The sequence below is a fragment of the Amblyomma americanum genome, chromosome 2 (genome assembly GCF_052857255.1).
Source record: "Amblyomma americanum isolate KBUSLIRL-KWMA chromosome 2, ASM5285725v1, whole genome shotgun sequence".
Taxonomy (NCBI): domain Eukaryota; kingdom Metazoa; phylum Arthropoda; class Arachnida; order Ixodida; family Ixodidae; genus Amblyomma; species Amblyomma americanum.
The window spans coordinates 97,916,927-97,989,015 of NC_135498.1; the positions used below are offsets into that span (position 1 = coordinate 97,916,927).

At 44.9% G+C, this 72,089-nt stretch overlaps 1 long non-coding RNA gene across 1 annotated transcript; it reads right to left on the reverse strand.

The window, feature by feature from the left end:
- Window positions 1–23,736: 23,736 nt before the first annotated feature.
- On the reverse strand, window positions 23,737–48,221 carry LOC144118849 (uncharacterized). The gene is made up of 3 exons (XR_013312167.1): window positions 48,135–48,221; window positions 39,365–39,401; window positions 23,737–23,969 (listed from the first exon to the last, which is right to left on the reverse strand). It is a non-coding gene; the product is annotated as an uncharacterized LOC144118849 (long non-coding RNA).
- Between the last annotated feature and the right edge of the window lie 23,868 nt (window positions 48,222–72,089).

The window sequence follows — 72,089 nt, forward strand, 5'->3', positions numbered from 1 at the left end:
AATTCAGATGAAAATATAGTGCTTTTAATAAAAATTAAGAAAGCGAATACTACTTTCAAGGGCCTTAAAGACTTGTTATCTCATTGCGATTAGCAACGGGGTGCATTTTGTAAAATGTTTTAGCAAGCATTTCCGTTTGAATTTTTTTAGTTAGATCAGACGCGCCTGTTCAATGCACTGGTATTGCTTTAATCTGCTTGCCTGCAAAAAGCTGCGGAATAATTTTAATGTGGTTCTAGGGAGATGCGTTTTCATATTTTCCGCGCACTACTTGCTCTGAACACATGGCGGTGCTAGTTGTGAAAAAACAAACTCATCGCTATACTCTTCCTTGTATCTTAAGACGAGCATGAAGAAAAACAGGATGGGACAGATGCTGTCCCATCCGGAACGGGACTGCTCGTTCATCTGAAATTACTTGTTCCAGAAAAAATAAAAGCTCGCAGGCCGTTACTAGTATTTTTTCTTCAGTTTGTCATTCTTACGATTTGCTGTTAACCTTTGGCGATGTTTTGTTCATGATGTATGGACACCCTCGGCAAATCACAGATTAGTTTTTGCGTTACATTTAAAAACTGGCGATCGAGTGTAATATGCACGGAAATAAAAAAAACTAGCACAAGCACTCTACAACAAGCCCATGAACGCAGCCCCTGAATGCACAAGCGGCGACTTTCCAGCACAGCTAGGAACATGATGGCGCATCATCGCGCAATTCTGCTTCCTGCGGGAGCATATAAGAACACTAGCATCGCTGTCGCGTTTTTCGTCTTCTTCTCTGCCTGTCTCATACAGCTGACGTGCCACATTTCACTGGTTGCTATGGGCATGCGCTCCCTACCTAGACGTGTTTCGCGTCTGTTCTCTAAGTCTTTTCTCTTGCGTTCCAGGAACAGCCTTGTAGTCAGTGTTAGTACTGCATTAAAGAAGGAGTAAGGTGTGTCAGATGTGACGTCCGGCATCAGCAGATGAGCGAAGAGAGAGAGTTTAGTGAAGGTCTCTGGATTGATTTCGGCCACCTGGGGTCCATTAATGTGTTCTGACATTGCCCAACACTTATACTCGTATACTGAACGCATTCTAGAAATTTCCGCAACTCAGCTTGGCAGATGCAGCATATCAGTGGCAGAAAGGAGCTCCACTGCTGAGCAAACAACTTTCCTTTTTCCTATCCTGGCTTCCAGTTAACAACAAAAATAGCTGTGGTTTAGCTCGGGTTAAACTTGGAGTTAAACGATAGCTACAGCCGGCAGAATGGAACTCGCTCAGTCGAATTGTAAACTCAATCTTTCGCCGCTGCGTTTTGCTGGGCGTTCCTTCTTCATCTTCGTCCCTGAACGTGGAATCGCTCTCTCCCACTCTCCCCCTCCGACTCTCCTCCCCGACTCGGGTTTCGCCGGAGCGCCGCGCCGACACGCTGAAGGCTCGAAATGCTAGCGTAATGCAGGCGCGCTGCGCGCACACCAGCTGCAGGCTATGCCGTCACTCCGGGCAGCGTGGGCCGCGTATTTCCCTTTGCTAGCCGCTGCAGACAATCCCAATGTTGCCCAAGCCAACGCACGCGCGGAGCAGCTGTTCCCATGGCAAAATGTGGAAAATAGACGAGACGCCGGTAATTGCAAATGGCGGCGCCCAGCCGCCTCTGGGTGTTCGTGCTTTTCGATGGCAGTAACGATGACTTAGCCGCTTGCGGCGGCTATCAGACCATGAGAGTGCCGTTTCGACAAGTTTAATTCAAAGTGGGTATTTTGTTCGCTTTCATTCTTTGCATCGACGCCGGTGAGGCGGTGAAGCAACGATGTCTGCCGTAGGGGTGGTATGGGATAAGTTTAATGAAGGTGAGTAATTTATCTGGGACAACTGTGCTGTCCCAGTTTTTTTTGTGTGTGCGTAAGAGACTACATGAATACATGGCGTAAAAGAGTGCCGTTTGTCCAATTTATCTGGGACATTGGGCTGTCCCAGTTTTTTTTTTTTAGTGCGTAAGAGACAGCATGAATACATGACGTAAAAGAGTGCCGTTTGGGCAAGCTTAATTCAATGTATGTGCAAATGGCTGCGTTCCACGACCACAGAACAGTTTACCCTGTGGACCTTCTTCTTAGAGCGGAACAGAAAGAAGTTGTGAGGAACAAGGTACCGTGCATGGTACAGGAAAATATTCTAGGTAATGGTTTTTTTTGTTAGAAATTTGCCACAACTTGGGCTATTTTCATCTTGTTCAATCATGCAAATGTTTTAGAACCTCCTGATATTTTCTGGCTTTTTTTGGATATGCCCAACATTTTGTGCCTACGCACGAACGCAGTTTACATGCAAAATCAGCTGGTGATGACAACACCTGTAGTTCACCTTTTGGTGTTTTCCGTCTTATTAAAGCTCAGTTTTCGGTGACAGCAGTTCCTTTGACATTAGAATATCATATTCTGTCGAGTAGCAGGTCAACTTTAATTTATCCTCAATGTTCTTTTAAGTTTTGTTTGATTTGTTCCCAGTGATAACTGAAGATTATATTGTGTTTAGTTATGCAGCATTTATTTGGGGGCTGAAATTTTTCAGAGCACTTTAAAATTACTCTCAAAAGTGCACTTCGTCCTTAAATAATTTAGTTAACATGAGCTTCACGATTGCTATGCACTGAGAGAGCAATAAAACCTGCTCATAATTGTACGTTGTACAAAGATTGCTTTTAGATAAAGGGTCTAAAACTGTGTAAGTGAGGTTGTATAATGACTAATAATAAGCTGGTCCATCTAAAAACGGATCTTTCATATGCGCAATTTTATATTCCAGAGAGCTGTGGCGCACAAAGTTTCTGAACGGCAAACTCTGAAATATACACCTCATTAGTGTTGCACCCAGCTTCAGTGTATGTTGACTCGAGATAGATTGCTCGAAATGTAGGTGCATGAAACTATATCTGAAGGGAATTTAGTGAGGAAATCACTTCCAGTTCTTAACATTTGAAAGGGTCATACACGTAGTGTAACGCTGAACAAACTTGCAAAGGCTTAGTCCCGTGTTGAGCTGTGCTAATTTTAATTTCCCTTGCAATTCTACATGTATGAAATTATATGCATTTAAAAAAAAAGAGGCCAGGCATGGTGTCAGTGAGGTCATTAATTTTTTAATTCTTGCTGAGATGGCCGCTCGTGCTGCTAGGCTAAGCTTTCTCCGAGCGTTACGAGTTGCAAACATGCTCATGACAGAAGAAGAAAGTTGGCACATTTTGTAGGTGCCAGTCAGAGTTCTTTCATACATTGCACAAGTAGTGTACTTTATTACATGGATAAGCTGCTTGCAATTACTATAATCTGAACTGCATAAAAAGGTTGATGTATTGTGAACATGGTTAAACAAGAATAAAGGGAGGCCACAGTAAATGTCATACTGTCACTCACTTTCGAAAATGACAACTAATTTTAGTTACATCTTGTCTTCTCTATAGTGAAGCATAAGATATTAGAATACATGGATCACCACAGGGTATTTAGCTAGGCCTGCTATGTGATTTAAAATTCAATTTATTTTCTCATGCTGTTTCGGTTTAGACAGCCGGACAATGGCTATGACATCAAAGGTCAGTATAGGTCACTGCTTCTTCATTTGTAGTCATTCTCACTCTTGAGACAGGCTGGTTTTAGCATTGCAGTTAATGAAAACAAAGAAGGAGCAGTTATATTGCAGTTTATTTTATGCCGCATGTGGCGCACACCGACCTTTGATATCACAACTATCTCCTAGCTGCTCGAATCAAAAGAGCATAAAGAGGAAATTCGATTGCAAATTATTTAGCGACTTATGTGTATGGGGTGATCCATATATACTAATGTCTAACGCATCATTTTAAACAAGAAAACACGCAAGCAAAGATTTGTGAGTATAGTCCTGTAAAAAAAACTGAATAAGCAAGAAAGGAAGGCGGAGAAATGAGAACTACACACACACACACAGAATTTGAAGAGCAATGAAGAGAGGAAGCGAGTGTGTTCCATGCCTTACCTGCATTATGTTTCTCACGTCAAGAAAGCTGCAGGCAGGTAACGAGTATGCCTATGTTTTTGGTGCCATTTATGCGAGGAGCTCCAAATTTTTGTGGACTTTGGCAATACATTTTGCTGCATGAATGTTCGGTCTTGTCAAGCTTAGAGTGGCGTTCCTATGTCGTTTTAGAGGCATAACTGCTTCATGGTGCTTTTCCAAATACACATAGTGACTATAAATATGAGAAAAATGTGGAGATGGTGCAAAGACAACGGCGACATTCTTGAAAGAACAAAAATGAACAAGGATACTGCACCATTTTCACTATCAGCTCAGGCCCACCTATTGATTTGTTGAATTCCAACAGCATTTTGCGAATGAAGATTTATCTAGGACCACTGCTTATTTCCAGAAATGAGACCACTGCCACTCGGAACAGTGAATTGCAAAAGCTACAAAGGAATAATTTCAAAGCATATTAGGAAACATAAATCTGTCACAACAAGAAACACACTGATATCAATGGCAAATATGTTGAGAGATGTTTGAATGAATAGACTCTTTTGGTACAAATTTTGTCTTTCGTTCCATCAATTAACGGCCACAAATTTTAGACCTCCTCTCGTAAGCTTGCCAAGGTGTACCCAAGGTTGAGCAAAAGATCAAGAGCTAAAAGAGTTAACAAAAAAAGACATAAGCAAACACAATGCGCCACAAGGCTATCAACACGGCCCTTTATTCCAACTTGCGGCTCATTCAAAAACATCCCATTCGGTAATAATCTCTCGGAGGCTAAGTTGGTGCATGGTTTTGAAAACAGACACGCAAAGCAGACAACGCCGGGGGAAGACAGACGAAACAAGTGCAACTGTTTATTTGCCTATTGAAGCAAGTGAATATATAGACAAAAAGGCAAGAACAGAGAGGGACCTACACATGCGCACAAGCAGAAACAATAAGGTAACAAATGGCTATAGAAAAAAATGTGTCTCAGCACATATCTAAAAAGACACTTTCTTTTCTGTCAATTGTAAGCGAGGGTGTGCTTACATAATCTCTTCTGCCTTTTTTGATGTGAAACCCCTCTATAAGATCACGGGCTGTAGTATCTTTGCCCCTGCTTAGGATTTTTGTTTCCTTCAGCTTCGCCTGGCATTTTTTCTTCTTTTTCCCTGCAGGCTTTACAGTAATGTGGTAAGAAAGAACCCGTGCCGTACTTTAATGCGTGATTATGGTCAGCAAGGCTATCATTAATACATCAGCCCGTTTGGTCAGTGTAAGATTTCCCACACGTCAGCGGGATCTGATAAACTACGCCCACTGCACATTTCACAAACAGCGTCACATGCTTTTTCTGGCATTCTGCTTTTTTCGGTTTGTTTGAATCCATTTTGCCACACAAGGAGAACAGCTTCTTGGGGGTGGAAAAACTACACGAACTTTAAACTTTGCCTTAACATGTTTCAGATTGTGTGCCATCTTATGAATATAAGGAATTATAACAGGTTTATTTTTCTGTTTGGCAACATCGTTTTTTGCTCTGTTATTACACTTTTCTTTTTTTAACCTTTTTCAGTAACACTTTGGCAACTGAGCAGAGTAGGATAGCCAGCTTGTTGAAGCCTGGTCTAGCCTTTTTGCTAATCTATTCACTCGCTTTACAAGTGAATACACAGTTGCAGATAACAGCTTGTTTAAGCCTGGTCTAGCCTTTTTGCTGATCTATTCACTCGCTTTCCAAGTGAATACACAGTTGCAGAGTTGCACTCGTTTCGTCTGTCTTTATCCTGTGTTGTTTGTTTTGCGCAGTCTTTTTTCAAAATTCCATTCGGTGACACCTGACTGCCCCAAATGGCGGAAGTAGATGCACATCTGCTTCTGGCATTTTTGCCAATTAGGTGTCACTGAAAGGGATGTTTTCAACAGAGACACAAATTGGAATACAGGCCGAGATTCGCCTAGCGTGTGGGAGTATGCCCATTTGGCAATGCACTGTAGTAAATGCAAGAAACATGGCTGCTGCACTGCCCTTGAAAACACAGTGTTCTTTGCAAAGGCAAGAAGTAAAGCTGAAAGGAAGGTAACTGAGGCTTTCATATAGCTAAGAATGCCGACAAAAGTATATGAGCACGCCATCTATCTTCATAATTATCATCATCAGCATGACTGCGCCCACTGCAGGGCAAAAGCCTCTCCCATGTCCCTACCATTAACCCTGTCCTTTGCCAGCTGCAGCCACGGTATCCCCGTAAACTTCCTAATCTCATCCGCCCACTAAACTTTCTGCCGTCCCCTGCTACTGTTGCCTTCACTTGGAATTCACTCCGTTACCCCTAAGGACCAATGGTTGTTTTGCCTTCGCATTACATGCCCTGCCCAAGCCCATTTCTTCCTCTTAATTTCGACTAGGATGCCATTAACCCGTGTTTGTTCCCTCACCCACTCTGCCCACTTCCGGTCTCATAACGTTAAACCTAACATTTTTCTTTCCATGGCTCGCTGTGTCGTCCTTAACTTAAGCTGAACCCTTTTCGTTAGCCTCTACGTTTCTGCCCCATAGGCGAGTACCGGCAAGATGCAGCTGTTGTACACTTTTCTGTTGAGGGATATTGGTGAAGTGCTATTCATGATCTGAGAGAACCTGCCATATGCGCTAGACCCTTCTTATCCTTCTAGTTATATCCCTCTCATGATCGGATCAACAGTCTCTGCGTGCCCTAAGTAGACATATTCCCTTACCACTTCTAGCATCTCGCTTCCAATTGTGAACTGCTTTTCCCTTGCTAGGCTATTGAACATTACTTTGGCTTTCTGCATGTTAATTTTTAGACCCACCGTTCTGCTCTGCCTGTCTAAATCATTGATCATGCTTTGCAATTCATCTCGTGAGGGACTCAGCAACGCAATGTCATCACCAAATCACAGACTATTTAGGTATTCTCCATTAAATTTTATCCCCAGCTGTTCCCAATTCAGGCCACATGATGTTATAACCCTTTTTTTTGCTGTAGTATGCAGTCTCCCTTCATATGTTTTTGCGTATACAAGGTGTCCGATTTAATTCAATACAAATGGTTTATTAAACATTGCATTTGCTGTACACCACAGCTTTGGAAGTTGAATAATCGGTGAGGCTGATGCCTCAGTCAAATGCAATGTAAATAATAAATGCTTATACATCTAACACTTTCAGATTAGCTTTTTAAATCCTGCGTTTAGGTCATATCTATAGGGAATAACATGGCACATCCTGTATACCATAAGTATTCCGCCCAAACATATTCTTTAGGAATAAATGAAAACACTGAAATGGTTCCGTTGCGCCATCTTCTCACAATATGTCCTATGCTAATGGCAATGCTAGAGTTTAGCAATGCCGGAAATAAAAGCAGCGTTTTACCGGACGAACTATAGCAGGTGCTGGCACCACATCGCTGGAACTCCTTTATAAAGATTTATTTCTCGCCAAGAAAAAATATTTTTCTAGTTTTTTTAATATGCGAAACTAAATGGGGTGACCATTTGGCTGATTTTTTTGTCTAGCACCGTTGCCCACATAGTGTTTTCTGGTCCTCAATGTGGCCGGTTCCGCAGAATTCTATGTAGTTTTTTTTAAATTACAGAACAACGCAAGGTTCAAGTTTAATTCAAACAGTGCTAGATCAAGGTTTCAGGCAAAACTCCAAAAAAGTTTGCTTAAATTTAGACTCCACGTTTAGCCTAAAAAATGCGGAAGTCTTCAAAATTTTCTCCTGTTAAGTTAAGCACTTCCATTTTAAACCAAAATGGCATCATCCACAGTTTATTTTTTGAGGCATGACAGGGCATCTCAATACCTGACTACATGTGGAGATAAACTTTGTTTACAAGGACCGGTTCCTGAACAATAATTCTTGCAAAATGCCCAGATGGAGGTGATGTCTTACACTTTGGAGCATGATATACGGAAAAAAATTTTTTTTCTTTGAAAGAAGGTCTCTGCACTTTTGTTGGGACTGGTATTCCATGAATTTTCTCAGCAAAATCTAAAATACCAAGAATTTGGTCCATCTCCTTTCGCGTGGAATGACTCTGCTGTCCCCAAATTTAATTCTTGAAATCGACTGGGTAGTGCTGTAAAAATATTGTTTCATGAACCTCAGCGGCTGTGAATAGTTACGAAACATTCAAGAAACGGGCAATTTTCTCTGTTTAGGTTTTCTGCCTTGATACATGCCTTACGGAGCATACTTGTCCCCAACAGTTTTATGTTTTCTGGACCACTTGTTTCGTTGCACTCCTAGGACCGCAGCCCAGGTCTAGACAACTGCTTTTTTTCAAATTCATGAATTTTAAATTTCTTGTATGAAATTGTCTTCTCACTTTAATATGTCAAAAAACACTGAATCTCAAAAATTCAAAACAAAAATTTGAGCTTTGCAAAACAAAAAGAATTACAAGAATGACTTCACCCTGCAAGAACAATGAATGTTGAACTAGCCTTCTGCCATATTTTCTTAGCTTTGTATGTTTCAAGAAAAATGTATATCGGAAAATAATGCTCTGCACATAAAACAGTGGCATATGGTGAGAGCAGTCATAAAATTATTTTTAAATTGCTCAAAAAATTTCATGTAAATACAGCTTGAAATAAACTAAATTTTGTTGAAAGTTGCGTCCCTTCTGAAATGGAGGTGTGGGACAGACTGCCGGACATATCATGCTGACTTGAAATCCTATTGTTTACATCGAGTGCCGTATTGCTTGCTGCATTGCCTTTCTGACTGGTTCTCGCATCTCCTTGTCAAGTGCGAGTGAACTTTGAAATTGGGCAAGGTGCCACCTCTTTTTGACACAGAGTGGCACATGACCACAAATGTTGTTTGAAGTAATGGCCATTTGGCAATCACTAAGTTCCAGCAGACTGGTTGGAAATATGCAGAAATCACTCTTGCTTGACACTTCAGCAGCCGACCATGATGCAGGAATACTTTACTGTGAGACTGTTTATTGCCATGGGTGCACTCCAGAAACTCCACATTGTAGCACTTTGTATGTAGCCACTGTCTGCAAGTTAGCACATCTGTTCTTCCATGGCCGAGATAAGGGTGACCCCCTGCCATCATTTGTATCCAAAGAGTCTCCCTATGCATCACTCCCACTATAGTGGCAGTGTTTATCATGCTGTTCTTCCTTTGATACAGCCACATTAGAAGATGCATGCAAAGTTAGTGGGCTTCCTCATAACAGGAACATTGAAATGACTCTCAACATAAACAGTGAAGCTTGTTTGGCTGGCTGCTGTTTACTTCAGAAAGTTTTGCATAATACCTTTGCTGTGTGCTGAACTTACTGCCCTACCATTTATGTATTTTTTTTTGTCATAGCAGGGATGAGGGGCGTTCTTTAGGAAGGCCATGCATATTATGCGAAACCAGGTGGGGTTTTTTTCGAATACTGCATGGTTATAGAGGCATGCCTCGTTAATATGGTACTTTCGTCCCCCGTCAAAACTGTCCATAACAAATTTGGAAGCAAAATAAAAAGAAGACATTTATTCAGATATATACACTGGTATTACAGCATGCTTTTCTGCATAACAACAAGCAGTGAATTGCAAATTATAATCTTAGAAACTTGAACATCTGGCCGGTCGCAAAAATTGTACTGCGGTTCGAAGTGCCTCACAGGCCATGAGAGACATGATGGCAAGATTCGCACTAGGTGTCCGGTTCTGTGTTTGCCGTTGTATCCCCAGTAGCCCTGTAGACGACTTGCTTGTTCACCAGTTGTTCATCACATCCTGGTCTACTGCATCAGCTGCAGGCATTCCTGAAGACTCACGAGGAAGATGTCATTGATGCGCACATTCATTTGCCTGTGACCTCCCTGATAGGAATGCGGCTTCTTGGCTGCTCTGTAGCAATGATGGTGAGCCAATGTATATGTGGGCTTTGTTGGCTATGCAGAATCCTTACAGGTTTCTGTGTGCGTTTGCACCTTTTGTACTGGAGTTATAGGCTCCCTGGTTCACCTATCTGTTTGCATATGTTTCTGTGTTCATGTTAGCATCATTTGCATGTTCCCTAACGAAATTCCAATTCTTGTGCAGGATGTCTGCACAATGACAGACACTGCACTGCTGAGTTGAGCCGTTCCCGAATCTGGCAGTATCGATGCTAGAGTCTGCGTCAAAGCTGAGGTCAAGTGTTGGACCTGTCTAACTCCGTAAGTTTAATTTCGGTTTCATTGCTCACTGTTTGGACGAAATAAAATTGTTCTTGCTGCTTATACTTGTAAATTTAGAGCTTTGAACTGCTGTTAAGCTCAGTTCCTCTGCACTTAACCGCAGTCATATCTCAAGACCAAATACCGTTTAATTTTCCCTGCAACTGTTTTTCTTGTGTGCTTTTTTTTCCTGAGTGGTCATCACAGTGCAAATGAACAGCTTTGTTTTCATTATTTTTTGAGTGGCTTTGTTCTCTTTGCAGGCGCAGGTTGGTGCAACAAAGGTTGACGAAGCTTCTATTATTTTCATTACAATGTTGAAATGCTTATGGAGGTGGTCATTTGAAAATTTGTTTTCACATCCTGCCGCCTCAGGTGAAACTGGCGTGAGGAGCGGAAAAAATATGTACCCCAGTGTGCCCTTCTGAACACCTGCCCGATGACAGCAGGGTCTAATACACTGAATATTGTGCAGTGGAATTTTTTTCTTACATATTTCTTTGTACACTTTTTTCCCAGAAGTGGTTGCCCTCATACTACAAAGTAATGCAGCTAGTGCTGTGCAGAAAAAAAAATACTGCCATTAGTTTGCTGCTTGATTTTCAAGCTATGCAACAGCTGAAATGCGCTGGAGACTGTACCCCAACACCCGCCACGGTGTCTCAGTGGTTATGGCGCTCGGCTGCTGGCCCGAAAGACGCGGGTTCAATCCCGGCCGTGGCGGCCGAATTTCTAGTGCACAGGATTCATTGTACATTGGATTCCGCTGTCTTAGGTACGGTTTCTTTAACGGCAGACTGCGGTACATTTAAATGATTGTTTTCACGAGCATTGCAAAAATGTAAAAGTCAGAGAAAGGTGGTTTCCTCAGCTTTCATTGCCGAGTATGCAGATGCCAACATATCTTTGACATATTGTAAGTGAAGAAGCATATCTGATAACCTGAGAAATTGTCTGAACAGAAATAATTCATAGTCTGAAAAGAGAAAACTGCACATCTACTCCGGCCGACATTTTAGTGCAGAAACCTGCCGTCATGATGATGATACTTATTCATTCACAGTGCCAGCACTCTTTACTGCATAGGTCTGTGCAAGAGTGCGAACAGTAAATGGCAAGCAGCAGCAGCAGTGCATCATCCTTTCCCCTGTATTCATTGTCTGTATACTTAACCAAAAATAAAAATTACGATTACTCACGCTGCAAGACCAGGCCCCTTCTCATCAAACAAGCCATTTCCTACAATGTACTTTGCACCAAGGCACTGCGAGTTTTCTGTTCGAAACATAAGTTAAGGAGCTGCACACCAGAGTTCACACAACTTTCTGCACAGTGCGGATGTCAGACGAGTGATGTATTCCTTCCAGTCATCATAAATTGGCAGTCAAACGACACCTTCGGTCACATGCAGCATCACACTGATGTCAATGTTAGTTTTCTGTACAGTATGGTACACTGGTAAAGTGAACATACGGTCACGTGAAGTTGACTTTCCGCGAGGCGCTGCTGAGGAAAGCCGGAAAGAATGCCAAGCTCATTATGGTCCGGAGTCTTCTTCGGCATTCTGTCCCCATGCATAGATCTCATTTTTCACACCCGCAACATATCGATTACCTCTTCTCGCTGCTGAATTGGCTTGTTCCATTCTATGGTCGCGCTTCTTGCGAAATAAGCAACATTTTCTGCGGACTAGATTATCCATGTGTGAGTGACTTGGTTCATATGCCACTTAACGCGTACAGTACACGTTTCTAAACAGTAATAAACATGCTCTTCTTATTGACAGATTCATGCACTAACACTGCGCCTGGGTTTAATCGGCACCTACATCACTGAAACAATAACAAAAAAACGCCTTTACAGACAGGCTGACTGCTGGAAACGCTACAAAGGCTTGAAATGCTACAAAGCATGCGATAAGGCTTATCAGTTGATGTCTAAAAATGGTGTCATTGCATGGCATCAATTTTTTGGAAAGGAAGCATTCAAGTATTTTTTATTTATTTACACATACTGCTGTCTCTTCTCTTAGAGGCATAACAGGGGTGGGCTACACAGCATTTGTTTACAACAATGTCAATAACATAGTTAGGCAGTTCTTTTTGAAATTGATTACTTAGCAATGCACGCAGATCACCGTCTAAGTTATTCCGTAATTTAACATTCTGTGGACCTTGATATGCCGGCCTGTTGACATTGCAGATCTGCAAGCTTGAGCCATTTTCGCAAGCCACCAAAGACCAACACATTAGGTAAAAAATTGTGAAGCGTAGTAGTGATGTGATTGTTAAAGAGTGCAGGAAGACGGGACACATGAAAGGAAGACAATCAACACAACCACTGAAGCAAATGGATCATTACCAACTCGCCCAAACAGAAGCTTTAATTTAGTGGTGATATGTTCACTTTTTCAAGAACTGGTGAGCGGTTTCAGCAGCTTTACATTGTACCAGTCTTTGTAGTTTTCATTTAATCACTGCAGTATGTTTTTTCACATTCACACTGCTCTGATATAATAACTACCAGCCCTTCTGACATGTATGATCCTGACAAAACTCAACGAAATTTGGGTGCGCAGAAAAACCCATATACATGCGCCATAACCCATAGCAACATTTCCAAGGCAATCATGAGGGAACATGCACACTCCATTCACTGGCATAATGCCAGGCAACTGGTACACAAGGCACCAGCACCCCAAAGAAGTTTTTCCTACACAGCCACATTCTGCAAACCTTTGAGGCTGACAAAACAGAAGATAGCAGTGCAGCACAAGGTCATGACTGTGACTCAATATTTCTGGATGATAGGATTTAACAAAAGTGGCCATGGAAAACTCTGTCAAACATGAACATAGCTAACATACAACAGAGGAGAACCGTACATTGGTGAGTTGTTGGTATACCATGGCAACAGCAGCACCACAAGACAATGGCACAGGATCAGCACAGCCCCCTAGTTCTTCTGTCAGTATCTTTTGGTGCTTCTTCTACCACATATTGAATATTCTATATTCAGTACTTCTCATGATAACTTTGTATCTTGGAAATACTTTTAAAAAATCTATATTTAGAATGAACTTAAGCACTTGTACCCATTCTTGAATTACTCTTAACATGCTTCAAGTTTTTTTTTTTCTGGGAGGGGGGGGGGGGGGCGAGATGCTGGCAGAAAAGTTCAAACATGTTTGCTATGTCCTTTTGCACACATTCCTCCCAGATATTTTTGGGGACACTGTGTTATCTAAGTAAACACAGGATTTTTTGTAATGCTCCTTTCCTTATTCTCAATTTGCTGTTAACTATTTTTACAACCCTGCTAGGGACACGTTGTTTGACCCCTCGTTGACCTTACGAAAAAGAAAAAAATATGTCTCGGGAAAACTACCCGTGGAATCTCCCATGTACGTTCCCCTTGTGTCGGACCGTGAGACGCGACCGACGATGGACAAGATGACGAAAGGAAGCGGGCAGAAGCACATTCTCGAGGACGAAGTAGCAGCGGACCTCCGTATCCTCCTCGCCCATTCCCACAGGGCTCAGCGTGCTATGTGCGGCGACTTTTCCGATCTGTGAATGGTGTGGTGAAAGCGGTGGAGCCTCAGTGTATTTAACAAGTGTCCTGAGTACGAACGATCGCTCTGGGCCCTGACGACAAGGCTCATCCAGTTGCTCGACGCTATGAACTTTTAATTCTTGACTGTTTGCTCTTTCTGTTTCCTTTTAAATTATGTAATCAAGTTTCATGAAAAGTGCCAGTAAACCCGTTTGTTTTTCGTTTTCCCGAGCTTGAAGTTCCATATTTCTTCAACCCGAAGGCGCGGACACGTTACCCAACGGAGCCCGGGTTCGAGTGAACCCCTGAGCCACAACACTATGAATTATTTACTTTTCACTGTTCAGACATTTTTTACAGTTGAACATAGTCTCAGCAGATACTTTCTTCTTACACAGTACTCAGTACCATAAGTAACTGTCTTCATGAAAAGCACTTTCAACAAATCTGTTTTGGGCACATGTGCCCAAACTTTGACCTACAGCAGACAGATCTGAGAAAAACTCAAGAAGATTCGCCACTCAATGTTATTTTACAATATCAGCATACGGTGATGCCAAGTTCAGCAATTCTTAGTACCACCACTTGTTTGGCAGACTTCGCTACAAATGTATCAGGCTGTCTTGCCATGCTGTTGCCAAATACAAGACATGTTAACCAGTTGTAGCATTTGTCATCATGAGCAGGCAGTGGTGATGAAAAACACTTACAGTAAATAAAGAGAGAGAAGAGGCTATCAAATGCAGATGCTTTGCTGAAGCATGTTGACGACCTCTGTTAACACTAGTTATGTCAAACTGAACTGGTAGGCGCGTTCACGCTCGTTTGAGGTGCTGAATCGAGCTGGACTGGTCAGAAATGTGCTTATGGAGTGTTTTTATACGGTTATGAAGGCATCAACTGTACAGCAATCGTAAACGTTGTCACTGTCATTTTGGCTCAGCAGGGCTAATATTTTAGTGTGAAAGTACTACTTCACAATCTCTAACTGGCTCACAGAGTTGGTGTGAAGCTTGACCTTGAGGATGACCTTGGCAAACATAGTAAAATAAATATTGCCGCAACTGGGATTCGAACCCGCGGCGGCGCGAGCAGATCAATTTTGCTGGCCTGTGCACGAGAGCACTACGCTGCTGCCGCAGACGACCCCGACTCGCGTTAAACTGCAACACACGCTCGCGCTGTGCATTGCATGTCGTCGTCTTCCATCAACTAAAACTACTCTAGAACTAATCACGTCGCCAGAAGTTCCGACCACCTAGCAAAGCAAAACAATGAGACAACCAGGCTAAACAGGCGCTTTCACACATACACTCGGTTTAACTACGTTAAAACCCTAACATCCCCCCTCCCCCCCCCCCCCTGTGCGGTACCCGTTTACTATACAGGGTCACAGTGGCTGAGCTCGCGCACTGCGCTCAGTATTTCTAAGAAAATTTACTGTGTGAACTCGCTTAATTGAACAGGTCAGGCCTGAAGTGATCAATTTCGAATCGCGTCACACGGAGGTACTATCGGCAGGCAAAATTTAAGAGGGAGTATACGGGGAAGAAGAAGAAGATTGGTTTTGGCGGAAAAGAAATGGCGCAGTATCTGTCTCGCATCTTTGCGGACAACTGAACCGTGCCGTAAGGAAAGGGGTAAAGGAGGGACTGAGAGAAGAAAGATGTGCCGTAGTGTATAGCTCCGGAATAATTTAGACCACCTAGGGATGTTTAACGTACACTCACATCGCACAGCACACGGGCGTCTTTGCGTTTGGCCTCCATTGATAACGCTGCCGCCGCAGTCGGGTTCTAACCCGGGAAATCCGGCACAGTAGCCAATCGCCACGTAAGTCAATCGTTCGAAGTGTCTGAACGAGGGGACTTGCATTCGCCACACGCTGGTAGCATTTTTAAAGCACTAGGTCACGAGGAAGCCCCACAATAACTTTTCTTCCCCGAGAACACGCACCCCAATAACTTTTGCTGCTGGTGGTACATACATTTACGCGGTATGAACTCGACTCTGTCCGATAGGATTACGCAGCAGTAAAAGCCTTCGAAGAGAAAAGTGACCATAAGGTACAACTGCTGTTTTCCCAAAAATTAGTACAGTACTAACGAAGGCCGTGTAGGTAGCCGCGCAGCACGGAAAGCTCACCTGAACTGGCTCCAACGTGTCATACTTGAACACTGCAGCATAACTTTTTTGCTTGCGCTTAAAGATGCACTAAGTGTTACAACAAACGCAAGAACAGCACCATTCCAGCCACAGATAAAAACGACCCGCGGCACGCAGGACGATGCTGATGCCGATGGCCAGGTCGTCCCAGGCAGATGGCGCTACAACGCTACCTACGAAATGAACTTTTTCTGCAACTGATACGAAATGTGCTGGAAACATGGCTCACCATTATTAAGAAATGACACCACAATAGCACCATAAAAACAATGAAAGCTGACAGGAAAAATAACGAAAGTACAGATTTTAGACAAAACTGCCAACCATAAAATCAAAACCGAAACTTAGCAAGGAATGCACTCGGAAGGCAAATTCACCATTTTTTTTTGTCATCGAAGCGCTTTGACCTACAGCTGCACCAACTTTACTCTCAATTTTGAAGAGTGAAAATGTTATTCCAAAAACCGGCGCCATTTTTTTTCCTGTCAGAGTCGCGACAGCGCCTGCGTCACGGCAGCGGCAGATCTGCCATGCATGAGAAGTATTTCAAGCAGAAATTTACAAGCTACATATGTACACCGTAGGTCTAGATACTCAATCTCGAATCAAATGCTCTCTCATAACCGAAACAAGATTGGTATCGGTTCCATAGCGTGCGCTGCCATCAGACAGTACACGGGCCTCTAGCATTAACGCCTCCATCAAAATGCGACAGCCGCCGCGGGATCGAACCCGCGTCTTTCGGGTCAGGAGCCGAGCACAATAACCACAGCAGCCGCTGAACGGAGGTGCTGGCATTCATGGAGGTACATGGAAGATATGGCGAAGCTATTATAATTATGCAGTCTCAACCCCTTTTCTCGAGGCGTCATCTCTCGTTTCACAATTGGGCGGGTAAAGATTGCAGGCTGAAATAAGCCGCGTTTACAAGAATACAGCAGTGCCGCACCGCATATTTCGCGGACGCGACACGCCACTATTCACATATGTACTATCGGGCACAAAAGTTTGCGGGACGAAAGTTCTTGGAAAAACGTTTATTGCAGCTCCACCTCACTATTCATTAGCCAGATAATGTATGAACTATACTAAAGAGTGCTTGGCTAAGGTGGCCTAGCTTGGCCATTGTCTGGGGCCTTGGCAAGTTTCGACTTTATCATAATGGCCGTCCTTTTGACGTGGTCACCAACCACCATGCCCTATGCTGGCTTTCTTCGGTAAAAGATCCCTCCGGTCGCCTGCCATGGCTCGATGGACTCTCCATCTACAAGAATATAACATACGTGTCGTATATCGGTCGGGCCGCAAGCACAATGATGCTGATGCCTTGTCCCGCTCCCCGCTACTGGCCAAGCTTGCCAGCCTCTCTGCCCTCGAATCCGCTGCGCCTTTGCTCAACACCTGCAACATGACTTCTGAGCAGCGTAATGATCACTGGATTGCCGCTCTTCTTGACTTTCTCTCTGCCCCATCTACGGCACCAGCGTACCGCACATGAAAAAATTGTAAATTGTAGGGTTTAACATCCAAAAACAACCCGGCAGCTACAAGAATCGCCTTAGTGGAGGGCTCCGGATTAATTTCAAGCACGTAAAGAAGACTGAAGAGACATACGCTTAATGTGACCATGCTGCCTCGAGAACTTTTGCATAGGCTGTCAGAAGCAAAGGGCCAAGGGCTATCCCGAACTATTTCCTGCGTAGTCTCTCATGGTGTCAGAAGCTTCAAACCATTTAGGTAAAGAGAGCTAATTGATCAACAGCTCACAGCGAAACTAACTGTCCTTGCTTCAGGTTGGTGATCAATTTGACCTCACCATGACATCTGCTAGGCATCTTGGTTAGCTTAAATGTAGAGTGACTGCCCAGGCAAGCAGTAGTCCCTGGTTTTATCCCCAGACTAAGACGAATTTTCCTTAAGCTGCAAAGCTTCTGAGAAAGCTGTCTAGCTTTGCTCTGCAACCGTATAACTGCGATCAAGTAGAAACTCATGAGTAATTACAGCCTAATTAAAATGCACTTCACCTCTAGTGTTTCCCTTAAAACACTTTGGACTACATTCTGAATGTGCATTCCAAGAGCATCTTCCATTCCCCAATATTATCCTTGCCCTAAAATAGTTAGCAATCTGAAACTCAAAACAAAACAAGAGGCTCCATGCTGACACTGTCAACAGGAATTTTCTATTCAGTATTTAAGAAAATATGCATCCTATTGTAACGATATTTTTGATACAGCATTGTGTACACAGACTTAGGACCCAAATCAATCGCACCCTCACTTTACAGTTCCATTCAGTGCCTCTCATGATGAACCTTCATGTCTACTCTTTGGTTATAAGAGGGTTTTTGCTGCAGTGCTGCCTCAATTACCTTTCCAATTTCCTATTCTTCTTTTGCCAAGGCTGTGGAGTCTGATTGCACCTGTTTCAGTTAATAGGTATATTTAGCAGGCTAGTTGCTGCAGTCCACAGAGTGTTTGAAGTTACTTTCCTTGCAATGGAATAAAATGTAGCAGGAAGCTTTTAGACAACTGGATTCTTATGCTGCAAACCTGTTGGACCTAACATGTGCTATCTGGCAGTTTCTCAGGGTCATCTTGCTGCATTTTTGGAGTACACTGATACCTAAAACGAGAGACAATGTTAGATAATGCTTTGTGCAACATGCATGGAAGCAACTTCACATTTTTTTTGCCGTGGCTGCAATCATAGCAGGATGACCTAGAGCATGAACTAACACATGCTGACGTTTCAGTTTAGGTTCCCTGTTGGGCTTTCTAGAAATTATATGCTTGCTGCATGAAGTCGAGGGTTGGACGGAAACCTGTCTGATCGGGGCTGTACGTGGAGAAGGCAGAACACCGAGCAAAATAAAATGAACTCCTAAATGAGGTTTCAGCTCCCACATGGGAGCCTTGTTCACAAACAGGTGCAGACGTGTAAGGCTGGCTATTTAAGCTTGAAAATGTGCCCTAGGCAGCGGGCGTATGCACTAGGAAGTGCTCCGTCAGTGCGATTAAGAGTGTGTTTGGTTGTCTGGATCATTAAGGATTCTAGATATAGACAGCTCTGGAGATTCTTTTCTGTTTTCAAAATGCACGCGTTGCTCAATCTATATGATGCTGCTTGCTTTCAGAATTTTCGAAGAGTACATTTGACGAACCTTTCTTGTTTGCAACATCATACTGGTGTTGTTTCATCCTTTCAACGAAGTTTCCACTTTCACCCACATGCACATGGTTTTACAGTCTCGGCACGGTATACTGTACACTACGCCCGGAAATTTTTTTTGGGGGGGCGGACAGCTCTATACCTGGCTTTAAAAGCGATGATATTCTAGAGTTTCGTTTTTATTCATTATTCTCAGCAATCACTGTCTGCAACTCTCTACTAACAATCATAGCATCATCTAGTACAGAAGCATCATTCCATGAAAGGTTGAAAAAGTGTGTACTTTTTAATTACCTTCATTTGCCATGCCAATGAACCCTGTATTTATTGGGTATGGCTTTTATTGCTTGAGTGCTTTTGTATAGTATTGTGTTCTCTTTTTGCCGTGTTCCTTAATGAGTTTGTAAAATTGAGCATGCTTAATCTAATTTTTGTTGTGATTGTTAATTCCTGCTGTACCTGTTTTCCGATATGTAGTTTCTATCTGCCATATGTTTTATGTGTGTCATATATACAATTAATAACAGGAGGTCCCCCTGACAGTTTCTACTCGGGGCCTCCTCCTCTACTAATTTATTTACATCATGCCTGCACTAGTTTTTGAATTAACAATAATGTATCTCAAACAAAACTTTGCAGTGGTTACTCGTCATCTGCATGCCGCCTTGCTCACATACTGTTAGATTCACACCGCCTGCTAAGCTAGACCACATGCTGAAGGTCAGATTTTGAGTTAATGGGATTGGTATATTATTCCAAGACGTTAAATAGGCCAAGGTATTTGGTCCTGATGATATTCCTCCAGTTTAATTCACAAATTGTGTATGATTCACCTACTTTGCCAAAAGCTTCCCGAACTGTTCACATCACCTTTACAAGAAAGTGTTGTAATCACTTCGATAGGTACAGAGTTAATCATATTATTTTAAGAACAAGCAAGAAATTTATGTTTAGCAGTGCTTTTTATCTCAGGCCTTGGATTAAGCATGTGAATTACATTTGGAACGAGGCAGCCATCAGCTCCTGGCTTATTACATTATAGATTCAGTCATTTGCAAAGTGATTTCAGAATACAGCTGATATTCAAGTCTGACCTATACTTGAGTATGGATGTGTTTGTTGGGGCTTGCATACAGGGCCACTTAAAAGTAAATTGAAAAAATTCACAACAGTGCTGCTTGATTTACACCAAGAAATTAAAGACAGCAACACAGAATGACAGAGCAAATGCCAACTGAAATAGAAACAGCAGCAGAACGACCACGGGAAAAATCGGATTAAAATCTTTCTACAATATTTACTTGCTAAAACTGCTGTAAACTGTGAGAAATATACTCAACCAACAACTTAATTACATATTCAAGCATTTCAAGGTAAATGCTTTCCTTAAAGGTTGATGTTTTTCATTCTTCTGTTTTTTACCTATCCTAGAGTAGAACAGCTTAGTGTGAAGTACTGTTCATATATTATCCAATGGTACTTTCTTCCATGATTTCAATGGGTAGACTGTTTTCTTGTTCAATATTTTTAACTCCTTGGATGCTACGGGGTGGTGCAAGTAACTATTAAAAAATATATTGATGTTCAGTGAAGTAGCCACCTTTTTGTTTATTCTGACGACACTAGATAAGCTCCAAGCCATCAAAGGGGGGCTCACTATCCAACATCAAAAGAGTCATTATGCATTGGATAAAAGGAGCAAGCACATAAACCACGCATGGAAAGCAGGTCTCTAAGTGAGAGAAGCTTGCACTTTCAGAAGCAATATCACTTATGTTTTGGACCTACCAGATCACAGATTGCAGAAGATACGTGGATGCCACATCGAGCTCAGATTAGACACAGAGCAGTGGATGCAATATTAATAATGACTACTGTTTGCACAGTTTATTTAGGGGAGGTTGTGCTTAGTGGGAGTTTTCCCTTCCTGTGCCCAATGTTGAGATAAGACAACAAGTATATGCCATCATGAAACTGTTTGCAACAGTGTCTAAATTAAGGGAATGATCTTACAGCCCAATACACCGTTCTAGGTTACCTGACACAATTGACACAAGCTCCTTTATTTCAGTTTCGCCTAATCAATCATGCGACAACGTCACCCGTAACCGCGCGCAGCTTTCATGAGAAGTGTGAGATAGATATGAACGTTTGACAATTCAGCAATTTGAAAAAAGAAGTGCCACAACCCAAGACGAAGCATGGGCAAAATGAGTATGGACTGTCGTGACAATTTTTGCAGTAAACCACGAAAATATACGCTGAAAACCTACATCATACAAAAACCACTCTGGCAGGGAAATTACGGCAGCCCCGCTAAGAGAAAAGACTCAACATAGCGACAGTTACGCAGAAAAATCACCGACAATGAAACAAAAGTGCCAGAAGGAATGCTGACTTTCTTATTGTGAAAGGCCAGGAATTTCACACACTGCCTGTGACACTCACCTATTCGCACAAATGCAGGCCAGCCTAGCGTTACTACAATACAACTTAGGCCTGGCAGACGTTTGCATGCGTCGGGAACGGACGTGGGCAGCACTGCACTTGGCTGCAGCGTCTGTTTTGGCAACATTGCACTTGTCGGGAACGGGCATGGGCAACACTGACCTTGGCTGCAGCGTCTGTTTTGGCAACATTGCACTTGTCGGGAACGGGCATGGGCAACATTGGGCTCGTCTGCAACGGCTAGCAAACGGAAATACGCCTCCGGGCATGCGCACAACTGACGAGGCGAGCGGCGCGCGCACCTGCTGCGGGCTGAGATGTCATTCCGCGCATGCGCACAGCTGGCGGAGCGGTGGTACCACGGCTGAGCGGCAGCCACGCGGACATCGCGAAGGGGCTGGCGTAGTGTAACTATCGCTACAAAACAGTTCATCGCCTACCCTGCACGTTCCAAGGAACAGAATCGTAATACTGCACAGTAGCGTTTCTCACGTATGCCATGCCGTCTGCGCACCGGCCACGTCATGGCTTCGCTTGTCGTCTGCGTTCCCCTAGCTGTCGTGTTATAGTGCCTGGAATATACTGGCTAGTGAGCCGACCGTTACTTTCCTGGTGGCGCCGCGAGCGATGAATTCCCACAGCTACCGCGTGGAGCGCTGCATGTCGGATGTGTGCCGGCCGAACCGCAACGCAGTCGCAACATCGGCACGAGGAATACAACATTGTTGCTTTCGTTCAGCTGTAATCGACCACAGTTGTCATGGAGGTAGCTTACTACAGGTTTCAGGTGGAAACCTTCTCCAGTACGGGCGGCGCTTGGACTTAGCGTCTCTCGACACATACCAAACTCTTATTACTTATTCATGTCAAACAGCCGAGGGCACGTTCGCCTTTTACCATATTATTCCTGACGTGAGGCCGCCACTACAAATTAGTGTCGTGTGTGACGCCCAGATATCTGACAGATTCCACCTGTGGAATTGGATCTCAGCTATGCGTTAACAAGATGTCTAACGCAGTGTTTGAAACATGACCGAGTTTGTGCACATTCAGAACTAAGTTCATCTTGTGCAGCGAGACCTCCAAAGCATTTAGGCAGCCTGCAACAGCTGATTGGATAGTGAATACATTTTGCCGAAGCAAGATAAACTATGAAGTCGACGTACACGATAACTGCAATGCCTTGGTAAAAAGGTATATCTTGAAACAGTGTCTTGAAAAGTAGTGGCGAGAGAAACGACCCTTGTGGCACGCCTCTGGTCTGAACGTAGCAGACTGAAGAGGAGGTGCCATCTGTAAAGAAGAAAGCCTTGCCTTAGAAAATCCTCGAATCCACGCGTAGAGGTAATACGGTGGGTGTACTTCTGTCAGCTTGTTCAGAAGAGTCGTATGCTCCAGCCTGTCACAATCATTTCCGATATCTAGCGCCGCCAAGGCTGATTCTTGCTTTTCTGCATCGATCGGGGAATTCTGCTTTCCAAGTCCACATGTCCTGATCATTTCGCGCAGCCGCGAAGGAAGCTAATCGTGGCCGGACTGAGTGCACGAACCTCTGAAACATGCTCCGAGAAGCGGCTGTGCATTATTCTTTCAATTAACTTCATGAAATCGGAGGTTAAAGCAATCGCCATCGTATACATCTTTGCCACTTGTCTTTCTCCTCGCGAATACTAATTCCCTATCGACATTAACATTGTAACTCTCAGAAGCGCTGCACAAATTGGGCGAACTCGAAGCTTGAAAAACGTTCGTACAGTTAATGCAGAGTTTGTGGAGCGTACTTGTGGTCTATGGTTGCAAGCAACCGCTTTCTACAGTTTCACAGTGCGAAAGACTAACATCTGCGGCCGGAGCGATTAGCTGTCTTAAGAAGCATATAGATACATGTGTGCCAAACCATATTAATGCCAATAGCCATATTTGAATTTTTCGCTGTTTTTTGCGAAGCTTTAACCAAATAAAACTAAGGCGTTTCGACTTTCCCATAGTTAAATATTTCTGTACCTGAAGAAGTTACGCGCTGAAATCAAATCACTCTTGGTAACAAACTACTTTAATAAAAGTCCACTGTCTCTATCTCCGAGATGGCCAAATACCTCGTTAAGGAGCCCTGCGCATGAAATGTGGCGCTGTGCTTGGTTTAAAACACGAAGGATAATCGATCACAATATTTTAAAAGCAGAGCTTTACTGATTGCGACCAGGCGCACAGAGCAGAAGCCGACTACAGAATTGACCTTTCTTCTTTGGGCGAAGTCAAAGCAGCGTCTTGACTTCGGGACATTTTTACTCCTGCATCGGTGTTATATTTTGTTGGAAAAACCACGGGGTTGTCTCGTTTGGACTCAGGCAGGCACCAACTCTTCGAAAGAAACGAAACGGGTGGCAAACGCACCCCTCCTTGCAGTAGAATCTGGTTGAAGTAACACCTGGCTTGCACTGAAAACAAAATGAACTGTAAGCAATGTTTCCAGCAAGTGACATGTTAAGTAATATCGGCGCCATGTGTAGTCTAAACTGCTTGATGCAGTAAAACATCGCCATCAGCTTGAATGCATTCATTCGAAAAAAAGGTCTTTCATATTCATTACCTTCTAAACCCGTTCTCGGCCAGCCGTGTCTACTCCATCAAACTAGCACTCAGATCACCACACAGCATGTATTTGCGCGGTATTATACTCATTATTATATCTTATTTTACCTTTACACACCATAAATCATCAATTCTGTCTATTATGAGCATTATAAGTCCTCCATACGCACGTCACGTCTTCACGAAGATAGCTAGTTTTAAACTCAGGAATATTGCCGCCGCTCAGTCTCACGGTTAACATTATGCCTGTTATTGCTATTTGCACTGCTCATAGCACTGTGTTCAACATTAGTTTAAGCCTTGAACAGCAAAAACAGCTAGAGGTTTGGTTTAGCCATACAGCTCTGAAATCTAACGTGGAATCTAGTGTCAGCATTATTATCTTTAAAACTCAACATTAAAGCAACATTCTCAGAAAACCCCTCAGAGCGCGCGTGAGAAACCTTCCCCTACTTGTTTTTTTTTCGTGCTACCTGGGGACACCTGGTGGAGTCATTGTGCCTCCAAAAAAAAAAAACTGGAAACCATTAGGGCGCCAAAATGATAACTGGAATGGTTAACGGGAAAACCACGAAAGAAAGGGCAAACTGGCAGAAGGCAAGCGGGCTCCATGCACCAAAAAAACAAACCGTGGAAGTGCTCTCAGTGCTTGAAATAGGGCTTCATACGGAATACGTGCACTACTTCCAGCTGGCGCCGACTGCGCGCATTATACACAGAACCGTCAACCAGAACTTCATAATTCAGATCCGCGATGCGCCGCAACACTCTGTAGGGTCCAAAGTAGCGGCATAGGAGTTTGTACGACCAGTCTTGACGACGGACGGGGTTGCACACTCACACTTGGTCGTCGGGTTGGTACTCGAAGTGTCTGTGTGCTGGTTATAGCGGCGTGCATCTGTCCCCTGTTGCCACCTAATGTGCATGCGGGTGAGTTGGAGGGCTTCCATCGAGTGTTGACTAGTTCTTGGGCATAAGGCCTGAGCGCCCGGTCATCCGCAGTGCACGGAAACACGGCATTCAGCACTGTGTGTACACCACGTCCATAAACGAGGCGAGATAGTGTAGAGTGCGCAGTTTCTTGTACCGCTGTATTGTACGCAACATTCACGTATGGGATGATCTCGTCCCAAGTATTATGCTGGACACCTACCCACATTGCGAGCATATCTGCTATGGTTTTGCTGAGTGGCTCGGTGAGCCCATTTGACTGCGGATGGTAGACAGTATGCTTGTGATGGCTCATGTGGCTCACCTTGAATACCTCGTGCATGAGCTGCTTTGTGAAAGCGGTGATTACGTAGGACGATGCGCCGTGTCGTAAAACAATGCGCTGCGTGAAGAACTGCGCGTTTTCAGACGATGTGCCGCACGGCACCGCCTTGGTTCCCGCATAGCGTGTCAGAAAGTATGTCGCGGCAATGATCCACTTATTGGCGGCCGATAATACCGGGAATGGGCCCAGAATATCCATGCCGATTTGGTCGAAGGGTGTGCGAGGCGGTGCGACTGATTGGAGCATACCCGCGGGCTTGAGTGGAGGTCTCCTGCGGCGTTGGCGTTCACGGCAACCTTGGACGTAGCGGCGGATGGTGGCAGCAAGTTTTGGCCAATAAAAGGCATGGCGCTCTCCAGCGAGGGTGCAAAAAAGTCCCAAATGACCAGAGAGGGGCTCGTCTTGAGAGTCAAAAAGGATGCCGGCACGGAGGTCTGATGACAAGACGAGCTAATAGGTGCAGTCACTGTGGCTCGAGTTTTTCTTGAACAGGTTGCCTTGCGCATGAAGGAGGAGGAAAGGTTCCAAGAAAACTCTCGCGGCACGGTAGCAGTGCGGCCCTCAAAGTGGTCAATGACAAATCGTAAGTCCATGTCAGCTCGCTGCATCGCCATTATGTCGGAATCGCTAACCACTGCAAAAAAACGACTGTCGTCCACCTTGCCATCATCTGTTAGCTCGATCGGCGCGCGGGAGAGCGTGTCAGCTCATTCGTGCTTGCATCCAAATTTACACTCAATTGTGTAATCAAATTCCCGGAGGCGGAAGCTCCACCTTGCTAGGCGGCCTGATGGGTCCCGTAAATTGGCCAGCCAGCACAAGCTATGGTGGTCTATCGTGACTTTGAAATGGCGGCCGTAGAGGCAGTGTCAAAATTTCATCGCGACTCACACAACCACGAGGTACTTCTATTCTGAGGCAGAGTAGTTCATTTTGGCACGAGACAGCACGCGACTGGTATAAGCATTAACTCGCTCCGCAGCATCTTGGTGTTGCACTAGAACAGCACCCAGGCCGATGTTGCTGGCGTCGGTGTGGTCCTCGGTGCCAGCGTCCTTATCGAAATGAGCAAAAACAGGGCTTGTGCGCAGGCGCTGACGTAGCTCGGTGAAAGCCTCCTCTTGCTCGGTAGTCCAGAGGAACGGGGTATCGTCACGCGTTAAACGGGACAGGGGTTCGGCAATCTGGGACAAGTCTGCGATGAAGCGACGGTAGTAGGCGCATAGACCAAGGAAGCGTTTGAGCGTTTTCTTTGTGGTGGCTTTGTAGTGTGCGGTGGCCGCTACCCGTGACGCCCTACAACGCGACGACACACTCAGCGCACGAACCCCGCTGAGTGCAAATGATGTGTGCCGCCTCCTGGAGTTGCGCCTCTCAAACACATACTTCTCGTCAAACGGGGAATTTTACGGAAAACTGAAAGGAACACCAATGGGAGCATCCATCTCTGTCGTCATGGCCAATTTAACAATTAAACACGTCGACCAACGAGCCCTCAACTCATTCCACCCGAAACCAAAGATTTTCCTCAGGTATGTCTACGACTGCTTCGCCTTCATCAAAAAATCTGAGACTCAAAATTTCCTTCGTCACTCAAACTCCGTAGAACCTGACATTCAGTTCACGCTAGAGGTAGAACAAGAAGACTCCCTGACGTTTTTGGGCGTCCTCGTGTCCCGAAACGAAAATACCTTTAAATTCTCCGTATACTGCAAACCAACCCACTCAGGCCGGTATCTCCAGTTCTCTTCGAACCACCCGACAGTCCATAAAGCATCAGTGGTGAAGACGCTGTTCACAAGAGTTGAGACACACTGCAGCACAGAACTTGACAGAAAAAAAGAACAACGCACGATATTCAAAGAACTCATCATGAACGGCTACCCAAAAAACTTTATTCAAAAAACCATTCGACGTCAAAAACACAACATTCGTAAAGAAATCAACGCACAAATACCAACTCCACCACCAAATAACGTCACTTTACCTTATGTCGGGGGTGTCAGCGAAACCATCGCACGAAACTTGAAAAAATCGGGTCTCCAGGTTGCGCACAAGCCCACAAACACTGTTGCGCTTTGCCTACCTGTTCCCTAAGACCGGCCGCCGAGAGAAAGAGCCCAAGGCATTGTCTACCAAATTCCATGCGCCGACTGCGGCGCAAGCTACATCGGCGAAACCAAAAATTTCTAAGAAAGATTTTGGCATCATAAAAACGACGTCCGCAAATTCGCAAGAGAGCGCAATCCAGTAGCAGAACATACCGAGGACTCCAACCATAAAATCAACTTTGAAGAAACCCGCATCCTCGGAACCGAAACAAATTACCACAAGAGGCTCCTTCTGGAATCCTGGCATATCCAAACCACCCCGAACAATATCAACCGCACAACAGGAAACCTGCCCCCAGTATATGCCCAGGGACTTCGCTCTTCAACGCAACGAAAAAAAGACGCCATTCAGCACCTCCCTGCAGTGCGCAAGCGTGACTAACAGCCTAAACCCCCCTCCCCCCCTCCCACCTCCCCTCTCTCTCTCCCGTGCCTTTCGCGACACAGCTGTCGTTCTTTTCACCCCCCTCCCCTCCATACTTAAAGCACGCTAGCTACTGCCCTCAGTCACCCCTGATAAAGAAGTCGAGTCGGCTTCGAAACGTTCGGTTAAAGTTAACATTTTTGGTTGGAGATGAGCAGTTTATTATAAGTCTGTAGTAGGAACCCGAATTCAGCTACGGCGGCGGTTTGTGGGGATCGGGTTGGACACCGTCAGCTTTCAGAACGTGGCCGAGTACCTTAGTTGTTTCTAGCCGAAGTGGCACTTTTCAGGCTTGAGCGTGAAATTCGCCGACCGCAGAGCATCTAACACAGTGCGCAGGTGTTTAACATGTCCGTGAAAGGTTTCAGTGAACACCACTACGTCGTCCAGGTAAACTAAACAAGTTGGCCATTTGAAGCCAGCAAGGACAATATCCATCATTCGCTGAAACGTCGCCGGCGCTGAACAGAGAGCGTAGGGCCACACCTTCAATTCTTATTGGCGATCGGGAGTAATGAAGGCCGTTTTTCCCTTATCCCGTTCAACCTGAATCAGCCAGCAACCGATCTTTAAATAAATCGCAGAAAAATATTTCGCGTGGTGAACTCTGTCGAGCGAGTAGTCTATACAGGGCAGTGAGTACACGTCCTTCTTAGCTATGGCGTTCATCTTTCGGTGACCTATCCAAAAGCGCATTGTTCCATCTTTCTACTTAAACATGACGACAGGTGACGAAGACGGACTCTGAGAGGGTTGAATAACGCTGTCATTAAGCGCCTCCTTCATTGTGTTTGGATGGCCTCGCGTTCTTTTGGTGAAATACGGTACGGGTGTTGGCGCATGGGGCGGGCATTTTCGCATGTGATGATGCGATGTTTCTCAATGGCCGCCTGTTGAAGTTTCGAAGAACACGCGAAGCACGCTGTGCACTTACGTAGTAAAGCATGTAGAGCGTGGTGTGGCACTTGTGATAACCCTGAGCGTATGTCAATGCGATTGAGAGACATATGTACTGAGGTTCGACAGCTTCGCACGCAAAGCATTCAGAAACATCGGCTAATTGGTCGGCGAACGCGATCGCTGTGGCGCGGAAGGAGTGCCGAGGTATGTTTGTAAAATTTGTAACCTGTAATTGTGACCTACCATTATGTAGGAGGACAAGGCTTCGGGCCGAATAAATGCCATGCGTCAGCAGCAGTGAAAGATTGCCCTCGGCGACGGTTTTCCCATCGCGGATCCAATCGCTGTTGACATTGCCAAAAACGCTGGAGCCTGGGGGGATCAACACGCTCTCGGAGGAAATTTGAAGGGCGGGACCTCATGGGCAAGTGTCAGGAGTGCCATCGGCGTTGTCTGTGGAAAAAGTTCCAGTGCGCTGCCGGAGATCGATAGTCACCCTGTTCTGACGGAGGAAATCAACACCGAGAACCAGGTCACGAGAACATTAACGTAGAGCAAGTCAGCTGACAACGAACTTAGAGTTGCGGATCGGGACCCGAGCTGTACACTGGCGAAGTGAAATGACGATGTGGCCGCCAGCCGTGCAGATCTGCGTAAAAGACTATCGTGTCGTAACTTTTTTATGAGACTTGCCAATTTGCCGCTCAGAATTGAAAAATTAGCTCCAGTGTCCACCAACACACTGATGCTGTGACCGTCGATGAGCTCAGGTATGTCCAGTGAAAGCCGATCCGTACGTTAGGAAGCTCTGGTCGTCGATGTCAAATTCCTGTCACCCGATGCTCACGTCTCGGGGGAACTTTAGTTCATCGAGTTATCGCGACCCCACCCCCGGAGGTCGCTGCCTTTAATTTTCGCGGTGACGGCTCGGTGATCGTCTTTACGCCGGCTGTGAGAAGTTCTGGCTTGCTAGTGATGGGCAGGAAGGGCAGGAAAGAAGGACAGGAAAATACTCAGCGCACTCCACCAAAATATGCCACGAAACCAAGGACTGACACGGTTCACCAGCAACGTTCGCAGAAGAGCCCTCAGGGCGCGCTTGCAAAACCTTCACATCCTTGTCTTTTTGGGGCTACCTGGGGCCACCGGGTGGCATTATGTTATATTCAGTTATTTTTCATTATTTATTTTAAATAAATGAGCGCTGTCTGCCAATCTCGGCAGGTGGTGGCCAGATGTTATGGTGGGCGGGTGGTAAAGTGGAGAGAACACACACCCCTTATACTTTTATAAGCGAGGAGAAAGAAATCGCGATAGGGAAGAGATATAGAGGGCGGGAGGCGACGCATGGCCTTGTGGCTTGGCATAATGTGGCGAGAATCTAGGAATACGCGACCGGAAGTTGGCTACCATAAAAGGAGGAGGTTATGACGAAGACGAAGGAATGCACAATGAGCGGGTGGTCGCACGGTAGAATTCAGAACCATATAGCTACACCAGGGCTATAACAGCATTCGCGCATTCATCATCTATAAGCCCGGCCGGCTTTGCGCTACAAATATTTGTTAGCTAGCGCGTAGTAGCAGAAAATACGCAGCCCCCCGTAAAGACCTCACTCGTCAGGAATCCACTACATGGAAAAACATGCAAGACCGCACAATACCAAACTTAGTTCGACACAAGATTTGGCACGCGCAATACCCAATAAAGGCCTTCCCAGCCTGCGGGGAAATTTCAAGCATACTTCACATGGTTTGGACTTGCCCCGAGCAACGTAAAGCGCACAGTTTGCAGTTATTCAGCCATGAGCAGTGGGAGGCGAAGCTAGCTCACACAGAGCCCCCTCCAGCGCCAGCTGACGGGCACGCCTGGAGGGCCGTATTCGCCAATGGTTTCCGGAACTGGGTGCACCGCCCGAGTAATTACTTTAAATTAATAAAGTTTATTCTTTCTCTCTCTCTCTTCAGCAGCTATAGCTGAGTAATGGCTCATCGTCACTGTTGCATACTTTTTACTCCTTTGATCTTTCTACGCGGCTGTTTAAAATTTGACAGCGTCTGCAAAAGGCAATGCAGCTAGTTTGTACTCTTGTGTGATTATTTATCAATATCAAGCATATTCTGCATTAATACAACCGTTGTACATAAAGTTTCGAGACGGATTTTTCATATTCTCTAGAAATGCTTCCCTAAAACAAATGTTGGTGTGCATGTGTAGCGCCATCTTTTCGGGCTGACCTGAGCTATTTATGTTAATTGCTGCGGCGGCCGCTAGATCGAAATACAAGTAGAAAAATACGTTGCCACTAGTCGTCTCCGGATCCTACTGTAAGTGAATGTGGAGAGATGGAAGTTCACCTCGAATACAGTGTAAACATAAAATTCTGTGTGAAGCTTGGCAAGACAGACACACAGACGTATGAGCTCCTTCGTGACGCTTACGGCAACGAAACATTATCGCGGGCGCGAGTTTTCGCGCGGCAGAAGAGGTTCGTTTTGGGGAGAACATCGGTGGAAGACGACACAAGGCAGGGGCGCCCTTCAACCTCACGAAACAAAAACAACGTCGTTCGGATCAGGGAAATCGTACAGCAAGACCGCACCAGTACAGTCCGCATGCTGATGCTCTCGACATTAGTACGACAACATGCCCACAAAATTTGCCTGAGAACCTGGGGAAACAACCGCGGAATACTCGACTTGTGACGCACTCCCTCACAAAGCACCAGAAGGGCACGCGGTCATCAGTGAGCGCTGATTTGCTCTCCGAGGCAGAGAAGGATGCTGCATTCATCGACAGCAGCATTGCTGAAGACGGAACATGGTGTTTTTAATATGATCCTCAAACAGAGAAGCAGAGCGCCGATTGGCTGTCCACAAGAAAAGTGTGGCAACAGAAGACCAAAAAAAGACGAAGCCGATAGTTTTTTTTCGTTGCCAGAGGTGTCATACACCATGGATTCGTCCCACACAGGCAGCCGGTGAATGAGTTTTTTATCCGTGTACTCCAACACATGCGTGACGTGCTGCGACGCCGTCGCCCTGACTAATGGTCATCTGGGCAATGGAGCCTTCTTCACGATAGCGCAAGGCCGCAGACAGCTCTCAGCGTGACAAAATTTGTCACCAAGTACAGCATTACTGTACTTCCCCATCCGCCATACTCGCCTGACATCTTCCTATGTGATTTTTTTCTCTTTCCTCGTGTGAAGCGAGCCCTTGAAGGTCGCTGGATGGGGAACGTGGAGCCCATTCAAGAAGCTATGACAAAAGAGCACAGAGCACTGCCAAAAGAAGCGTTCTACAACTGTTTCCGAGACCTCAAGAAGCATTGGTAATTGTGTATAGACTGCAAGGGAGACTATTTCGTTGGTGTGCTGCACAAATGATTTCAATGTTAAACAATGGACAAAGGTGGTATTAAGCGAGAACTATTGGTGTTTTTTTTCAGAGAATTTGACATTTGTTTTTTTCGTATTATTCTTAGACCTGGACTTTATTTTGTATGTTTAGGTTCTGAATCATGCTGTATGTGTCCCCTTGTCCTCTCCAACTCCTGTTCTAGCCGGGCATTATCGAAAGCGACATAATATTCAATAGTTTTTAACGCAACTCAAGGCTCTAGTTCGGTGTTAATACCTCCTGCAACAAATGAGTTAAACTGCTCAAGTTGCGTTTCGTTGGCTAACGTTCTGTATGGTTGCCATTTATTTACTCCTTATCTGGTGGGCTGCCTGAGTACGTCGCGCGCTTCATTTAGGCGTCATTTAGGCTTGGGTGAGTGTTCTAATTCCAGCTCAGTCAAACGCTCTGTCGTTTTTGATGAATGCTGCATTACCCTACACTCTTCTCACCCATCCTTTCGTGATTGACGCATACATGTTCCCATTCCGCAGTATATGCTTCGAGAACCGAAAACTACTATGTTTTAATGTCTTGACTCAAGGGACACTTGGCTCTGATTTTATTACCGGTTAGGTGAGGAAATTTATTTCACTTAAAACTCAGCTTATCTCTTCATATTTTCATGACTTTGTCATCCTCGGTGTTGGGGTTAATATGTAGTTGGCAAGCCCTTGGGATTCTAGTAGGCTAGTGGTAATTATTTAGATAATTTAACATACCGATCTTCTTGTATTCATTGCATCTTTAGGCAGCCCTTCAACAGATCTGTGGTCAATATTTCATGCTGACTGACTGGTTTTATCATAAAAATTCATAACTTTCGTTTTATTTTCAACCAAGCATTCCTCGTCTTGGACTGCATATCTGTTATTTGTGCAATAATTACGTTTCACCCAATCCGTGTAAACTTTTTCTACCAATGCAGATATATTCTCTTTTATTTTCATCGCAATATTCTTATCTCGGTACGTCTAGATGCATTCCTTCGGCGCCTCAATTCATTTTTATTCTTTACAGACTTTCTTCTCATAAACTCCTTCAGTAAACACTTCTTTATATCCTTGGCTTACGTGTATTATTTCTGGAAGCCCTGGAGATTCAAGTCTTGTTGATAATATTTTATTTTCATTTTAGTTCATTAAAGCAATGCTTCAGCTCATTGCGTTTAAGAATTTTATGCTGTGAATCTGACTTGATAAACTAAAAACGGCATCAACCTGACAACCTACCACAGGGCCGATAATAAGACCGCAACAAGACCTTGTTGCTATTCTTGGCAGTAATTGAAGAGAAAAAAGCGGCAATCTCAATAGCGATAACTAAGACACCGGCATATTCCAAAATGCAGCAAGTTGTTAACTTCAGTCACTCACTTATGGTGTGTGTCTTCTTTAAAGAATCATCTCACTCACGTTCATATTCCTTGCGCATATGTCTCAGTGTATGCACATCATTAGAATTTCTTCCCCATATACACAGTAGCGGAGCGCAACTTGCATTTTTTGGCACGCCATTTTCGTCATTAGTGCTCATCTTGCAAAGTCATGTGCTATTTAAACAGAACTTGCCCATTAGACCAAGGTATTCTTTTTATATTGCGAAATGTGATGTATTATGCAGTCAGTGGCAGCAGTATTCACTTGAATGCGGTTCATTGGCACAGCTTGCTTGGAAATCATACCGCAGTTGCGATGTTATTCTCACCGTTTGCATTTGTACAGGTGCTGGCGACTGGGCTTGGTCTGCTGACGCCTATTGCTTCGACTCGGCTCTTTAAGATAAAGGACGGATGGTGAGCTGACGCATCAACTAGGACCGCCGCCCTTTAATGGAACAGTGCGTCCTATTTTCGAGCCGGCCGCTACCTACACCGCCACTTCTGGACACGGGAGCACCCTTCGTTTGGCAACATGGAACATTGTCAGCTGATCCGCAGTGTGAAAAGGGCGCCAACATCTTCGACACGTCGAGCCACGCCACCGCAGTTGCGATGTTGTTCTCACCGTTTGCATTTGTACAGGTTAGTTACCTCTATTCCTACGCCTTTCGTGATAACAATGTCTGTCTTGTTGCGGTGTCGTGGCCACCCGATTGTTGCAAGCGTTTTCGTTCGGCTGCTTTGTACCTGTGGCGTCGTTTGCTCTTAGGTGGTGATATTGAGTCGAACCCTGGTCCGGTGACAAAGGCGCAGGAGGAGAAGCTTGACTTAGTGTGCGATGCAATTAAGCGTCTCGAGACAAATAACGCGAGCCTTCTAGAATCTGTAAAAAAAATTCTAGCAATGCATAGCATCCTTAAGAATGACTTAGACGCGCTAACTATACGCGTCGATGACCTTGAATCTAAATGTGTGCCTATGCCTCCAACGCAACTCCCAGAAACCTGTGACAGCAACGTTCGCAAACTCCAAGAGAAAATTGATGACCTCGAAAACCGTTGACGACGATAGAATGCACTGTTTTTTGGCATTGCAGACACCGACCATTCAGAAACGTGGGACAGTACCGAGGCTATAGTTCGAGAATGTTGTAAAAATAAACTGGGGGTTTCAGTACAGTCTATTGCCAGGGCCCACCGCCTGGGTCGGTTCTGAGCCGAGAAAAATCGGCCAATAATAGCTAAATTCTACAATGAAAAAGAAATCGAGACTTTGCTCAGCAATGGCAGCAAGCTGAAGGAAACAGATTTCAGGATAGCACGGGACTACTCTGTTGCCGTGCGCGATAAGCGCCGAAAGCTTTGGCAGTTCTCGAAGTCAATAAAAAAGAGGGTGATCGTCCCCGCCTTGCTTTCACCAAGCTCATTCTAAATGATGACACTTACGTCTGGGACACGAATGCCAACTGCGCAGTCCGTTTACAAACATCTGGAAATGATGCGCCAGAGGTAGAGGACAGCGCCCACGGAAGTGCTGACGAATGACCCAGTCATTCTCCTGCCTCAACTCAAGTAATCAACCCTTCTTTGCCGTCAGTTCATAAGCCTTGCCATAATACCGCATTAACTTTCCTTTATACAAATACCAGAAGAATCCTCTCTCAAGCTGTTCCCATTTCCTCGCTTATCGATTCATGCTCTGCATCCTTAATCGCGTTCACGGAAACGGTGCTTACGGACAATGTTCCTGACGACAGCATTTTTGATACCGAGGCGACGTTTAACATATTTCGCTCTGACAGGTCAAATAGGAGAGGCGGTGGTGTTCTGTTGGCAATAAAAAACGAATTATCATGTGTACCCATCATAATTTCTACGTTTCTTGAATGAGTATGGGTGTTGTTAAACGGTAGCAGTACTGACATACTTATTGGTGTTTTTTATCGCCCCCCTGATATGGGCAGTGCTTTTGTTGACTTCTATCGCATTTTGAGTGAAGTGTGTAACCGATTTCCAAATTGTGTTATTAATATTTGGGGATTCTAATTATCCACGCATCAATTGGGCAACTCTATCTGTCACGGAGAGTGAAAGCGAATCGAATTCATTTCTTCAGTCATGTTTAGATTTTTGATTATCCCAACTTATCATGCAACCCACACGGCGCACTGCCACATGCTCCAGTATTCTTGACCTAATTCTTACTAATATCCCTGACATTTGCGCCAACATTAGTCGCCTAGATGGGCTCTTCGGTCATGACGTCATTACTGGGAACATTGTTTGTCGGCATAACAGTGGGGCGATCATTGAAAAAAAAATTAAATGCTATAGCAGAGCTAACTTTGATGGAATGAATGCACGATTATCTCTTTTTGCAGACCAGTTTCTTAATGACTTCTTGTCCCGTACACTTGAAGAAAACTGGGTCGCTTTCAAAAATATGTTTACTGACGTCGTTAGCAAGTATATACCGTCCATAACAATTAGGAGCAGGAGCTCTACGCCATGGTTCAACAAGCAACTTCGGCGTCTAAACAGAAGAAAAGATTGTACAGGCAAGCCCAGAAATCCAGTCTTGCACCATCGTGGCTTAAATACATACAGTGCGACAAAGAATACCAAGAGTTACTTAAATCCAGTCGTCGTCACTTTTTCAACCACGACCTGTCATCTATGCATACTAACAATCCTCGTAAATTTTGGCAAATAATAAATCCAAGTAATCACCCTGACGTTGTGCTTACCGATTCCACAGGCGCCAGTGTTCCCGAGTCAAAGTGTGCACAAATTATAACAATGCATTCTCGTCTGTGTTCACCCGCGAGGACGTCACTTCATGCCCAAACATAGGTACACTTTCCGATATCATCATGCCGCAGATAAATATTACCGAGTCCGGTATCATATCACTACTTAATAATCGTAAGGTATCATCTGCATCTGAGCACGTTGGGTTCAACAACAAGTTGCTTAAAAGTACATCTCAAAGTATTTCGGGAATCTTGTGCGCTCTTTTTTCACAGTCATTGTCATCCGGCCAAATTCCTAATGATTGGCGTACAGGCAAGGTCATACCAATTTTTAAATCTGGCGATCGCTCATCACCGCTTAACTACCGGCCTAATTCGTTAACTAGCACCGTTTGCAAACTACTGGAACAGCCATACATTCTCAAATCATTAAATACTTAGAACATAACATATTCTTCAAATACCAGCACGGCTTTCGCAAATAATTTTCATGCGATGGGCAACTTGCAGGGTTTACTAATGACTTGCTTTCATGTATTGACGCTGGCAACCAAGTCGACGCGATATTCTTAGGTTTTTCCAAAGCTTTTGACCGCGTTCCTCACCACAGGCTTCTACCGAAAATAAACATTTTCACATTGACGAACAAGTCATTGCATGGATAAAGGATTTCTTGTCATTTCGAACTCAATTCATAAATATTAATCATTACAACTCCCATTTTATTCCTGTCACGTCCGGCGTTCCACAAGAGAGCGTGCTTGGCCCTTTGCTTTTTCTAATTTATATTAATGACTTGCCTAACTGCATGTCGGCCAGAGTAAGACTGTTCGCCGATGATTGCGTAATTTACCGTACCATTTATACTGACACTGACCATCAAGCATTGCAGTCAGACCTCAATGCAGTAAACAGATGGTGTTCAGACTGGCAAATGACCCTAAATCATACTAAAACTAAGTGCACGTCATTTACACACTCCTCTTCCCGTATTCCAACTTCATACTTTATAGGCAACAATGTTGTCGAACTTACTACCACGTACAAATACTTAGGAATCAACTTGCAATCGGATCTAACATGGCATCATCACATCAACGTTACTCTTGCATCTGCTAACCGTACTTTCGGAATCATGAAACACAGACGAAAGCAAGCGCCTTCACACCTATAAAAACTTGCGTACACCACGTTAATCAGGCCGAAAATTGAATATGCATGTGTCATCTGGGACCCGAGCCAGGACTACATTATACGTAACATTGAATTCCTGGAAAGCCGTGCTGCTAGCTTCATTTTTTCAGATTATTCTCCGTACTCCAGTGTTACATCTTTAAAAATTCGTGCTGATCTGCATCCGCCATCACTACGACGGAAACACGCCTGCCTATCTCTCTTTCACAAACTTTATTATCATGATCGTTTGCGCGATGACTTCTTTCAGTCACCCCCTGTCATTTTTCCTCGCCGTGATCACCCCTGCAAAGTCAAACGCCCAGCATGCCACTCGGCCCATTACGCACAATCATTCATCCCCAAAACCATAGTTGACTGGAATAACCTACCATCAGATATTGCCACTGAAGTTAACACCGATCAATTTCATCAAATGCTGTGGACTCATATCTGAATTTGACGTCTCTGTGCGTTTTGGGTGTTAGCTTTTTTTTCAGGGCTATTTTAATACCTTTGCATCTTGTTCGACATTGTATTGCAGTTTTTTCTCTTTTTGTGTTATCCTTGAACCCCCCGTGTTTCAATTTTCACACTTTATTCTTATCTTCATTCGAACTTTAATCCACTACCAATATTGGTGTTTGCGTATTAGTGTTTTTCGTGTGCCCCCCCCCCCTATGTAATACCCTCTTCCAAGAGGGCCTTTAGGGTATTTGAATAAATAAAAATAAATAAAAATAAACAGCGTAGTGTTAACACGAAATAAGAAAGCGAAGAAACGCTTGATTTTCATTTGTTTGCTGAAAACTCGAGATGTAGAATTATGGTCCTCCGTCACTTTGGTTCATGGAATTGTCGACGTAAACCGACCATTGGGTGACTGCTGTCTTTCGATCCCTCATTGCGCTACACATGCCGTCAAAATGCGGCGGAAAATTTGGCGTCAGATTGCAGCAGGAATTACCCCATTGAGATAAAGGTATAGACATTCTCTGAATACCGGCGATTCATAGTTTTGGCTCTAAAACGACGTGCGACACAGAAGAAATGACTGAAATTCAAGAGATTTATTTAATGCAGAGAATATGAATTTCATAGTTTTTTGTGTATGTTTGAAGGCTACTACATTATAGTGATTTGTATCTTCTTCTGCACCGTTTGCTATGCTTACGTCAGTAGTACGTTACCTCAAATTCTTCGCTGGCAGGATAATGCCGACTTGGGATTTATTAATACAGTAATCCTACTCTAATGCAAAAGTGCCAGGATTCTGGTGGCGTTAGGTTTTAAGGCAGTTCATTGTCGGTGTTTGGCAAAGTAGGGCATAGACACCTTTTTTACGCATATATAACTTGGCTCATGCGATCACGAGGGAACTGCTACATAATACTGCTTTTCTGCTTTCTGAAAAAGACTAATGTTAACGTACATTTATTTTTCAAGTCAGGTGAGTCACAGTGATGCAAACCTGGAAGAACGAAAAAGGTGTTTTATATTTCCAGCAGTCAAACATGCATGTCAATATGTCGGCTGCGAATACAGAAGTAGCCTTATTATGAAACTTTCACAAAGGCGAGCAGCATAAGAGCAGGGCAGGTGATTTTCGACCACGTGTTGAAACGAAAGCAAAATTCAGCGTTCACTTCGCTTTCTGCGCCTTTGGATCAAGGAGCTGGTGTGCCTAGCACTTCTAGGCAAGCAAAACTTCATAACATTTTGCAAATATACCGATATTTATAAAAGTGAAGAACAAAAAATATCTAATCTACGTCACTTGAAATAACAAAACCGCGAACAGAGCATAGTCAAAACCTACTCACAAAACGAAGGCATTTAGCGTGATCCCAGATGCCTGCCCTGTAATCAGCAAAACAGGATAGGTCATTTTTTTGGTGTGGCCGAAACATTTTTTATTGAATGGTTTTCGACGAACACCCAGAATATTTCACTGCCAATAGTCCGTGTTTATTGTTTGACATCACCTTTTGGTTTGTGGGTTTTAAAAAATTTGCTTTTATACTGGTGCTAGCTATTCAAGTACAGCCATGCTCTAATTAACGGCATGCTGCTGGATACTTTTCCAATCCGATCTGGTCATCACGACATGAAAGCACCATAACAAATGATAGAATACTTTTTATTGTTATTTTTTAATACGGAGTAATTACTCAGTGGCATCCACAAACGCGATGCCAACGGCTACAAAGGAAAGCTATTCAGCTCTGCTGTAGAGCTGAAAAAGCTGTTTAGCTTTCCTTCGTAGCCATTGGCTGCTCTTGGGTGGATGCCAGTGAGTAATTGCTCCTTATTAAAAAAAATCTACTTCACATTGGGTGATTCTCCAAAAGCATTTGACCACCACTGTTTCCACTTCAAGTTATTGATCAATTGACTCTCGCCCTACCATAAGCTTGCCGTCCCAGTTATCGCAATAGGTAGAGCGCCTGCTCCGCTGAAGCGTTTGTCCCGGGTTCCAACCCCGGATCAGGACAAATTTGTCTTTAACTGGAATGTTTCTGAGAAAGCTGCATATCTTTCTTTTGTAGCCGTTGGCTGCGCTTGGGAGGATGCCAATGAGTAATTCCTGCTTATTAAAAAAATCTACCTATCCTTGAAGGATTCCCCTAAAAACATTTGCTACAATACTGTGGCTCAAAAAAAAACAACAAAACGTGTCCGCCCCCCCCCCCATTTCCACAGGCGAAGTTATCCCAGTGGCCACTGAGCGCATGACCCTCCGAATTGTCTCAGAAAACATGATCTCTTAATGTTTCTTAAAAAAGCATCATTGCGAGGGCGCATTCTGCAGACACACAACTTCCCTGCCCCAAAATAATGTTCTGCTGTCGCAGCACAAGTGTAAATCAATTCTCGTAACTTATAAAGCTACTTCAATGAAAATTATAATCAGTAATGACACCTAAAATTACACCTAAAGTTACAGCAACAGCTCTTTGACCATTTTATGTTCTTTCTCTCGAATAATGGTTAGAAGGCCTCATCAAAAAAGATACTGCCGTACAACATACAATGACAGAGAAAGTAGGCAGAACCATTTAACTTATGGAGTGAGACCTTTCTACAACGGTAACTTGAAAATGTCAAGGTCATCGCGAGTTGGATGCACGCTCCTCTTCGGACGAGCAATTGCCCAGTCGCGAAGACGAGGAAGGAACCCGTCAAAAAATTATTGGCTGGCGCCAAATCCCGCTTTTTGTGCACCTGAATGTGCGTCCAAAAATAGCAATTCTTATCAGGCGTCGTACTCTCATTCGTACCCCGAGTTTCCGTCATCCTCGCAGAGCTGTCGCTATGAGGTATAATTGCATACAAAGCTCCGACGATGCAATGCTTGTAAGTTGATAATTTTTCCAGCGTAGTGCAGCATCCTTTGTGCGCTGAAATGGCATTCCAATGTGCAAAACTCGGCTTAATTATTCTGCTTTATAGAATGCCGTTGCCAAAGCAATGTGTGATGTTTCTACACCGACTCATTGCAGTAATTATCTTTCAGAACACATTTGGCCAGTTCCTTTCTCGTGCTGTCGTGTCGCTTGAGACAAAATTAATGAAACATTGAGAACTCTATAGAGAATAAATGACATCTTGAGATCATCAGCTAAGGAACGATTTCTTCCGAAGGTGAGGAGAAATGGACCAATGACTTTAATTGCGTGGGGAGAATGCAACTCGTAGACCTCGACACCATGTTGCTTCCTGGCGAATAAAGGTCAACATATAGCATGCGTTGCCATACGACTGTATACTAATGAGTAGGTGTGTCGTTAAAAAGAATGAAAAAAATGAGAATTGTAAGACATTGCTTTTTCTTTCAAAGGACAGAAGTGGTCGGAAGTGCTCTCCTTAAATTTTATACTTTTGTTCTTATAAATTGGCCATTCTGCGAGATCAGCGTACGTGCTATTGCGGAGTGCGAAAAGCCAAAAAATTGCGAATTTCAGTCAGTGACAAAGGCTTTCGATTTCCTGCGTAGTAACGTCGACGACATCAACTTCATAATGACTCATTATCTCTCAATATTCCATGCTTGCAGCAATGAAGATTGAAGCTTTACGCATTAAAACAATTTCAAGCGCTCTCGTCTACGTCTACATTATTGCCAAGTTATTGCGTCATCACAGGAGTTATATTTATTTCGAGGTTAATAATGCATACTGAGCTTGAACTCAAATTTTGTTTCCATACAAAACTGAAAGGCAGATAGTAGTGTGGTGCGAAATAAAGTCTGGCCTCCAATAATCACTAATCATATGTTCGGTTCACTTAATAAGTCTTCTACAACGCTCAATACTTTCAAACTCCGCTGATGACAATTCAGGAGCTCGCGCTGACAATCAAATCTCTACGTATAGAGCTCATCAAGAACAGCACTAACGTGTTTCCTAGATGAGGAATGAAATCATTTTTATGGAGTAAGTAAGAAGTACAGGTTCAGGCAATTATTCACAGCATTGTCTTTTGGCTGCTGCGTTCTTGAACCGTTACATTCAAATTATTTTTCTTTCGGTTGGTCTTGAACCGAACCACGCACATTACGTAGAGCTATAGTAATTTATTTATTTACTTATACAAAATACCCCTAGAGGCCCTCAATTTGAGGGTATTACATAGGGGTGGGAGGCTGTACAGGCAAGAAATAAAAAAAACTAAATAAGCCAAAAATTCAAGAAACTACAAGCAAAAAGAGAGATAAAAGCATACGGATCCTTGGAATAAAAATAGAAAACCGACGTAATTAAACATTGAAGCATAAATGGCAGAAACAATCATTAACAGAGTAAATTTAGTACAAGTTATACAATGTCAATCCACGATGGCATGAAAATAAAACAACGCGAGTCATCAATAACAGCAATAAAAGACAAAACCCTAATGCACTGGTAGTTAACAGTGTTCTAAAAGCTGTTACGCAGAAGTAGTGGGAGATATTAGTTTATAAAATTTCTCCGCATCAGTGGTGGTAGCAACATCTGAAGGGAGAGCGTTCCAGTTGGTTATAGTGCGTGGAATGAATGAATGTGCATAGTTAGATGTACACAATGACAAGCGCTTAACTTTAAAGGGATGGTCGTGATGGTCAAAAATGGAGGAAGGCAAAGAAAAAAAAGTCATTATGAACCGTTGAGTGATGATACAGTTTTTGAAAAAGTGATAAGCGTGCAACTTTACCACGGAGATATAGATCTTGCAGATCAGCGCGTTTCTTCAAGGCTGTGATGCTAATATGACGTGAATAATAAGAGTAGATGAAACGAGCTGCGCGATTCTGCAACGAATCGACGTTATTTTTGAAATATGCTTGATGAGGGTCCCAAATAGCCGAAGCATATTCAATTTTAGGTCGAATAAGATTAGTGTAAGCACGTAATCGGAGGTGAGAGGGAGCATGCTTTAAGTTATGTTTAAGAGGCCTAATTACCAATTAGCAGATGCAAAAATAAGGTTAATGTGGTGGTTACATGTTAGGCCTGACCGAACGTGATGACCGAGGTATTTATACGTGGTTACCAACTCAACTGGAGTATCATTTAAAGAATAGGCTGCTTAAATCGAGACATTCGGTTAGTGAAAGACAAATTTTGTTTTGAAAGGTTAAGTTGCATAAGCCAAGTAGAGCACCATGCTGTTACTGTCTTGATGTCGGATTGTAAGGCTAAGCGATCTTCGTTAGTATAAATTTTGCGATAAATTGCGCAATCGTCGGCAAAAAGTCTTATTCGGGTAGAAATGGGGTTAGGTAAATCGTTAATAAATATCAAAAAAGCAAGGGGCCAAGCACGCTTCTTTGTGGGACGACAGAATGTACTTGGCTGAGAGACGAATTATGGTTATTGGCACTGGTAAACTGAAACCTGGAACAGAGAAAATCTTTAACCCATGCAATACCAAAAGGTTGAATATTAAGAAGTGTCAATTTGGTTAATCACCGGTTATGAGGTACTCTCTCGAAAGCTTTGGAAAAATCAAGAAATATGGAGACCACTTGAATTCCAGCATCAACAAATGAATGAAGTTCGTGGATGAAACCAGCAAGTTGCATTTCGCACGAGTACCTTTTACGGAAGCCATGTTGGTATTTAAGGATCTTGTGTTGCGTATTTAAGGATCATGTGTTGCTCTAAAAAGTTAACCTGCGAATGAATCACGTGTTCAATGAGTTTACAAATCGTGCTAGTTAATAAAATTGGTCGATAATTGATCATCGGACTTGAAAATAGGCACAACCGTAGCTAGGTGCCAGTCACGTGGAACCAAACAAGATGAAAGGGATTGCGAAAAAATAGCGGACAAGATGCGATGGATGAGTTGGATGATGGATGAGATGAGTTCTTGAGTATTTTGTTATTCAAACCAAGGTGATCAGACGCTGATGTCGTTTTAAGTTTCCTTAGTAAAGATAAGATACCTGTCTCGCTAATAACTATTTCGGACATTGAGGTATTAGAATGATTCGTAGCAGCAAGGACTGAATAAACCTTCTCGGGTAAAGATTGATGTGAATGCGTCGTTAAGAACTTGTGCGCATAGAGCCACCGGAACGCTGCCTCCTTCGGCATTGGTAAGAGTTATATCAGGATGATTCGAAGGGTTTATCATCTGCTAGAACTTACGAGGATTATTCTTTAACATTGATGGTAAATCGTATGTGAAGAAATGGCGACGAGCAGATTTAAGCGCCGTCTGAAAATGTTTATCGCACTTTTTGTATCAATGCCAGGAATCAGAGTGCCTGTTTTTGTCGGTCTGTCAGCACAGACGCTTTTTCTTATTATTCAGGGAACGCAGGTGTCTATTAAACCAGGGCGCGGTGATAGTGTGTGGTATATTGATAACAGGTATGTATCTGTCGATAAGTGCAGCAAGTTTGTTGCTGAAAAGGTTCCAGTTGACCTCCACTGAACTTTCATCTCAGCGTAAATTTGGTCGAAGTTTGCTCGGTTGTAACACCCGATTTGTTTCTTGCGAGTTATTTTTTATGGTGCGTGAAATTAATCTTTCCGGTAATATGGAATGATCCGAAAGTCCTCTAAGAGCGTTATATTAGAAAAAAAGATGAGGATTATTGGTTAAGACAAAATCCAGAACATTTCAAGAAGTGGCGGAACAACGCGTAGGTTCAGGGATTAGTTGCTGCGATGAAAAGTCCAGGCAAGACTGGAGGAAAGCCCGAGCTTCCGGATGATTAGTTGGAGCAAATAGTGAGGACCAGTTAATTGTCGGAAAGTTAAAATCGCCTAGCAAGAGGAAGCTTGATTTTGGAAACCGAACAGCAAGTTTGCTTATTATTCGATAAAATTCACTTAAGAATGAAGTGCTCATGTCAGAAGGCCGGTAGACTACACCAATAATAATAACAGGAGGGCCACATTGCAAGCGAACCCACACTGACTCCAGGCACAACGCGACGTCAATAAGCAAAGCGCTGATCTGTTTAACTGCTAGAAGAACACCACCACTCCTACAACCCATGCGGTCACAACTAAATATGTTAAATTCAGAATCACAGGTGAAAAGGGCATTATCGGGAATTGTGCCATTTAGCCAAGTCTCGGTAAGCGCGATGATCGACGAACAGCACGAATCGATTAGTGAAGAAAGAGCCACGTTTTTAGAAAGAACACTTCTTATGTTGGTGGAGAGGAAGTTTGTACCCAAAACAGCGGAGCGCCGTGCAAGTGACCGCAAGGGCGGTTTGTATGCCAATTTGTGAGGACTATAAAGTCTACGTCAGTCTTTGGACACCCGCAATGCACAATTGGTTTCGTTATCCCAGAAGTAAGACACACTATTGATATACAGTTTATCAAAAACCAAACGCACTTTGTCACCTGAGTTTACTGATTTTGCATACGTGAGTAGCTGGTGGCGTTTATTGCGAACAATTTGAGACTAATCGCGTGAAATACTGAAGTTCGTATTCTTGAGCTTGTAGCCCCTACTCATCACAGTTTCAAATTCTTTTTCGATGAACAACTTAGCAGTAATAGGCCGGTTTTGTCGTCTGAGAAACGGCCTATGCGGTGAGCCCTGGATAATGAAGATACAGTCAGACCAAGCTTATGAGAGCAAAATTCGTTACCAAGACGTTCAGAGTCTTCCCAAGGTTCAGCCTTATCCTTGTCAGGAACGCCATAGAAAAGAATGTTGGACCGGCGCGATCGGTTTTTCAGATCATCAATTATAACATGAATGCTAGACACATCGTGAGTGCAGCTCGTGGAAGCCTCCGATGAACGTGTTGACTGATTCTTAAGCTGAAGTTCTTCCACACGTTTAGCTATAGACTTAAAATTATTTAGCAGGTCTGAACTTGTCTGGTTTTTGAGCTCAAGTTCATGTACACGTTTAGTTACAGACTGCATATCCTTTTGCAAGTCGATATGAATGGTGAGGATCTTATTAACACTTTCAAGGATGTTCGCGTGGCTAGCCTCGAGCCTTTGAACAGCGGCATAAATAAGCTCAAGCTTTTCCTCCTGAGCCTTTGTCATAGGACCCGGGTTCATTTCAATGTCCCCCTCCCTGAACCAAAAAGCGTCATATATATGTTGCCGCAGAGCGAAAACAGTTCAGGACATCGGGGGGGGGGGGGGGGGGGGGAGGGGGGGGGGGGGTGGACGACACCGCTAAAAGGCAGACATCGTCATCTCGGTAACAGTATATTCGTAATAACTAACCTGAAACAGCATGAACGGTGAGTGGCGTGGCATTTCAGCAGTGCCGTGGCCCAAGGGGACGGTGAAAACCGCACGCTCTATGTAGGTGTCCTCATCAGCTGATATTGTTGCGTGTTGCCAGGTCAGAAGGTTGGACGCCTCCAAAAACGACTGCGGTGCGTACAGGTAATCTGTACAGCGGTTGAAGATGTCAAAAATCCAGTCAGCGGCGGCAGCTTGCGGATCCGGTAGGCAGCTCGGTGAAACGGGTGGCTGATAGTAGAATCCGGTCAGCAGCAGCTCCTGAAACAGCATGAACGGTGAGTGGCGTGGCGTTTCATCCACAGGGTCGTGGCCCAAGGGGACGGTGAAAACCGCACGCCTTATGTAGGTGTCCTGATCAGCTGATATTTTGCGTGTTGCCAGGTCAGAAGGTTGGACGCCTCCAAAAACGGCTGCGGTGCGCAGAGGTAATCTTTACAACGGTTGCACATGTCAAGAATCCAGTCAGCGGCGGCAGCTGGCGGCTCCGGTAGGCATCTCGGTGAAATGGGTGGCTGATAGTAGAATCTGGAGAGGAGCAGCCCCTGAAACAGCATGAACAGTGAGTAGTGTGGCATTTCGTCAGCAGTGCTGTGGCCCGCAATGACCGCAGCATTCTTAGTGCGCACACAGCGCGCACGGTAAAAAGAGGAAGCGCTCTTGGTTGTCTGCCTTACTGCTCAAGATATGCCTCATTTTAATTACTGATTTTAAACTGGCACTGGGCATGAAAACTTCAATATTTCATTAATTACAGTGTAATCTTTTCTGTACAACAAGTTAAACTACAATATATTTCTCGCATATTTCGTAAACAAAATCAGCCTGTATGCTCACAAGCTGTCCAATGAATAAATTGACGCGGGGGATCACGGCAATCGTATAGAATAAATGAAATTCCGTGAGAGAAACATTTGCGATCACTGTCTAGTGTCCGTTGCGCCACAGTAAAGGCAGCAAAAACACCATCCAAATAAGCAACAGTGTCTTTTCTATAAGAAGGCAGGTATTCTAAACAGGGGCAAAACCGATGAAAAATGAAGATTATTCCACAAAGCTCTAAAGTTCTTCTCTTCATAAGCTATAAGCTACATTTTTTAATAAAAAAAGCAGTACAAAAAATCTACACATGCGCAGCTAGAGCAATGGTTTCATCTTGTAGCCTGATATGCACTCTTACGATGAACGACGCCACCGCTAATCCCTACAGAGCTAAGAATGCACAATTATTCTCTGTATTTCTTGCTTAGAGATACGCTGAGCAAGCTCGACTGCTCAGGATGCTTAAGCTTTGTCTCCTAAAGGCAACTGGATAAGCTGACAGAAAGTGTGACGTGGTAAAAAATCCTGATTCCCGATCCAAAATATTTGGACGCCGCTTAGGTCTTGTTCTGATCGCCTGGTAGCTTTTTCTGTAGTAGCTATTCACCAAGCTGAGAAATAAACTTGGACGCTGCCAGAAAGCGCAACGACTTTTATGCGGCCACAGGTGAAGTAATTGTTCGGCTGAAATTAACTTTAGCGTAAAACTATGCAGCATGACAGCCAGAGTAGTGCAGCCCAATCATTATTATGCAGATTTTTATACCTGAGTTATATACAACACTATGTGTATACCACATATATATCACATAATGGAGTGCACTGTGGTTGCTCTTGTTCCTCTTTACCTAGCTGCAAATCGCCTGCAACAAGGCTCCAGCAACATTCTTTTATTATCTTTGCCCCTGCCGTCCATTTTAGTAGCAGTTCGTTTGCTTTGCCCAAAGTAACTTTAAGCCGATGGCCACTGTCTTGCTGTAGTTCATAGTAAGCTGTGCAAGTGTATGTCGGCAATCAATATCTAATAGGTAACTATAGGTTTACTTACATAGCAGCTGTGACCATGGTGAGTACGAGAAAAACGTGCAGGGAGCGCATGGTTGTCTGTATGACCAAAAGACGTGGTTACTTGCAGAGAAGCGAACATGACCGTCTTGTGACATTCGTGTCCTTTTATACTTGCTGCAAGGAGATAAGAAAGAGACAGTAAACAAATACCTGTCCTTGCTCAAAGCTTAAGATTTCTTGGAGAACTGCTGTTTTTATTTCGTCCAATCCGCAGAAATTGAAAAGGTTATGTTGCTTGTTGACATGAAGTGACTTGGTTGCTATCAATATAGTTGACAAGTCGAGACTGAGGCAGACAGCACGATCTGAAGACAAGTCATTCGCAAGCCTCGCGGTGTTTATGCCATTCGTCAATCTGTTGTGAATCCAGTTATGCTTCTTTTCTGTATTTACATCAGTACGAGTGACGTTTGAAAAATGTTTTTTGACCTTTATGCACACTTGCAGCGGTAACGGCAAGATCAACAAATGTCATCTTTTCAGCCAGTCAACACCACACCAACGTGTCAGGGGCTGTGTTGTTCTTGTCCGACACACGTTTCAAGGGAGCATGTCAGCACATGCAAAGGCAGTGGGATGAGACCAACACTGTGGTGGGAGTAACTTTCTATTTCGTAGAGAGCACATCAGCGCAATAACAGTCGAATCAGAAGACGTTCGCAAAGGACTGTGGCCCACATCTCATTATTTTTAGACGCAGTAGTTTAAATCCTGGAAGATAGGTTTACAGATTTAGGAATGCACAGAAAGAACTCTAATGGTAACATTTTGCAGATGTGGTGACGGCGTTCGTAGTCCGAAATTGTGCTTATTCTTTCCGTACTGTGAAGAAAATTGCCGTTTTAACGCGATGGAGCTAAAACCCTCTTACCTATAAAATCCTGCGTCGGTATAGCCGGCCTCGTGAGCGTAAAATAGGGTGGCCCAGGTGGCCACCAGCTAGACAAGCGACCTAGGTGGGCCACCTAGCTCGCATGAGCTTGTGGCGACATGACAACCTGGCCAACATATTGTGAGCAAACTGACCACCGTGGTAGGGGGCTATTAAATCAATGACTGATCGCGAGGTGTTGTAGGGGAAGAACAACTAGGGTCGCACAAGCCCGATCGGTGGCAGCTCCTGCCATCGCTTGGCAGCGCCTGCATCATTGCAGAAGTAGTGATGTGAGGACTCCCGGGGACCTATAAATGTAAAGTTGATAATGTGGTCCAATTCCGCAAATATGGCAATAAATCATTAATGCTATCGCGTCATATGCTTAAGACGGAGCTATACTGTCCAATCCAGTTCTTTAGAGGTTACAGTACCGTATTTTTTTAAACTGTTGAAATGAATATGATCTTCAGGGACATGAAGCTGCATAACGCATTGCACGTTGGGGCAGAAAAGTTTAATGGCCAGAAACTTATCTTAGGTAAAAATTGAAGAAAGCTTTTATCACAGGCTTGCACCTAAAAAGAAAAAAATGTTTATTATTTACGAAAATATACAAGAAATTTGGTATTCTTTTTGCCACAACCTGTGAAAAATCAAACTTCTATCTTGAATAGTATTCTTGCCACAGATCAATAATTGGAATCTCTTTTGTAGGGCAGCGGAGCGCGATCGCCTCGGTTGCAGGCTCATTTTTGTCGTTGCCGATGTCAGAACTGACTCCGTAATAAAAAAAAAATAAATAAAAAACAGCACCTTCAGACTCGCTGCTGCTCGGGGCATCGATAAGGTCTATCGGAGACAAATCAGAGTCCTGAAATTGGCGACGTTTTCTACCGCGTCGCGCATGTGGAGTCTGCAAAGCGACATTTAGGCTACCGCGTCTCCGAAGCGCGTTAACAAAGTGCCGCCTTGTCGGAAAATACAGCAGCATCGGAAATCATATTTTCTTTGTCTAATTACCAGCCAGATGACGCGTCGCGCCCGTACTCAGTGCAGAAGACTCCGATGTCGGGCGACGAAGGCAGCGTTAGCGGGCAGTTAGCCTTCTCTAACTCTATTTCTGTCTACGTCGACCAAGTGAAGGGTAAGTCTTATATTGTCACTCCCTAAGGTATACAAAACCGCTTCATCTATTTTCATTGTCGTTAACAGAATATCTTCGTTGGCTGTATTCTTCGAATGCTGTAGTCAATGCTTGACTGCCTGTTTTACAATTTTCGCGTTATTTGCCCTTCACAAATGACGTGTCCGTTAACTATGATAAAGTGATATATCTCACAGGCCCATAACAGTGCGCCGTTGCAATCCATGTGCCAGTTCAGTTTATCAACGTTTACATTTATGCCACTTAAACTTATCACGATGGTCTCTTCAATATGTGTTAAAACTCTTCGGTGCCCTGTTTTTAAAGTTTTTCTCCGTATACCGCAAATCAACCCACTCAGGCCGGTATCTCCACTTCTCTTCGAACCACCCGACAGTCCATAAAGCATCAATGGTGAAGACGCTGTTCAGAAGAGTTGAGACACACTGCAGCACAGAACTTGACAGAAAAAAAGAAACGCATGATATTCAAAGAACTCATCATGAACGGCTACCCAAAAGACTTTATTCAAAAAACCATTCGACGTCCAAAACACATTCGTAAAGAAATCAACGCACAAATACCAACTCCACCACCAAAAAAAGTCCCTTTACCTTATTTCGGGGGTGTCAGCGAAACCATCGCCCGTTTCCTGAATAAAGGGGGTCTCCGAGTGGCGCACAAGCCCACAAACACTGCTGCGCTTTGCCTACCTGTTCCCAAAGACCGGCGGAGGAGAGAAAGAGCCCAAGGCATTGTCTACCAAATTCCATGCGCCGACTGCGACGCAAGCTACATCGGCGAAACCAAAAATTTCTAAGAAAGATTTCGGCATCATAAAAACGATGTCCGCAAATTCGCAGGAGAGCGCAATCCAGTAGCCGAACATTCCGAGGACTTCAACCATGGAATCAACTTTGAAGAAACCCGCATCCTCGGAACCGAAACCAATTACCACAAGAGGCTCCTTCTGGAATCTTGGCATATCCAAACCACCCCGAACAATATCAACCGCACAAAAGGAAACCTGCCCCCAGTATATGCCCAGGGACTTCGCTCTTCAACGCAACAAAAAAAAGTCGCCATTCATCACCCCCTACAGTGCGCCAGCGTGACTAAAAGCCTAAACCTCCCTCCCACCTCCCCCCCCCCCTCCCCCGCGCTTTTCGCGACACAGCTGTCGTTCTTTTCACCCCCTCCCCTCCATACTTAAATGTCGCTAGCTACTGCCCTCAGTCACCCCTGATGAAGGAGCCGAGTCGGCTTCGAAACGTTGGGTTAAAGTTAACTTTTTTGGTTGGAGATGTGCAGTTTATTATAAGTCTTAAAACCCAACCGGACAGGCAAATCTGTCAAATGTTTATTTTTCAATTTCTACAGAGTACCCATTGTGTTTTTGTCGGAAGGATGTTATACAAGAGAATATCTAAAGGTTCAAGCCAATTTTGTACCATAACTACCTGCGGGGTATGAAATCTAGGCCACTGGACTCCAAAAAAGGAAGTCGGCTGGCAACAAAAACAGACAAGGAGCGGTGTGAATCTGATTCATATATCTATAGGTACGTCTGAACAGTTAGGAATTGAAATCTAGATAATGAAGGATTAATACGGGCCTCAAGATAAAGTACGTTGTTTGCCACAAATTTGGGGAGGCGAAGGCACAACCAAAGCGCTTCCCGCTCCAAAAGAACGAGCGTGCGAATTTTGAAAGCAGCCGCACCAGAAAACAGAACGGATCCAAATTCTAAAATTTGTCGGACATACAAAACAGAAATCCGCAAAAGCGCATCAGTCCGCAATCCAGACCCCGGGGATTACTTAATCTACGCAACATGCCCAGAGCACGAGCCCCTTTCGCTGCGACATGGTCAATGTGGGAGCGCCATGTGAGGCTGTCATTATAAATGACACCAAGATATTTTAATGACTTAACTTGAGGAATATTTTGTCGCTGGTAACTGAGAGACAGATTAACTGCATCATTCATTTGAAAAATAAGTACAGTGCACTTGTTTACATTATTTAAGGCGAGAAGGAAGTCACACAACCAACTTTCAAGCAAATTCAGGTACGATTGCAGGCGCACATACAGAGATTGAATGTCAGCTGCAACGGTGCAAAATGCCATGTTGTCCGCGTAGACGGACGTGCGAATGTTTTCATGGCAGGAAATGGAGCTCATTAGAATATTAAAGAGCACAGGTGACAAGGCTGTTCCTTATGGAACACCTCTGGGTTGTTTATATCTTCCAGAATTCACACCATTTAGTATACAAAAAAACTGTCTGTTGTCAAGGAACGCAGATATCTACGCAAATAAGTAATTCAGAATATGCAGAGTATATATTCTTTGCAATAATATGTACCCGACCGTGGCGGCTGCGTGTTTATGGAGGAAAAAAGCTAAGGCGCCCGTGTGCTGTGCGATGTCAGTGCACGTTAAAGATCCCCAAGTGGTCGAAATTATTCCGTAGCCCTCCACTACGGCACCTATTTCTTCCTTTCTTCTTTCACTCCCTCCCCTATCCCTTCCCATACGGCGCGGTTCAGGTGTCCAACGATATATGAGACAGATACTGCGCCATTTCCTTTCCCCTAAAAAACCAATTATTATTATCAATAATATGTAGTTTTCTACGCTGTCATAAGCTTTGGCTGCATCTAATATCACCAGCGCAGCATGCATTTTTGGTGCCGCGCAAGACGAATGCGACCCTCAAAATCGGTGTGAGCATTTCATATTGAACATTTTTGACGGAAACCAGTTTGACAGGGACTTAGGATATTATTACGGTCTATAAACTTCAACACACGTAGGAGTATGACCCTTTCAATTAACTTAACCGCGTTTGATGTCACTGAAATGGGCCTAATATTATCCAGAAAATAGCCACCACCATTTTTTTAGGTAAGGGGTTCACTTTTGCAATTTTCCACTCGGGATTAATCCATGTATGTTTTATTCAATAACTAACCAGCTGCAACAAAGATGTAGGGGACTCCTCAAAGAGGATCCTTAACATTTTTTATGTTACCCTATCAGGGCCAGGATTAGCTGTTGGTAACCTCAACACTATCGGGGAAAGCTCGGGAAGGGTAATAGGGGGAACATGTTGAAACTGGTCCACTGACGCCACAAACGCGGAGCGCAAAGGAAGTACAGAGGCGAAACGCTGCTCTATATTTTGGCAATTGTCTCAACTGTTTCTATTGCTTCTTGCGGGGTCAAAACACATGAGGGTGAATTTTCTGAAACCGGAATCTTTTTCCGCAATTTGCAGAAACCGAAAAGTGCGCGACGATTTCCTGATTTAGATAGAAAATAAAAATGCTCGGACTCATAATTTTATTTCACTTGAGAGACTGTGCGTTTAAAAGTATCCGCAATGAACTTATAATCATGCCAATTTTTTGGGCACTGATATTCTAGGAGCTTCTTCCATGCAGCCTTTATGCGTCTTTAATCCCGTGAGCAATCTGCATTCCACCATCTAGCTGAAGTGTTCCCTCTTGATGTACGTACCAAATATTCGGACTTCTTCCGGCATTCCTCAATGGCCAAGCATATGCCTTTTGCTGTATGTTCTTCAGCAGAATTAACCGCTGAAGTGAGAGTGGAGCGCAAAGAGGACTGAAACTGGCCATAGTTTATATGTGACCTCTGCTGAGAGCACGACGGAGTTAAGCGGCAATTAACATCATAAACGATAGGTATGTGATCGCTAGATGTTCCACAATCCACAGTCACACTAGGGCTGGTCAAAGTTAAATCTAATACAGATCTAATTTGTGCGCGGAGAATTGTAGCTGAACCTGAATTCATACACGAAAGGATGTTATCAGAAACCCAATCCCAAAGGCCGCTTACCCCAGAAATCTGTCCAAAAGCCCCACGACACATGATGAGAATTAAAGTCACCGGCCAAGAGAAGTAACTTCTGACAATTAAGGAGCAGGAGATCTAGCAGCCTGGTATCCTGCACACCGTAAGGAAAATAAACATTCACTAATGAAAATGGATAGCACCCTGGAATTTCAAAGTCTAAAGCCAATAACTCACAGTCTATAGTAGAGGACGGAAAAGTAATCTTAGCCCTGTGACAAAATTTAGAAGAAACTAGTTATGAGTAAGCCTCCTCCTCTTTAGTGACGATCTTGTCGAAATGAAGAATAATTTGGCAAATGGAAGTGTTTTTCAGATGTAAGCTGTGGGGACCTGCCCTGCAGCCCCCTGAGTTTGCTTTCCCGCGAGGTACCGTGCAGCAGCAGTCTCACCCCGAGGATGAGCGCGTTCCCTTGCCAGTTACATTAACTGGCAAGAGAGGGCGCCAGCGTCGCTGCGCGGGAGACTGCTGAAGCCCGCCCGCGGTAGATGGGGTCTCTTGGGCCGGGATAATGGGCCTGAGCGGACGCGTCGCTCGGGGCTCCGCTCTTCGCCGACGGGGCGAAGAAGCGACGGGGAGACAGGCTCCCGTACTCGTCCCGTCCGGCCTGCGGAGTTTATATCCCTTGCCATAGCGCGGGCGAACATTCGCTCGGAACCTTGCTGGTGAGTCGGACGCCCTCGATTCATTAGCGTACCTTGTTGCTAGCTGGCGTTATTGTTTCTGTAGCAATAAATGCCTGTTTGTGTCAGCCAATGTGTCGTTCCTTTGTTCCCCAGAGCAAGGCCCGCCGTGGTCGGCGAGCGCTCGGTAGCGTACGCGATCACGGGGTGGGGTCCGGGCGGCTTTGAACCGTGTCAGCCGCGATTGAGTGGGGAGAAAGTACTTATCTCCCCATGTCAAACCCCACATCTGGCAGCCCAACGTGGGGCCTGCTCTTGGAACATTGGACGACTGTCGGTTCGGTTCGAGGAACGCTCTTTGTCCGGACTTGACAAGTGCTAGGCCTAGAGTGAATTTTGATCGCTAGGACCTGCGGCATGCTTTCTTGAGCGCGAGGTGTATTGCGCTGCAGCATGTTTGAACTTTTCGACATGCTCAGCACATTTTTTTTCCCTGGAGTTTCTTTGTGAGAATGACTTGGTCCGCATCGAGGGAGTTCGAGGCCTAGCGCCCGCGGAGTCGCCGAGCCCGAAGCGAGTGAGTACGGAAGCCGCGTGGGTGGTCCGAGTTTCTGTATATATTTTCTCTACTATCTCTTTTTCGACTCTGGGAGTCGCGGCTCCGGGAGCCGGGTGGCCTGGGGCCACGGGTGCCGCTACGAGCTCGCTGGTATTGCAGCTCGGCACCGGGCGCTCCGACACCGTCCGATACGGTGGGCGCCGACCGCTCAGAAGCTGCTTTGTGCAGTGAGCGGGGTAGGACCACCCCACAAAGCTGATGTCTCCTCGCGGCTGCGCGCACAAAACCCGTTTCGGGTCTTTGTTGTGGTCACGGTCGTTGTCGGAGTGGTCGTTAGGCCTGAGGCTTTTCGGAGCTGCCTGCACCACATTAAAAGAGACCTGACCACCGGACCGTGACATTGAGAGGGGGCGCACTTTGCTGCCCGTCCGTTTTTTTTGTAACCTCGCACGAACTGAGCAGTCTCGTTCAACTCAACAAAGGGCTTTGTTCACTCGAACTTTGCGTTTGCACAGCCGCCGACACGTTTTGCTAGCGAGTTAGGCATTGTGCCACGAGGCCCTTGCGGATGCCGTTTCCCCTCCCGTGACCTACGTTAAAGGCACGCCGAGAGCGTTTCGACAATTTTGCAGATCCGGTGGAGCCACCCAGGCTTGCTGACCGGTGCACATCGTCTCGCTGCCACCTGCTGCGACGGAGCGGCCTGTATCCTGTTCGCCGCATCCATCCGGGGCAGCTGTGGCGAGACCAGTCAGCAGTCACCTCCAGCTGCTGCTGCCCTGGCGACTACTGCAGGATCCTGGCCTGCAGTTTTCCCACCGGCCTTCGATTCGCGGGCCTGCGGACACGGTAGTCCGCGGGCCATACGAGTCATCCCAGCGGAGACCTTCACGCCGCCTTCGGAATACCGCGGAAGTCTGCGTGGACGCTGTCGGCGTGACCTCAGCTGCAAGACGTGCCTCAAAGACATGAAGACCAGGAGACTCCTCCATAGCATGTACTTTCAGGCGCGTGGGTCTATTTAAGGTTGGGGGGATGTGGGGACCTGCCCTGCAGCCCCCTGAGTTTGCTTTCCCGCGAGGCACCGTGCAGCAGCAGTCTCACCCCGAGGATGAGCGCGTTCCCTTGCCAGTTACATTAACTGGCAAGAGAGGGCGCCAGCGTCGCTGCGCGGGAGACTGCTGAAGCCCGCCCGCGGTAGATGGGGTCTCTTCGGCCGGGATAATGAGCCTGAGCGGACGCGTCGCTCGGGGCTCCGCTCTTCGCCGACGGGGCGAAGAAGCGACGGGGAGACAGGCTCCCGTACTCGTCCCGTCCGGCCTGCGGAGTTTATATCCCTTGCCCTAGCGCGGGCGAACATTCGCTCGGAACCTTGCTGGTGAGTCGGACGCCCTCGATTCATTAGCGTACCTTGTTGCTAGCTGGCGTTATTGTTTCTGTAGCAATAAATGCCTGTTTGTGTCAGCCAATGTGTCGTTCCTTTGTTCCCCCAGAGCAAGGCCCGCCGTGGTCGGCGAGCGCTCGGTAGCGTACGCGATCACGGGGTGGGGTCCGGGCGGCTTTGAACCGTGTCAGCCGCGATTGAGTGGGGAGAAAGTACTTATCTCCCCATGTCAAACCCCACAAAGCCAAGGTTCTTGTAAAATAATTATGTCTGCATTATGTTGAGGTATAGGTACAGGAAGTCTGTTGAAGCTGAAACAAGTGACCGACAGTTCCACTGGAGAACTTTTAACACCCCTGTGGTTGAGAAATTCGGGCAGCAGCAACTGCCTGCCCTAAAATAGTTTCTTTTTGCTTAGAGCCAATCTGTTGCTTCTTTGATTTCGGCTGAGGATGTGAAGAAGAAGGGTTAGACATGGGGGATCCGCTGCGTTTGAGGATTCGCGTATCTGAATCCACCATCTCTGCATCATGAATAATTTGGACATTAGCTGAATTAGTGCACCGAGGAAGTGGAGAAACAGCAGAAATTTTTTCTTGGCGCTGAGACTGCTCAGTCTAGGAAGGTTGGGTCATTAACGAAGGCATGGCTGACATGGCAGAAGCCATTCCAATTTGCAGGGCCTGGGTAATCTGCGTTGCCAGAGCATTATATATGCACTCTGTGACAGTGGACACTATCCTGTCAACCATCTTAGCCATAGAGGCTTTCACAGCAGTTACTTTTGCCTGAGAGACGAATCTAGTGCCACTCCTGAACTGGCTGACACACCTGCATAGCCGTGAGCTCTCTCTTTAATTTCTGATATTGCCTCGCGCCGCGAACAGCGCTTGTGGTCGGCTATGTCTATAATTTGCAATTCATGATCCCGAGAAGGGCAATCCATGGAATTTGCAGCGTGAGATCCACCACAAAGACAACACTTGATGACATTAAGAAACAATTAGCCAAAAAAAAACCTCAACCGGAACCGGGAACATCCCGGCCAGCTAACCCTCCACTTTTAAACAAGAAGAAGGCTAAGGAAACAGAGTTCAAAGATAATCACAGAGTGAAAATTGTAGCTGAAACAAAGTCGTTGGATGGAATGTTTCAAACGGCCCTTGAGCAGCTGAAATAGGTGGGCACTGCTGTCGAGCAAATGAATTTGAATTTGCTAGTAGGGACAGGCAGTTGCAATGGCTTGCGAAGAGGCTCAAATACTCAAGTTGGCTCTGCACCACTGTAATAACAGAGTTTGGCAGTGCAACTGTAGAGGTTTCTCGGGTAAACGTGCGCTTCTGCAGTCTTTTCTCACCAGTGGTGATCGACCGGAGGTTATCGTGGTCGAGGAGTGCGAGAAAAGTGCTAAATTAGCGGGTTGCAAATCTTTTGTGGGGTCCGCTAACGCTACCCAAGTGACTACCGTTGTAAAAAGAAACATTTCAACGCTGCAACACGAGACGGGGATTGCCTATATTGGCCTTCTTTTGATGAAACTCATTTCCCGTAATCGCAAAAACAATAATCTTTTCATCCTGAACATGAATCGCTCACCCATGCAGCGGAAATGTGGTTTTGGTGATCTTTTACGAAAACCAAAATTATTTCAAAAAGAAGTCCACTCTTGATAGTGGGCAATTTTATTGTGTACCATCAGGCATGGGGCTATAAATTCATGCAGGTTAAAGGCAGAAATCTCTTTTATAAAATTTCAAAATATGGGCTCGTCCTCATTACGGACTGTTGAGGCCCACTAGGAAGAGGAATAGCGTATCCGACGACACGACACCAGATCTAACCTTGGTCAGTAGTGGCATCTCTGCTACATAGTGGAACACCGCGGAATACCTAGGTAGCGATCATAGGAAACTAGAGATCATAGATGAGAATGGCATTCGCCCACCGGTCATCAGTAAGAGGAGAGCTGAGAGTACACATTGGGATACATTTAGAAGTATCAGTCGGGACAGGACCCAATAAGCGATATTAACGACTGGAGCAAGGGTGGTATTCAATATGTTCAGGACGCTGCCGAAGATATTGAATTTGAAGGCGATCCGGAAGTCGTTGATAGATATCTCGTGAGTGTATATTAGAAAAAGAAAGAGTTAGAGCAAAAGATCAGCCAGAGAAGAGGTGACAGGAATCTAAGAAAGCAACTTGCTGCACTGAACAAGGATATTGAAGAGCATGCATTGGAACTCACCGAGCAAAATTGGGGTATTATTTTGTGAACAAATGGATAGGAATATTAGCAGTGCCGGAACGTGAAAACTACTCCGACATCTATTGAGATCCAGAGAAAACAAAATCGGAGGCTCGACAGCAGCTTGAAATGCAGGCGTATAAATATGAAGGCCCGGCAAAGGAACTTATAGCCGAGGTTAAGGATAGCTGTTCTGGACTTGATAGTCTCCCTGAACACGCGGGCTCTAAAACCCGGACTTGGCAAGTCCCGTCACTGTCGGAGAAGTGACGGCTGAACTCAACAGCCTAAGAACCAAAACGGCTGCCGGGCAGGACAAATTCAACAACAGGATGCTCAGGAATCTTTACGGCGGTTCCATTCAAAGTCTTACAACCTATAAGCAAGAATGCTGGGACAAGAGAGAGTAACCGCAAGCGCGGAAAGCTGCGAACCTGCTCTTCATTCCGAAGCCAGAGAAGAAGCTCAGCTCTTAGCCCATTAGCACCTTAGACGCATTTCCTTCACATCTTGCGTTGGAAAATTGATGGAGCTCGCAATTCAAACTGGACTGAATATATTCATGGAAGATCAAGATCTTTATCCTGATACCATGATAGGCTTCAGATCAAAATCTTCGGCATGCGAAGTCATGCTACAGCTGAAGGAGCAGGTAATCGATAAAAATCCTGTTGATACTAGGGTCATTTTGGGACTGGACGTCTCCAAAGTGTTTGATAGTGTCAAACACATAGCCATACTTGAACCTTAGCGCACTAAATGTTGGGGTCAAGACATATAAATACGTAAGGGACTTTCTCTAACGTAGGACTTCCACCATCAGCCTGGGCAGACAATCACTCGAAAACATTAGATTTATGAATAGAAGGACGCCGCAAGGGTCCGTTCTCTCGCCGAACCTGTTTTATGTAGTTGCTTTTTGGGGGAAAGGAAATGGCGCAATATCTGTCTCATATATTCGTTGGACACCTGAACCGCGCCGTAAGGGAAGGGATAAAGGAGGGAGTGAAAGATGAAAGGAAGAAGAGGTGCCGTAGTGGAGGGCTCCGGAAAAATTTCGACCTCCTGGGGATCTTTAACGTGCACTGACATCGCACAGCACACGAGCGCCTTAGCGTTTTTCCTCCATAAAAACGCAGCCGCCGCGGTCGGGTTCGAACCCGAGAACTCCGGATCAGTACTCGAGCGCCCTAACCACTGAGCCACCGCGGCGGGGCGTTTTATGTAGCGATGATTCGGTTTCCAGGGCAGCTGGACGGAATCACAAATCTGCATCATACCATATATGCGGACGATTTCGCGCTGTGGGTGAGCCCGGGGAGCGATGGACCGATTGAAAGAACCCTTCAGAGAGCCATAGATGTAATAGAGAAATATCTCGAGCCGATTGGGTTAAAATGCTCGGCGGAAAAATCACAGGCTATTTTTCTGTCATCTTAAAAAATGAAGAGAAACAGTCCTTTTAGCAAGGGCTGTGATAATGTTTTACGAGTGAATGACAATGCCATTCCGGCTGTAGGCAGTATTCGAGTCCTAGGGCTGCTCATACAAGCTAATGGCAAAAACACAAAAGCTATCATGAGACTTGAAGCGAGTACTAAAGCGAATTTCTAAAAAGCATGCGGGGATTAAGGAGGCCAATCTTTTGAGATTGGTACAGGCTTTCGTCATAAGCCGAGTGCTATACGTTGCCTCTATCTCAAACTGGCCAAAGCAGAAATGAACGAAATTGAAATCATAATAAGAAAAGGGATCAAAACCGCACTAGGTCTTCCTCTCAACACTTCGACGGTAAACCTTCTAAAGCTAGGCGTCTCCAAGACTCTGAATGAGCTCATAGAAGCCGCCACGGTGTCGCAGGATCAAAGGCTTTTAAAAACAAAAACTGGAATAAAAATCATGGAGTGTCTGGGGTTCGAGCCCTCGGAGTGTTCAAAGCGGACAGATAACGTACCTAGAGCAAATAAGGATAGACTCAAAATTCTATCGCTGCCAATGAACATGCATCCGGTATTACACGAAGGTAGACGCAAAGATAGGGCTCTGGCCCTACAGGGCAAATTTCGAGGTAGACCCGATGTGCTCTACACGGACGCTGCCGAATACGATCGCAAGGCAGCACACAGCGGTAGTGGTTCGTGAGGTTGGAGACCCGGTCTCGCGCTGCACCGTTAAGAACACAAGTGCGACTGAGGAAGAAGTAGTTGTCATTGCTTTGGCAATAATACAGAACGGTACAAGGGTGATAGATAGTGAGTGACTCAAAGGCAGAAATTAAGAATTATGATATGGGCAGAACTTGAGATGCAGCCCCCAATATTCTGAGAGAAGGGCAAGCACCATCAGAGCTAATCTCACTGATCTGGTCCCCGGCTCATCAGGGCCTGTGGGGGAGCGAAAAGGCGCACGCGACCGCCTAAGGGCTCACTTTCCGGTCGATCGCCGCCGACGCGCCGCCTCTACGCGAGGAACACCTCCCATCGGGTGACGAACTTACAACAATCCATGAAGTAATTTCTCATAAGCTCGGTCGTAAGACCTTTTGAGCAGCAGATAAACAGCTCAGTAGGAAAGAGGAAATCATGTGGAGGAAATTGGAAAACAGGTTGTTTCTAAACCCTCAACTCTACAGCAAAAGACATCCAGAAGTCTTTCATCCTAGATGTACGCATTTCAATAGAATAAAGATTTTTGCTTCTTTCTTGCTCTCCTTCGCTTCCTTCTCTCTCTCCTTCGTAGGTGCCGTTTCCCTGCTTCGCCAAATAAACCTCTCGAATTGGCCGGATTAACTGAGAAAACTGATTTAATTATTCACTTGATGACAACAATAAAAAAGTACAGTGCAGTTAAAATGATGACAGCTCGCGTATCTGCCGATCTCTGGCTGCAGTCAAATGCTGCGTCGCGCTGGCGGGCAGACCGCCACTGAGCTGCTCTACAGGCCGCGGAGCACACTCAACTTCTCCGAACTCAGTACCGTCACCAAAAATAACGCTTGTGTGGACTACTCTTGCATGATAGGGGCGAAGATGGTTGGCATGCACAACCCTTCTTTTGCCGCCTTCTACTGTTATTTCGTAGGAATATTGGCGGGGTTTCGAACTGACCTTATAGGGGCCGCACCATCTCGCGTCGAGCTTTCCATGGCTGTCCGTGCGAAACAAAATCACCTCATCGCCGATGTTGAAAGTTTTTGCTCGCGCACGGTGGTTGGAGTGCGTGGCGTATGCTCCCTGTTTCTCGGTGACGGTCAGACCCGCCACTTCAGCAGCCGATTGCAACCGACCCCGCAGTTTCTCCATGTATCGGGGTGCCGGTTCTCTCAGCGTGTTGGGAATATCTACCTCTCCTGCCCATGTTTTCTTTAGTATAGACAGGGGTCTGGTTGGGCGTCTACCGTATAGCATTTGGAATGGAGAAACTCCCGTCGTGTCATGCGGCACCTCCCGGTATGCCCAGAGCAGGAAAGGTATGCATTTGTCCCAGTTGCGCCTGTCATTGTCGATTACATGATACAGCATGTTTTTTAAACGCGGTGCCACCTTTCTATGGAACCGTTGCTCTCGGGGTGCTCCGCCGTAGAGAACCGCGGCGAGCTGCCGATTTTCTCACAGAACAATTGCGTCATCTGCGCCGCAAAATTAATGCCCTGGTCACTGCATATCATCTCTGGCACGCCAGTGCGTGAGAAAATCTCGAGGAGCGCGTCACACGTTTTGCGTGCTGTAAGCGCCGTTAGGCACACGACCTCTGGTCATCGTGCGTGGCGGGTCTGACCGCCACCAAGAGGCAGGGAGCATACGACACGCACTACAACCGCCGTGCGCGAGCAAAAACTTTCAACATCGGCAATGAGGGGATTTTGTTTCGCACGGACAGCCATGGAAAACTCCACGCGAGAAGGTGCGGCCCCTTTAAGGTCAGTTCGAAACCCTGCCAAAATTCCTACGAAATAATAGTAGAAGGCGGCAAAACAAGGGTTGTGCATGCCAACCATCTTCGCCCCTATCATGCAAGAGTAGGCCACACAAGCGTTATTTTTGGTGAGAATACTGAGTTCGGAGAAGTTGAGTGTGGTCCGCGGCCTGTAGAGCAGCTCAGTGGCGGTCTGCACGACGCAGCATTTGACTGCAGCCAGAGATCGGCAGTTGCGCGAGCTGTCATCATTTTAACTGCGCTGTACTTTTTTATTGTTGTCATCAAGTGTATGATTAAATCAGTTTTCTCAGTTAATCCGGCCAATTCGAGAGGTTTATTTGGCGAAGCAGGGAAACGGGACCTACGAAGAAGAAGAGAGAGAAGAAAGCGAAGGAGAGCAAGAAAGAAGCAAAAATATTTACTGTGAGGATTGCAGATTTAGTCCATATGGTCTGGACATGCCTTTTTTAAAATGACCCGAATAGAAATTTACAATCCTCCGAGACCTTATTCCTCAACCGCGAAGCAGAAGAACAACGCAGTCATCGGTTTCGCACTGACTGCCGACGAGTCCCGAGGGATTCCGGCCGACGGTTAGGGGAATGAATGGGAGTTTAGGCTATAACCTTCTTTTCCTTCATATTTGACGGATGCTAATTGAAGTTATTTCTCTCTCTCCCTCTCTCTAAAATATAAAGATTATGTGCAGTTGGCCTCCTCTCCCAGCCAAAACTGATTTGCACAACCCATTTTCGTAAACTGTGTGATAAGAAGAGGCTCGTGGCGAAGAAACCCGTGATCTCCTCCTACGCCGTGAATGCTGGTTATGTTAAGGGCATCAGAGGCCCCTTCTGCTTGCTGAAAGGGGTCTACGTCATCGGGGATTCCCCGGTAGTTCCTTCGCTGCATCCCAAATCCACCCGGCCGTAACTTGCGCAGAAGGAATGAGATGTGATGCGTGACAATGGCCTTCCTTAAAATGAGTTCCCAGCATAGGTTTCTTTAAATAACGTGAAACATTTTGCTGCGAAAAATATTGTACATCCCAGGGTTAAGTTTTCTCAGTTCGTTTTTTTTTCATGGGGGGCCTTTTTGTAGATATATAACAGGCATAATGCATATGAGGTACATAAAATTACATTAACCCGCAGAATTTTTCATCGTAGCGCTTTTGAAATTTTTCGGTAATACCGGCGTATTTTCTACTACTGAATACTTTAGATTTTGCCTCAACTCCACACTCCTAGCAGAGCGATACCGGTGGTTGCTGCTTATTCATTCTGCAGAAAACCGCGCCCGACTGATAAATAAAAAAATTGCTGATGGCCTAGCTCTGTTAGGTCAGGATATACGCAGCGACAGCGTGGCGACTTCTGGATTAGAAAACTTCATATACGAAACCCGTGCATTCAATAGAAGCGCCTTTATTCATGATTAAAACTTTGAGGCGTCGTGGCGGTGGTAGCGTATCCGCCTCAAACCCTAAAGGCCCTGATTCAATTCCCAGCCTCGACACAGGTTTTCTTTAAGTGTGCGAGGGTTTCAGTGGCTCCTATAGATTCCGCCACCGAATACGTTGGTTAGCGGTTGGGCAGGTGAGGGCGGCTCCGCGACGAGGCGCGCGGTGCGACATCATGCCAGATGGCGCGGTGAACCCGTGGCGTGCACCCAGGAGCGGCGGTTGCTGGGCAACGGCTCTACGTGTGTCTCTGTGCCTCCTCAGAGCACTGCCACTGTGAAATCGCAAGTTCGTGGCCAGTGTAGCTGCCGCTACAAAACAAGAAGACATGGGAAAAAATAACGACGCACAAAGGAAGTTTTTCGTGTGTTCGTCGTTGTCTGTTTTTGCATGCCTTCGTGTATTAGTAATCATGGTGACGTGCTCTTGTGCAACACCCACATACGTTGAGCGAGAAGACTCCATTTGTTCAGTCGTCCCATCAAGCACAACACTTCAGCGTTATCGCAGAGCGTCACAAGATAAGGTTGCCTCTGCAACCTTATCTGTTAAATAACACTAAGTTCATCATTGTCGAATACTAGTCATTGTTGTTCGCACAATGCCTTGCTACAGGAAGCCTACCGGATGACTTAAAAATGGTGTAGGTTTTTCCAGTGCAGAAATCAGGTGACAAGTAATGTCCCCTTAATTATCGCCCCATTTCTCTAACCAGTGTCCCTTGTAACATCATGGAACATGTCATTTACTCCCAAATTATGAACAATCTTGGTAGTAACCAGTTTTTCATCCTTCACAGCATTGCTTCCGCAAGGGCTTTTCCTGCGAAACCCAGCTCGCACTTTTCATTCATGATCTGCATACTAACCTTGATTGGAATATCCAAACTGATGCCATTTTCATAGATTTTGCAAAAACCTTTGACGCCGTACCTCACGCACGTTTATTACTAAAGCTAGAGCAGTTAACTTTACATGCTACATTCTTTCTTGGATAAAAGGATTTCTAACAGACCGATCTCAGTTTGTTTATTAACATAAAAAATTCTACCTCCCTCGCAGTAACATCAGGCGTCGCACAAGGCTCTGTCCTTGATCCACTGCTGTTTCTAATCTATATTAACGATTTACCAAAGCATGTAACATGTAACGTTCGCATGTTTGCCGACGATTGTGTCATCTATCACACAATAACCAACATATCCCATCAAGCAGCTCTTCATAATGATCTTAATCATGTTCATCGCTGGTGCGACCAATGGCTAATGAAGCTAAATGCTAACAAATGCAAACTTGTCTCCTTCTACCGCCAACAGCAGCCTTTCGTTTTAAACTAGGCTGTCCTCAATTCTGCTATCGAACTTGTACAATCATATAAATACCTTCGCGTAACCTTAAGCAGTCACCTTTCCTGGCGCGCTTTTATAACTTATGTGATATCATCAGCAAACCGACCTCTTGAATTTCTGAAACGTCACCAACGTCATGCTCCACCGCACGCGAAACTACTGGCCTATAAGTCGCTAATCCGGTCTAGGCTAGATTATGCATCTCCTATTTGGCATCCTCTTCAAACTTGTCTAGCTAACGCCCTTGAATCTTTGCAAAATCTTGCTGTAAGAGTCATTCACTCCGATTACTCTTTCAATACCAGCGTAAAAGCATTAAAACTTCAGTCCGGATTTTTGAACCTTAGCACTCGTCGTCATATAGCTAACCTTTGCCTGTTCCATGAGATATTTCACAGTTCGTTTAATCGTCCCCATACCTAGCACCACCTTCACGCATATCCCACCGCATTATGCATCCATTTTATGTTTCTCGGCTGCTACTTGAACCGCTACGTTTGCTGGCTCATTTTCCCTGAACAGCTGTCATCTGGAATGGCCTTTCCCGCGTCAGTGCTGCCATCACCTGCCCATCGATGTTTACGACGAGTGTTCCTCTTCATACTCAATAATTGTAATCTCACCCATGATATGTAACACACCTCTTAAGCAATGCCCGAAAAGGGTCTTTAAGGAAATAAAACGAAGCGAAACGAAACAATTGAGTGCTATCTCCACATCTCTAACCTCTGCTTTCGTGGTGTGTTTTTAATGTTGTGCAGGCAGTGGCTAAGCACGGACGGTAAGCTGAAGCGGTCTAATAGCCAGTGCCTGCCAAGCCAGTCACTAAGAATTTGAAGAAACGCAAGAGTGATCGTTGTTTCTAAACCACATACCGAGCGCAAATGCGTGAGAGTTACAGTCTGCCTTTTGTGAACTTTTTTAAAGAAGAGGCGCATGCACGCCACTTCTCCTCCAGACGCCATTTTTGGAAGCAAACCGGAAGGTCTCACTGCGCGTGCACACCTCATGTCAGCAACAGGTCGCATTCCAGAGAGGACGGCAGCTGTCCATTACACACTTGCCAACTCGCAGGCCGAATTGGCGCCTCGTGAAACACGATCGTGCTTGCGTCTCCCACGACCATTTATTTTTACCAGTGGAAGAGGAATTCTGGCCACTCTCCAGATGAAGCCAATTTTCTGATAAAAGGGAAGATTACACATACTTTTGCTCTATATTCTGCATTGCCATAGGAAGGGAAGAGCACGAAAGTCGACATGTGAGCGTCCCATGCCCGACTACGGTGACTGGAAGGTGCCACCATTGTGGACTTTTATTTGGGCGAAATTCCTTGAGTGTGCGTGAATCTGCTCAAAGTGGCGTCATGAGAAGAGGTCGGCGCCTACGGTTTAGGGCGTCCGTAACCAGCATAGCCGTTTCTTTATTGAGCTAGTTTTGAGTTTCAGTTATAATCGTGAGGTTGGCGCGAACTTCGTAGCTTTGGTACAGCTAATGTTAGAAGAACTTCAAGTTGAACTGCGCTTCAGTTTTTATAAAATAGATTTAAACCAGGAGACCCGACACTCGTTCTTCAAAGCCTGAACTTTTGTGCAAAATGCGGGACATCGATTTGCGGTAGTATTATGAGGCCAGTGTACATGTCAAGGCTGCGTAGATATAGCAGAATCATTATCGTTTCTCTGCCTCACCGTGATTGAAAGCACGTATGCATGTAGGTATATAGGCAAATAAGAACCTCTATGGCAAAGTAAGGAGGCCCACACGTGCACAGCAGCCTGGTTTGCTCTGGCTTAATGTGGGCAGAGATCCCTGAGTAATGCTCGCGTACAATTTCATACAAGCGCAGCCGGGCAACAGAACAAGGTGCCGCTACCTGCTTTTGCCACAAACTAGCCCGTTGAGTGGGATCACCTACTTCGATGCGCACCGTAAAATCAATAGCTGGGGAGATAATGGCAGAATACGGTTAGAAAATTTGTCGCGATGACTTTTCCGGGCCACAAAACGGCATATTTTACCACTCAATTGCTTTGCGATTGAACTGTAGCAATGGGTGCCTGGCAGCAGTCCTAGTGTAGTGCTTGGTTTATGATAAATAGACAAAACCAGCTGTGGGTACTATAACTGCGTGGCAGAACAATGGGGATTTTAACTCGGTCGCGCTCAAAAGGAAAAAGAGCATAGACAAAAATAGGGAAATGCAGCAGACTGTGTTAAGTTTGTGACGCCGCACTTTGAAAATTTCAAGCACGAAAATTCCAATTGCTAATTTATATGCATTTTCTAAGAAAACCGCAAAATAAAAAGTGTCCACATTTTTAATGTCATGCACGTGTTCTTGTTTGTTCCATTTTTGGATTATTTGGTTCGCCATATACAGAAGATTAATGTCGTCGGACACAGCTTCTATGACCACTGCAGTGCGATTCTCTTCTTGCTTATTAAAATAAGCGTATAGGTGCCAGGAAGGTCTATGCAAGGTGTAGAGCAAACCACCGTGCTTAAATAATGTTTTTTGTCACCATGCGAGCTGTGCGGCATAACGCGGTCCATAAGGTGTGGTGGCAGGAAAGTATTTCTCTAGCAATGGCTTTTACAGAACAGCTATGGTACGTATATGTCCCACAAGAGCGCATAGGTTGCTCCGTTCCGTGATCACGTCACAACCCCCGGCGTGTGCGTCGCACTGCCTACTCCTTCAGGTGAGGTCCTGTCTAAGGAGGATGGGGGGGGGGGGGGGGCATGGCTACGAGCTGCAGGCACTGCGCTTCTCGCTTCGTGCAATCTTTGCCGTCATAGGATGGGATGCCTGGTCATGTCAAACGCTTCGAAACACCAGTCACTCGACACACGTAGCCGGGAGCTGAAACCCCGAAGACTTGCGGTGAGTCCCACAAGTGCGCGGCCCGAATTCATTTGCACATATGTGTCCTCATATTTGAGAGATGTAATGGGACAAAGATTTTACCAGTCAGCGTAATGCGGGAGTTTATAAGAGAGCGATACACTTAAATAAGGTCATTCTCATATAAACTCGCCGCCAGAGAAAGATTTGCAAACTTTAACTCTTTTTTTTTCTAATTACCGAACGTATGCCATTCCAAATGTTCTTTTTAATTCATTTCGATTTTTTTAAATTACAGAAAGCAACAAAGATTTTGGTTTGACAAGCCTCAATATGCCCGCTTCCCGTGAATCATCTAGTCGATAACCGATAAAGAAATCGTTCTATTCAGTGGCAAGTCAAATATCTGCAAAATTCTGACTGAAATATTAACGCTCTTCTAAACGTAACTCTTAGATCGCCTAAGAGCTACAATGATCTCTTTGACGCCAAATACCTCTCTAGGAGGAAGAGCAAGACTCGCTTGAGATTGCTTTACGCCAGCCTTCCTCATTCTGGCAGGAATATTGTATTATCTGAGAGCGCGATTTTGATCAGGAGGATCGGACCATGACTGATTATGGCTGATTATGAAGCAATTATGACTGATTTTGGGGACTAGGCGCCATTGCGGTGCAAGTATTTAGCAAAGGTCATTAAGGAGGCGACGCGCAGTAGCGCGATGGCCACAATAAGTTACAAGGCTTCCTGTGACCGAACGCACAGGAGCGGGGCATCCACGGATGACGCGACAGAGGGGCAACGAACAAAATAGATGGATGGTAATGAGACGCACGATTCAAGACAAGAGAGCATATTTCCTGTTCCTGTTCATGTCTCCTGAAATTTCCTGTTCCCTGTTTGTGCCACGCGCGTGTCGCCGGCCGGCTACCTATATGCGTACGTTCCTGTTTCATGTAGATCAACCAGGGATTTAAAAATTTTCCAAAGAAAACCCTGAGTGTAGATTTGCTGCATTGATTACGAACCCCAAAATATGTACCTTTGATATGCATGTTTAACCCGGTTTCGTGGAGACTTTCGGTTCTGGCATTTTCATCTCGGTGAAATGGGAAGCCATATATATTAGTGATGAACATTAGCGCGAGGCCAAAAAGTTCGAAGAGCAAAAATTAACTTCAGCGGTATACTACGTGATCCTCCGAGCACATGCTGGCCTTTTGACCATAGCATCAATTATTACAATGTTAACCAGCCACAAATGCTCATTCGGATATGTTTCTCTACTAACGTGCACGCTAGCCAGGACAGCAGCTTGGATATGTTGCTTGGGCAATTGTGAAATTTTAATCTATTGTTTGAAGTTATAGGTGAGCGCCTGTCTCTGGTCCTGTCGCATAACTCTGCGCAGATCCATAACAACTCCACACTATGACATCAAATAACCACAGATTACGCTTTAAAAACAAATATAGCGCAAGGCCAACAGATGCAAGACGCAAAAATTAAGTGGAACGGTAAACTGCATGATCCTCCCAGAAAATACTGGCCTTCTGACCGCAGCATGTATTATTACAATGTTAACCAGCCACAAGTGTTAATTCCGATAAGCTAATATACCAACGTGCACAATAGGACAGCAAACAAGCACTAACAACCCTTCAAACGGAATTAATTGTTTAAATGTTCACTGGGGGTAAAACAGCAAGCTCAATTGAGAAGACAGTTAACGATATTTTTTGCCCGAATTAATTTTTTTTCGGAACTGCGCGTTGATTCAAACTAAATGAGCGCCTCCATTTTGATCATGCGACCAATAACTGATGTTCTAAAATAAATGAAGTAATCCTCAGTTTGGCACGCAACAGAATCTGTAAGAATTTAGGTTATCTGCATGATTTTCTCAAAAGTTTGGTGGTACATTCTTTTGTGGACTACAGAATAGATATATTCCGACGTATCTGTACTTTTCCATAAGATCCTTCTTGCTTATTAAGTTTTTTGAAAACTATCAAAGCACTTTGGTGCGCTGAAGGCGTGCTAGCCGACCACTGGGATTGTGTCATGTACGCCTCGTTTCGATGCCTTACTGTTTGAGCCAAAACAACATTTTTTTTATTGCGAAAGCATCATGTTGCTCATCAGTCAGCAAATCTAGCGTTCCGTCCACAACAGACACACCCAAAGCTCACGTAACCTGATGAAGTCATCGGCAGAGCCTGAATCAGATGAAAGAAAGAAAAGTAAAATTTCTTCTTAAGATTTATTTCGAAGTGGGTTTTCAACCCAGGTTTGAGCAAGCAGGTCAGCTTCGCTGGCCACTTCATTGAGCACTACGCCTATTTAGTATATTTACATGAGTTATTTACAAAAATTTTAGGATACGCCACGAAACACAGCTCATAACAGAGTAACAGAGCCCTAGACTGGAGGCAAAGCTGAGTATTTACCAAGAGAGAGTGCCACTCCGCTTTAAATTCGGTCTGTTTGTACACTTCCTTCAGATGAATAATCACTTGGAATAAATGAGACTTCGTCCAAACAACTGATTAACAGTGCCGGTACATCTGACTAGATTCCCATAAGCTGTGTAGTCCAATCAGAAAAAAAACAAGTGGGTCATCAAAATATTGAACTCCGGTGAGGTACCTGTAGTGTCAAGGCAAAGGCGAGACTCGGGAGCAGACACAGACAAGCCAGTTTACAGGTGAGGGGCAAAGAACCTCCGTCTTTATTTCCCGCTTGCTTACATATGGACATACGATGATAAGCTTCAACCCGCGCTTCCTTATCACAGTTGCGCATGACCGTGTGCGCAAAAGCCAGTGACACCACATCCCCCACTTGTTTTTACCGCACAAAAGTGTTGTATCCCGTACCGTTGGGGAACTGCCCGGTCCGACTGCCCGGAGCAGCCGGAGCACCACCACGTCAAGCACCCGCCACGTACATACTTCGACCAACCCCTTTTATTCCAGTTCAATGATGAATATATATACAGATGTGCGAGTCAGCTGACCAGATAGGGCGCATGCCTAGCGCCACCTAGTTTATACAAACATAACTACAGAATACAATACCACATTATTCCCCCTCAAAAGAGTTAGCAACTAACACTGGAAAAACACAATAAACACTCAATGTCTTTCATAGTCTTTAAACCACACTGGTGGTCTTCTTTGTCTCGTCGAATGCCTACAAGATCAAGTTTTGTTCTGGGATGACGGCCGTGAAGAAGGACGGAAGGCTTCACTCCTGTGGTCGCATGCGGTATGAAACGGTAGACTCCCAGGTATTCGGTGATAGCTTCCTTCAAAGGCCGATGTTCTTGTGCGCAGACTTGAACGTACTCTTTGAGTACTCGATTAAACCTCTCTACCTGCCCGTTAGCTTGCGGATGATAGACTGCCGAATACGTATGAGCGATGCCACGTTCTTTGAGGAAACTGTCAACTCCAAGGCTGTAAACTGAGCACCATGATCACTCACAATCTCGTCTGGATATCCTTCCCTGCTGAAGATGCTTCGCAGAAAGGAGATGACTGTTGCAGTTGTCACCCTTGCTGAGAAACAAACCTCAGGCCACTTGCTGTAGTAATCGATGGCTGTAATGGCAAAACGGCAATCTGCCGGCACTTCGG